The sequence below is a fragment of the Leucopleurus acutus genome (assembly GCF_964270905.1).
Source record: "Leucopleurus acutus genome assembly, chromosome: 16".
Classification (NCBI taxonomy): Eukaryota; Metazoa; Chordata; class Mammalia; order Artiodactyla; family Delphinidae; genus Leucopleurus; species Leucopleurus acutus.
Genome location: NC_139158.1, coordinates 81,500,029 through 81,562,016, shown reverse-complemented (window position 1 = coordinate 81,562,016; position 61,988 = coordinate 81,500,029). Strand labels below are relative to the sequence as shown.

Below are 61,988 nucleotides of genomic sequence, written 5' to 3'. Positions count from 1 at the left end.
ATAAATTGTCACACATTTGCTACAAGAAACCGCAAAACGAAAAAAAAAAGTCTTCTGCTTTACAGGGTGAAGTTCCTACTTATGAACACACGGCATTCTCATCCCTTGAACGTTGTGGAACAACTCCCCCTGGACAGACCAAGCATATTTCTCTGATTAGAGGCCACCAGGACAAATTTGTGATAACGGTCAGTGTTTCTTCCTTCCTGCCCCCTAAAACTTACCCTGCAACAGCCGGAGAAAACAAGTCCAGGGGGGGTGGGGGGGCGTGCCCAAGGGACCTCGTCCCACATCTTTCCCGTCAGGTGCACTCTTCCGCTTCCCCCTGCTCTGACCCCCATACTCACCCCCTGGTCTTTGAGTGCTGGCTCTGCAGCAGGGTTATGCGGAGTACTTATCAATACATTATCTCTCAAATCTCACCGACCCACCCATGTGATGCCACACTAGTTCACACAGTTCGGGACGACTTGCTAAGTCTTTCCACTTTCTAAGTTCAGACTAAACATCCAGAGAGGACCCACAGGAGAGCAGACTCCTTGCTAGGCATGTTCACACTTTTATTTCACATAAACAAACTGGTACCCATCCTTCCCAGCGGGGCTCAGCTTCCACCTCCAATGGACTGTCTCTCTCATCGTTCTCCTGTGATTACAGCACTTACTGTCTTGTCTGCTGGCTATCCCACATGTAGCCCCTACAAGTCTGAGCACCAGGAAGGATTTACAGGTGGAAATAGCTGACTGACTTCTGGCTGAGACAATCTGTATTTTATTTTATTTATTTCTTTTCAAAAATATTTATTTAGCTGTGTCAGGTCTTAGTTGCAGCATGCAGGATCTTTTAGTTGCAGCATGCGAACTCCTAGTTGTGGCATGTGGGATCTAGTTCCCTGACCAGGGATTGAACCTGGGCCCCCTGCATTGGGAGTGTAGAGTCTTAGCCACCTGACCACTAGGGAAGTCCCCAGGACCTATATTTTAAATTGTTACCAGTGTTGGAAGTTAACTTGTAGTGCCAAGTAATTGACATGCTGTTGATGGGAGCAGTTAACAGGGAGGGAACGGTGATCGCACAGAACGATCACAAACTGACTTGGCAACTAGCTCAAGGTGGAGATCCATAGAGAGGAGGACAGAGATGGGAGAGTGGGGGAGTAATTTAGGGAAGGCTTCATGAGGAAGGCAAGGTACGAGAAGCTGGGGCAGAGCCGTATAGACCCTGGACTAACAGAAGTATTTTATCCTGTTAAGTCTTTACAGATGAGACAAATCATTAAAGTAGTACCACTGCAATGCATATAACAGGTGATATTTGTGAGGTAAAGGCCACTGCAAAATAGCAGGTGATTTCCATGTTGTTAAATGTGAATCTGGGTGTTTCTCTTGGGTGCACCTCTTCCCTCCTGCTTTTTCTTCTGGCTCTAGCAGCTCCTCTGTGTCGGCGGCCATGGGCCATGTAGCACCTCAGATGAGGAAGAGGCAAGCACTGTCCAGCTAAGCCTGAGGTTCATGTTTCCAGAGTGGGAATTTATTAAACCAAGATTCAATGTTTCCACATATATATAGAGACGGAAAAATGTTATGATTGCATTTTAAAAAGTCCTTATCTCTCAGAGATATATACTGCAATATTTACAGATAAAATTTGAAAATTCAAAATAATTCAAGGGGAAAGTAGATAGAGGTATAGGTAGAACAATACTGGGCGTGAGTTGAAGATTGGGGAGTCTGAGTGATGAGTCCATGGGGATTCACTGTACTGTACTGCTGATACTGAATTAAAAAAAATAACAGCTTTATTAAGATATAATTCACATACCATACCACATACCACATATAATTCACATACCACATACGATTCAGTGTTTTTTAGTATATTCAGAGTTGTGCAACCATCACCACTAATTCCAGAACGTTTTCGTCACCCCAATGAGAAAGCCTGTACCCGTCAGCTGTCATTCCTTGTTCTCCTCTACCCCTGCCCCGGCAACCATTGTTCCTACTGTATTATTGACTTTCGTATACATTTGAAAAAAAGTAAAAAGAAAGGATGGACATACTCACTCAAGGTCACACAGTGATGAACCAAAAAAGACAACAGGGCTTCCCTGGTGGCGCAGTGGTTGAGAGTCCGCCTGCCGATGCAGGGGACACGGGTTCGTGCCCCGGTCCGGGAGTATCCCACATGCCGCGGAGCGGCTGGGCCCGTGAGCCATGGCCGCTGGGCCTGCGCGTCCGGAGCCTGTGCTCCGCAATGGGAGAAGCCACAGCAGTGAGAGGCCTGCGTACCACAAAAAAAAAAAAAAGACAACAGATTTCACACCAATTCAAATTTGGATGGTTCCTATCACCTTCTCAAACTCCAGACAGTAATTCTCCCTTATATTGAAGGGCTGACCTCAAAGGTCTCTATACAGATTAGAATGCTGTAATTTGCATGTCTTATTAAAAATTTTATTTCATTTATTTATTTATTTTTGGCTGTGTTGGGTCTTCGTTGCTGTGCATGGGCTTTCTCTAGTGCGGTGCGCGGGCTTCTCATCGCGGTGGCTTTGTTTTGCAGCATGGGCTCTAGGCACGCGGGCTTCAGTAATTGTGGCACAGGCTTAGTAGTGTGGCGCACGGGCTTAGTTGCTCTGCGGCATGTGGGATCTTCCCAGACCAGGGATCAAACCCGTGTCCCCTGCGTTGGCAGGCGGATTCTTCACCACTGCGCCACCAGGGAAGTCCCTGCATGACTTTTTAAGGAAAAATAATCAGAACCAAAATCCAAGATACAAATGTAATAGGATTTGGCCCAGAAATTAAATACTCACCCCTACATAGATATTTAGTGTAGTATTTTGTGAACAAGGGGCTTGAGTTCTCAGACTCCTATTTGACCCTGCTAAGATTTTTCTGAATGAAAGGCTGTAGACATTTTGCTGCAATCCGTTCATATTTACATCTTAAGGCAAATGAGTCTCTTACGTGCACAAATATTGCGAGAGTTGATCATTCTAGAAAACTGGGTGGTTTTTGCAATATACTGCAGGCGAAGTTTGAAACGGTTAGAATTCAAAAGAACCAAGTGAGAGAGCTTCTAATGAGGTAATTCCCACCCCTCCTCTCTTAACTAATGTACCACTGAGAACAGTATATATATATATTTTTTGGCTGCGGGATCTTAGTTCCCCAACCAAGGATTGAACCTAGGCCCTCGGCAGTGAAAACGCAGAGTTCTGTCTTAACTACTGGACCGCCAGGGAATTCCCGAGAACAGTATTTTGAATTGATTTTCTTTTCAGAACCTAGGCAGTCGGATCACCTCCACAGCTCCCAATAAATGTGCAAGAAGGCAGGGACTTCCCTGGTTGTCCAGTGGCTAAGATGCCATGCTCCCAATGCAGGGGGCCCGGGTTTGATATCTGGTCAGGGAACTGGATCCCATGTGCCGCAACCAAAGATCCCGCTTGCCTCAACTAAGACCCGGCACTGCCAAATAAATAAATTAAAAATAAATAAATGTGCAAGAAGGCACATGGCTTTTGCGTACTGCTCTTTATATATGCTTTTATACTGTTTTCATGTGGACTTTCCGCCATTCAGCTCCATGAGTGGTAGTTCAATACCTGACTTTTTTCTTAAAGTTCAGCCAAACACCACTCAGAATGTCCAAAGCCTTAAAGGCCTGGCAGGACATTTCAGACTCTGCTGCTTTAAAATCACCTTATTATCTGGCAGATTTTAACCTCATGAACGTAGCTCAAAACAGCTCCTTTGGTCAAAGTAGGATTTCATAAATTGCCAAGAAATTCGTCTAAATACCCTAGTATAGGGATAATACAGGGAGGACTGGCATCCTACAGCTACTGTAATTATTAGTGAGAGCTCAGCTTAAGAGCCTGAATTTTGATCCCAAGGTTGAGAGGGAAAAAGAATGAGAGCAAGACTTGAAGAAAAGGATGCAAAGGAAACACTGCAGGTGGAGAGGGGGTGTAAAGCTGGAGGAAAAGGCTGAATGCAGACAGGGAGATCAAGAAAAACCGGGGCAGAAAATGACACCACAGGCCAGTAGTCATTGCGGGTGAGCAGCCAGGAAGAGAAGAGTAAATTGGCCAGAAAATGACTGGGAAAGAGGCTTCATAGATGAAAACATCCACTAAGGGAGTAGCAAGGCAAAGGCAAAGGCTCCAGAAAAAGGGCAAAAACATGAGGTACGAAAGCTACGGACGTGCTGAATGTTTTATAGTTTTTGTTGTTCAAACCCACTTGGTTACTTTTGACGTCTCTTGATCCTTGGCCCCATTTTAGTTATTCTGTTTTAGTTCTTCAAACATGTTCTACATATATATTGTGCATCTGCTAATTCCACTAAGTCTGACTCGTTTCTGATTCTCATCACAGTGGCTGCTTCCTATGTTCACTTGTGAACACGTGACTCCTAGCGCTCTCTCTGGGAGAAGGAATAATTGAGGCCTGGTGTTAAGATGTGCTCATCCATGGAGAACTGGTGCTGGCCTGTCTGGCACTCATGGCCACTACCAGCTGGAGTTGCTTGGAATTCTCAGCTTGCTTTTCTCCAAACCACATAGGTAGTGTGGATTGGTTCACCCTTGTTTGTGGATGAGATTCTCGAAGACCCTCCCCTGTGCCAACGCCCCAGACCCTTCCCTGCAAACCTGAACCAGCAGTGTGGGGCCGGATTCCTCTTTCTCTGAGGTGGGGATTTTGTCCAGTTCACCCTTTTGCTGAGGGGGCCACTTTTGGGTTCTGGGTTTTCTTTATGGGTCTTGATCAAAGTTCCTAACCTCGTGAAGACTCAGAGCCCAGAAATCTTTAGGCTGCAAGGGACTGACAAATGTCCTTCGTGCAACCGGCAGCTCTGTCACTGTTAATCCTCTGGATGTGTGCTTTGTGTGGGGTCTGCCTCAGAAACCCCCTCACTTTCTTGCTAGCTCAGCTATCTACTTAGTGATTAAAAACAAATTCTATCCAGGTTCGTACTGAAAGGGTTCTGTCTGGCCTGCTGTTTTTTTCAGTAGAAGAAGTGTCCCCCAAGAAGTAAATGTTTTTCCCCTCCCCCAATTGTTTATATCATGTGTTTTTAAAAAAGGAGGTTCAGTGATTGAAGTGCATGTTGGGGACGATTTTGATAAAGTTCTTCAATCACAGAAAAGGAAGCTATCGCCTGGAAATGACTTGCCTCAACAGAGCTGAGACTTAGATGCCCCCAACATCTCCTTTCCTAAGAGAAACCAAAGCTTAAGGCGAAAGCCAGATTTCTCTGAACGATCTAAAGAAACAGATTATACTAAAAATTGTACATTCATAGAAGAGCAAAGATACACAGCTAAAGGTGATTAAGCTACGAAAATCTGCCTTCTAGAACAAAGCACTGAAGAAACAGTGTGAAAAGTGTCAGTCCAAAGTCACAACTGCTGTTCAAGAGCTTACGTTCAAATACAGAAACATTCAAGGCAAGCTCCAAAAAAAAAAAAAAATCCCACAAACACTAGCTTTAAATTATCATTATATACAAAAAGTTTATTTTAGAAATCAGATGTCTTTAAAAAATAACATAGAAGTTATAAGTTCTTAACTGCATATTACTCACCATCTGAATGTCAGGGTGTTATGTGGTAAAATTAAGTGGTACAATAATTAACGATGTGATGAAACCAAGTCCATGTAATATACCTGGCATTTACACCAGTTTCAAACATTAATGTGATTTTTAAAGCAAAAAAATTTAAAAAGAAATCTATTTTGGAAACACACAAAAGCATCTTGATCTTGTAAACAGAAGTCCTGAAACTACAGATCTATTGCTGAGGCTATTCCAAAAGCTGGAAAAAGTAGGCAGTATCATTTAAATACATGAACAGTTAAAAAGGTCCAATGGAAATTGTATCAGGAGTACAGTGTGGTCATCCCAGTGCATGTGCCAGAGAGAATAAGCAGAAAGGTTGAACCTCTGCTTTACAGTTTCATAGGCTGAAAGATGGAAAACGTGGGTAGTTTTGGTTGGTAATTTTGGGGTAGAACTGGTTATCCTTGTTTCTATCCAATAGGTTTCTTTTGGTCGTACAAGCAAAGCACCCACAGATGGCCAAGCTCAAATACCGCAGAATGAGAACACAAAATAAATTTAAACTCACTACGGACCAAAAAATATAGCTCTTTGGAAATCTTAACTAAAACCTGTGACTTACCATGTTCAGAATTCTGAAAATGGTTTTATAGACCAAAGAGTTAAAATGATCCTTAAGGATGATGTCTAAAGCAGACTTTTTATACAATAAACTTCAGAAGACTATAAAATTCCTGTAACATAAAACAATTAACATATTTAGTATCTTTATCAAATGATCCCAGACTGTATTTCTAGGTACTCCTACCCAGACCATGAGGTATTTGTATTGGGAGATAATGATAAACCAAAGTTTCTCTCTGTAAGGGGAGCTCAGGGCTCTCTGACCTAGCTAGAGTTGAATCCAGAGAACCACTGTCAAGTTTCAAGAACCAGAAAACCTGTATTAGTTCGTTAATTGCAAAAAATCTTCTGAGAATGCAGCTGCTGGGTCTATCCACGATGAGTAGTTACGGCTCATGCTGAAGGGAACTGAAAAGTAAGATTTAAAATTACATAAGAACAAAGTCAATTGACAGTAATCATTCCTGAAGATGAGCAACACCTGAGAGCAATAGCGGGATCACCTAGTTTTGATTACACTGGATGTATTTTCAATGTTTCCTATCAAATGACAATAATCTCATCAGAAACACATTTACTGAAGACAAGCATTTTAGGCTGTGAAAGGATAATGTGGGATGTGTGAAGGGAGACAGACCTCCTATAAATCTTCAGGAAAAGCTGGTCATTAGTTTCACTGCGGTGAAAAATGTGTTACCAGTAACGTCGCAGATCTGAACTTTATTATCAGAGTGATGTCACTTTAGGATAGAATTGATACTATCGATGTTCTAAAATGGTTTTAACGTGGCATAAAACTCTTGATTCTCAGAGCCATATGCCCCCGTATCTGCCAAAATGTATTCTGAAAGGAAAGGTACAAAGGGGATGTAAAACAGGCACGAGAGTTGACAAAATATCCAAATGAACGTTCCTCAAGACAGATCCACTTGGGATCTAGAAAGCACTTGAACACTCCATCCTTCTTCAAATGATCAAGGGAAATAGCAAGTCCTGTATTTACAAAACTGATGAAAATCACACTGTAATAATCAGTGACTGCAGAACAACCGCACAGATCTGTGTTTCCAACATTTTCCACCATGATTCTCCATCAAGGTAAAAAAAGATTCTTTCATACAAATCCCAGGACGCAGAGGTGGCAGCACAACTGCCAAAGATGGTACAATGACTTACTACTGAAGCTGACGGCGGGACACAAGGGGAAGGAGGGGCGGAGTCCTCGAGGAAAGAACCCTACTGAACGCCGGCGGCTCTAGTCCGTGGTTGACCTCCGGTACCAAAAGCGCGCCCTGAAGTCGTCGCTACAGGTCATGAAGCCGGGGTTGGTGGGCGAGTGCACGATACAGCGCACGATGTTGTTGTGGCCCAGCGAGAGCAGGTTCCGGCGCTCGGCCGTCCTCGAGTCCCAGCAGCAGAGGCTGATGGTCCTCTCGTCAGGCAGCAGCACGTAGTCCTCCGTGTGGTTGAAAACGGCCTGCGTCCGGTGCACCTGCCGTCCGCTCAAGCCAGCACCTGCCCAGAGACCGAGAGGTTAAGGCCTGGGCACCAGGGCTAGCTTTCCAGTTCACATCTTAGAGCCCAGACTGTTCTACTTTTGTTATTAGCTCTGTTGACGTAAAAACTGCATTTTACAATTGTTGAAGTAATACACATTTATTGTGCAATTTTGGTAACTCTAAAAAATGTAAGAAAAAGAAAATCACCTTTGGGCCCACCACCTAATGCGACTCTATTAATGTTCTGATGGATTTTTAGGCATAAAAACACCTTAAAAAAATACAAAAGTGGTGCCACATTATCTAACTTCATGTTGGATACGTTGTGTTTTTACTGGCTGCAAAGTATCCCATTGTTTGGAAGCACCATTAGGTAATGATTCTTTTCCTGCTAGGCAGTTAGTTTGTATCCAACTGTAATATTGTGACGAACATTCTTTGTATAGAACACGTTATTTCTTTAGGACTAAATTCCTAGGACTAGAATCACTGGGATGGATGAAGAGCCACTCTCCAAGAGGAAACTCTATGCTTTCTGTTTTTCACCATGAATTAAAAAAAGCATATTTTATGTTTCAAGTATTATATGAACTATTAAAAAAAATCTGCCTGATAATTTTACACAGTCAACATTTTGATGAATATCTTTTCCAAATATCTGTGTGCGTTGTATACTCATTTGTAATTTATATAAATCAGGGCATACGGCATACAGTTTTTATTCAACAGTTTGTGGTGGAGACCTACAAAGAGGAAATATAGCTTAACGGATAAAAATACACACTTTGGTGCTGGATCTGGACTCAGTACTTATTAGCGATGTGACTTTGAATGAATAACATCCCTGGGCCTTAACTGTCTCCTCTGCTCTGCAGGGATAATTACAGCACCTGCCCACAAGATGTTGCAGGGATTAAAATGAGGTGTAATGCCCATTCAGCTTTGCAGTATAAGTGTTCAACAAACATTACTATGAGTATTTATTTTTAAAGGCTGCATGCCGTGAAAGGCTATGTAACAATTTACTCAATGATTCTTCTGGACATTTATATTCTATCTAACTTTCCACTACTCCAGATAATGCTGGGATGAATACCTTTTTATGTGTGCATGTGCATGCCTCCCAAGAATCTTTTTAGGTTAAATTTCTAACAGTGGATATAGCAAGTCAAAAATATATATATTTATAATTTTGATAATATGACACCAAGCTGCCCTTCAGAAGTATTTTACCAATCATACTCCTAACAATATGTGATTTCCTGAAACATTTATCAATACTATATAATAATAATCTTTTAAATTCCTGAAATCTGATGAGCAAAAAGATACCTCCATATTCATTTCTTAGGTTTATAGTGAAGTTGGTCATCTTTTCTTGGGTTTACTGAGCAGCGTATGACCTATGCTTATTACCTATGCTATATATTTTTTTCCCTAGCCAGCATTTAATTTTGTTTATAGCGTTTTAAATTAACTTTTTTTTTTTTGCGGTACGCGGGCCTCTCACTGCTGTGGCCCCTCCCGTTGCGGAGCACAGGCTCTGGACGCGCAGGCCCAGTGGCCATGGCTCACGGGCCCAGCCGCTCCGCGGCATGTGGGATCTTCCTGGACCGGGGCACGAACCCCTGTCCCCTGCATCGGCAGGCGGACTCTCAACCACTGCGCCACCAGGGAAGCCCTAAATTAACTTTTAACATCAAAATTTCTAATGTTTACTTGATAGTTTTTCCTTTTCCTTCATTATTTCAAGAGCCCTCTGAATTCTAACTAAAGATTAAAACTGGAAAAGCAGATCCAAAAGTGCTAACATGAAGGGGTCTTAAACTGTGAATTAGAAAAAGAGGGAATTTGCGTATAAATTCATTATAATCTCATTTTAAAATTAAATCCCAATTCTCCAGAAAAACAAACCAATCAGCCACATATAACCATAAAACATCCCAAACATTCGTAAAACAAAAATGACTCTTCCCAAGACTTGCTAGCTATACCATCTACACCAGAAGCCAGAGAGATGGCAGGAAGCAAACTCTGGTTACAATGAGATAAATCTACGGTAGGTTATTCTGCACCCTAGTGGTTCAGATGTCACCAACTCTTCAATTTTCTTCACTTATTAACATCCCAGCAGTCCCTTACAACAGTGTTGTTTTCTTGTGAGTTTTAAAGTTGTGGTCATGGAAATTTCAGTGTATGACACAAACATCTCACAACAAGGAAACTAGCTGAAGTTTTCTACCAGCCTTTGCTGCTACAAGGAACAGAAAAATGAAACACAATATTTTAATACTTACTATCAAATAATTAGACAAACACTGACTACTAGTGATAGGATAAATTTAAACAGATCTCATAAAAAGAGCTCACAGGCACAACTGTTACAATTAGAGACCAACATAAATTAGACAATCAGACTAACAATTTTGTGTTTCTGTCTGAAGGGCCCACTTTATATCTAGGTTCGGAACACTTGGGGTCTCTTTTGGGGGCTCCTTCTCCTCTCTCAGGCATGAGCCAAGATCTTTCCTCTCACTTACTGAGTCTCTTCTCTGGACTGCTTTCATGTTTTTGCGGGAAGTAGGCAGGCCATGGGTCTACAAACAGACCACCTAATTCTCAAGTGTTACTTGCATGGAATCAGATCTAATTTTAGCTGTTAACATTTGAGAAGGGCAAAGAAACTGTGGTTCTATTTCCAGCTCTGCCTCTTGTTTGATCCACATAGATTTATTGTGTGGATCTAGTTCGAGGATCTAAGAGTTCTGGAAACTAAAATGCCTCAGAAATGTGAAGTAATATCAACTTCTCACATACCTGTGTATCTCACCAGGGTTCGTCCTGTTGATATTTCCCAAAGTTTAGCTACAGAGTCTTTTCCACTTGACAGAATGTATTTTGAATTTTTGGAAAAAATGGCAGAACAAACTTCAGCACCGTCGTGTGCTTTCTCAAAAGTGGTGATGCATCGATTTGAAACACCATCCCACAATTTGATGCAGCCGTCCTTGCTGCCAGTCACATACATATTGGCACTAGGATTGTAATTAACGGAACATATGGCATCAGTGTGTTGATCTTGAGGATTGCAAGAGACAAAGCACTGAAATGTGTTGATATCGTAAAGCCGAAGAGTAGGATGCTGAGTTCCAACAAGTATAAAGTCTCCAGAAGGATGAAAAGAGATGGAGCGTAACATTTCAGCCTCCTGTTGGGAAAGAGACCAAGCGGTGAACAATTAAACCCACAGGAAATGGGGAAAATATTTGGCTGATGCAAAGAACCCATAAACAGTGACTAGATATTACACAGGTAAGAGAAGAACAAAGAACTTTCTGGAATACACAAAAGGACCATCTGAACAAAGATTTCCAAAACTATCTACTGGTGAGATTATTCCGAAGATCACAGGTGAGCTTCATCATTTGCACATAAACAATGGGTGAACTCAGAAGGGAATACTATCAATCTATGACACATTCACATACGATTAATGAATAAAAATAAACTATAAGAAGAGTTTCTTTAATTTGTCCCAGGGCTCCAAATATTGAAGTGGAAGCCACTACTAAAACATTAGCATTTCTGAACCGCATATTCAAAACAGAGCACCAAATGTCGCTTTTCCAGCAAACACCTGAGAATTTCAACTGAATAATTTTTTAATTCCCCTAAGTTAGAGAAGTTCGTAGTGTTTTGTCTTTAAACAGGAATCTGCAACCTTTAAAATGTGATGTGCATTCTGAACTGTATCTGTGACCGGCAGCCATCCTCACTGGCCAGAGGTGGGCGCGTGACAGCATGAGAGCCGTGCCATTTGCAGTGGGCGCTGCGTCCTTGCTGCCATCCTATTTACAGGATGACCACTGAGATGACTTTTAACAAGAGCCTCACAACAGCTCATTGTAGTTAGGGGAAAAAATGCATACAGCTCCTTTCCAAACATTCCTAACCTGAATGTATTTGAAGGCTCTTTTTGCAGATGGTTTGGAATAATCAAATAATTTAAGAGTATAGTCCCTTGAACCAGAGGCAAGGATCTGTTCTGTTGGGTGGAAAGCGAGACACGTGACTTCATCCACGTGGTCGTAAAGAGTTCGAATCACTGGGTGGTTTTCCATGTTCTGCTGTGCAGTCTCATTCATCATGACCTAGGCCAGCAAGAAGAGAAGAGAATCTTGAAGTGTAAAATCTGTCTGGCTCAAAGTATACATTCTACAGCTATGCTAAGTTAAAACTGGTTTAAACTATGCTCTCATTTTCCCAAGAATGAACAACAAAAGGCAAATGGTAAGTATATTACCAGGATTTTTACCTCTATTGGCATGGCACTTTTGGCCAACATTCTTTCTGTGTCAAGTATTTTTATGGAAGCGTCAGCAGATCCAGTAGCTATTAACTGCCCATCTCTACTATAGGTAGCTACACGACATGGTCCTTTATGGGATGTGACATAGCATGTTTCATACTCTGAAGCCTCTGGGGACATAGTCTGGACATCTGCATCAAACTCCAAGTCAATTCCTGTGCCAGGGGCAACTGTATCTGACCGACCAATTGCATACTGAACTGCAGTATCATCGTTTTCCATTCCTGAAAGGAATAAAAATTAAGGGCATGAAAAAACGTTATTTTAAAAAGACAGGACAAAGTTCTGGATCCAAACTGGGAAAGGTGTTTGCTGATGTCAACTTACTCCTTCTTGGAGCTGCATGGTACTTAATACTGTACAAAGTTATGTATTGTGACCTGGGTGCACAAACAGTGACAACGCTGTAAGGCAATAGGCGTTGTGGCAGGTTAGGTTCCAACAGGTAAAGTCACCTCCCCAGATACTTGCCTCCAAAAGTTTCTACTTTAACCACAACTACAGAAACTGAAAAACAGCAGTTCTGTAATTAAATTGTCCATTTTTCCCGATTTCGAATTTTAATATTTTTAGTGTTGAGATCTGTTAGTAGCAGCTCTGAAGCGCATTAAGTCAGATATATTGTTAGTAATAACATTAGTGAATCATCTTTGAAAGAATGTTGAGGTTTAAACAAACTGAAGTTTAACAAGAAAATCCATTTTTTTGTGTTTTTGTTTTTGCGGTACGCAGGCCTCCCACTGTTGTGGCCTCTCCCATTGCGGAGCACAGGCTCTGGACGCACAGGCTCAGCGGCCATGGCTCACGGGCCCAGCCGCTCTGCGGCATGTGGGATCCTCCCAGACCGGGGCACGAACCCATGTCCCCTGCATCGGCAGGCGGACTCGCAACCACTGCGCCACCAGGGAAGCCCAGAAAATCCATTTTAAATTGAAAAATAACTTGACATATCATATAAACAATTTTTATTAGTATAGGAAAAATCAGAAATGCAGATAAACAAAAAACAAACATAACCTTGTATTATATCACCCAGAGATAATTACTGTTAACATGGCGGTATGAATTCTTCTGGACCTTTCTCCACGCACACAGTTGTTTCATTTCTTAAAACACAAATAAAATCACAATATGTAACGTGGTGTGACATACTCGGTCATTTACCCATATGGAATAAACACCTGGCCAGCGTAATAAACGTTCACCCACATCATGTTGTTGGATCCAACTTTATGAATATGAGAACATGTACAACCAATTCCATATTGTTGGGCATTTCTGTGGAATTCATTTTATTTCCTCAGGCCAATTCGAAGAGTATAAATATGTTTGGCAATTCTGTATTTTACTGAGTGCTTTTTATGACACAGGCAAGCACCTGGACACACTGTTGAACAAGACAAGGTTCAATATCTTTATTAAACTTGCAGTCTGGGACTTCCCCAGGGGTCCAGTCATAAAGAATCTGCCTTCCAATGCAGGGGATGAGGGTTCTATCCCTGGTTGGAGAACTAAGATCCCACATGGCGCGGGGCAACTAAGCCCGGGCACCAGAACTACTGAGCTCATAAGCCGCAACGAGACAGCCCACATGCTGCAAACTACAGAGCCCTCACGCCACAACTAGAGAGAGAAAACCCGCATGCCACAACTAGAGAGAAGCCTGCACATCACAACAAAGAGCCTGCGTGCCACAACTAAGACCTGACGCAGCCAAAAAAATAAAACCCAAACCCAAAGCAAAACAACTCGCAGTCTTCTGGCAGGTGGTATGGATTGTGTGGGAAACTCAAAACAATATAGAAAATTTCAGACAGTGATTCTGTTAACAAAGGAAATGGGATTGCTGTTTTAGAGCACTTGCGGAGGTACGGGGAAGATGTTCGGGTTATTTTAGAAGAAATGAGGAGGACTCTGAGACGACATCTGAGCTGAGACTTGAAGTCAATAATACAGCAGCAGAAAGCTCCAGATAATTCACATAAAGACCCTGAGGCAGAACCTGCTCAAAACCTTCACAATCTGGACTTCGCTTTCTCCTTCATTACCCAGCACTTTGCTCGACACATACTAGGCACTAAAAGTAAAGGGCAGCAATCCTGACAAACATCTGAACGCTTGTCACGGGCTCACTGAACGTGCGCTCACAAGTCACCTAGTTTGATGAGGTGCAGGAGCTGCTCCGAGGGCGCACACACAGACTGAGGCTTGATTTCATTGATGAGGCCATTAGCAATGCTGATGTAGCCATCATAGAGCAGCTGGCTAATGATCAGCTTGTAGAGCTGCTGGCGATCCTTCAAGCCCACTTTGGTTCTGTACATCTTGGAGGAGAGGAAGGTAATTTCCCTGCCAGCTGCAAGAGAGAAAACAGGAGATGATGAGGGGCAGAGGCACTAGCAAACCACAGAAGCAACACAGGAATCTGGTCAGCCTTTCCAGGGCTTAAATCCCAGCTCTATCAGCATTATCTTTGGTCAGCAACTACGTTTCTCTGAGATCAGGGTCCTCAGCTGTTAAATAAGTCAGTGAAGGCTAAACAAGATGATACATGTAGATCATTGAGCACAGCAGCACACAGAAATGGTTCAAATCACGTTAGCCAATATTTACAGTAGAACCTCTCTTCATGAACATTTTTTCTCTGCTAAATTACCCACCTGCAATTTTTATTCTTTACTGCTATCCCAGAATCTTCCACTTTTTCTGTTAATGAAACCCTGGCTAATGTTTGCAATAGGTACAACAGCTGCTACTGTTGGACGTCTAGACACTACTGTTTCCACCAGCTAAGCTGTTATGTTTACTAATGTCAGTTATGGTCATTCTTAAAACATGTTTCAAGGCAACCGAGCTTGTTACATTACATAATTTAATTACAGAATACTTTGGAAAGCATTGCTGAATAAAATATTGGCAAATAGGATATGGCCAAAATAACCATAAAAAATGGAAAAATTGGAAGGACTGTGCGTTTAGATTGATTTACAAGTGTTTAAGTTCTCTCTCCGGCTCAGAAAGCAAAAGAGAAAATTACAGATGGTTTCCAGTTTATGCAAAAAAAAAAAAAAAAAAAAGAACTCCAATTGGTTGACATGATTAGATAATCTGATTATAAAAATCAATGCCTGTACACGTGTAGATCTGTACAGGTATCGGAAAGCTGCAGGAGCTGGGGAACAGCGATAAAGAATAAAAGTCACAGGCAGACAGGTAGCTGTGGCACAGAAGAAAATTGGAAGGCAGAGCACAAGAGAGAGAGAAGAATATAAGAAAGAAGGGTGGGGAGTGGGCAGTTAACACCACTTCACAGGGGTGATTCTGAAAGTGGGAGGTGCTGTAGGAAAGGGGCGGGAACAGTGTTTTTAACTACCCAAGGCCCTCTGGAGAATTACTGAGGCTACTGATGATAAGAATAGCCAATGTGTTTACCATGTTTCATCTGAATCCTCAACAACATCCTATAAAGGAGGTCCAGTAATCTTGTTTACAGGTGAGGAGGGGAAATAACTTGCCCAAGGGCTCAGAATTAGTGCCTGGAGGAACCAGCATTAGAACGCAGGCGGTTTGACTCCAGAGATGGTGTTCTAATTGATGCGTGTACTGCTCCTTAAAAACTTAATGATAAACTAGCTAAAATTCATTAGACATTCCGCATACAATACACATGGTGTAAGCAACTAATATGCATTACCTCATTCAATCTTCAGCTTATGCCATTTTAGAGGTGGGCAACCGGAGGCACAGGAAGGTTAACTCACCCAGGATCCAACAGCCTGTAAATGGCGGAGCCTGGATCCTAACCCAGAGCCTGAGCTCTTACTGTGCTCTACTGATGGGTATTAAGCAAATATATATAAATCCATGCTTGTGTAGACAATATTAGGACACAACAGAGATGATGAAACCGGCTCAAAGAGGTTAGGAAATACTGCAAGTAAAACGTGGCTGCGTAACTCGTCCAAGGTTAAAGTGGCCACCAGGATTACCCACCCCAGAGCCCAGAGCTTAACCACTATTCCATCCTTCACTCGTGCCAGGCGCATCTTAGGGCTACCAAGAGATTAAAATAGGAAAAGAGAGGACGAGCCCTGCTTCTCAAGTCCCCATAGAACGTCCGTTCGCTGGGCTAGAAAGCGCCTAATTACCGCCCTCAATTTGCAGGTGAAGGGTCTGCGGCCCGAAGACAGGAAGTAACCAGTCCAGGACTGGTTGTACCCGTAGCTGGAAGGAAGACCAGGGAGAGAACACAAACGCCCCCTCACCGTACGCTCCGCTATGACCCCGAGCTAGAGGCTAGCGAAGAATGGAGGGTGAAAGAGAGGCCTTTGAGGAAGACGAGCGACAGTGCGGGCCCAGCCTGGCAACTCACGGCGCATGCCACCCCGCTCACTATTGACTCTTCCCGCCTCGCCCGCGTCTTTCCTGTGGTGCCCCAAAGGCGCTAGCCGACCGCACTCCCCATTCCACGCACCCCGGGCTCCCCCATACCGGATGGTCCTGCTCTCTCGGTCTCCCGCGCTCTCTCCTAGAAAAATGGAGACGCGAATCCTGCCCAATCGATCGCTCCGGGCGCACCTTCACTGCGCACGCACAAAGGGCATCGCGCCGAGCGCTGCGCTATCGATTGACCCCACTCGCTCCTGCCCTTCTCGCCATCTTACGGACGCGTTCTAGAGATTCGTTCACCTCCTCCGACTTTATCTCCGACGCGGCAACCCTGACGCCAAGGGACTGCTGCCTCACGGACAAATGTCAGACCCGGAGAGCACCGCGGGCGCTAGAACGGCCGCAGATGTGGCGGGCCTTTGCCTCCATCACTTCCGGGGCCTTGCGAAGCAAGTGCGCCTGCGCGCCGTCTCCGCCGGGCCGTGACTCAAGCCGTCGAGTTGGTTTTGAACCAATGAAAATGCAGCGCCTCTCTAGCCCCGACCAATCAGCTTTCGGGTTCGAGGGTTTAACTCCTATTTAAAATGAAGACTTTGACTCCTAACGGCCGAGCTCTCGGGAGGACTCGGAGCCTTCGGGTCGGAGGTGGGAGGCCGTAGGTACGTAGACCTGGGGCATCTCTGTGAGGCGGGCGGGAGGACCCTGGGTGGCCTTTGGGGGTGGGTGGGAGGGAAGAGGTCTTTGGGGCCGCTGGGCCGGCGAGGGGAGGGTCGGGGCGAGAAAGTCTCCCTTGGTCCCCCAGTTCCTCCCTGCGTTCCCCCCCCGTTCCTCCCTGCGTCCCCCCGTGCTTTTCCAGCGCCCTCCCATCAGCTCCTGGGTCCCCAGACGCCCTGTAACATGCCGCCTGGTGTTTATTAAACACCTGGAGTGCGTTGGGTTGTGTGGCGTGGGGCGGGGGGCTCTGGGGGGGTGCTTTCTGATGGGATTCTCGTGTTCAGTGAGCACCTGGGTAAGGAGGTACAGAAGGTTTTTGCTGTCTTGGAGTTTACGTTCTGGGGGGTGGGGAGACAGACGATGAAGTAGCAAGATAACTTCCACTAGGGAAGGGCGCTAGGAACCGGGGGCTACTTTGGGTAGACTAGCCGGAAAAGGCCCTTGTCCGGGCGGGACGGATGAGTGGGTGAATAAATAACTTCCTCAAAGAGGCCTTCCTGGGCCAGTACTTCTCAAACCGTAGACCTTGGACTACCCTTATCGGGATTACTTGAGCGTCCTTGTTAAAAATATGAACCCACCTAAGGGATCAGAAGCGCTTGGGTGTAGGACTCAGGTGTCTGTATTTTTATCAAGCTCTTGCAGGTGATTCTGATGTTTCGTTGAGAATTCGTGGTCTAGCCCAGCCACATACTGGTCATCTGGGGGTGTCTTTGAAATGCAGGATGTAGTTGTTAGGTCTGGGGTTGGGCCTGAAAGTCTCCATTTCTAGCGAATGTCCTCCTGATGTAGATGTAGCTATCACCCTTGACTTTCACTGTTTCCTGCTCATCCTTAACCTTCCTAGTTCTTTGAATTAAATGCTTCTCAGCAACATACTCATTTCCTCTCCACTCTCTTGCATCTGTGCAGACATTTGCAGGTTTAACGAAGGAAGGAAAAGTCTCAACCCACAGTGCAAATCTGTTTTGCTGTTTAGACTAGTAGGATCTCTGGTTTGAACTGCAGGGATCTTGTGCAGGTCGTCTGGACATGTGACTCCTGAACTCCGCTGCAGGCCAGAATCACCTGAGAAGCAGTCTTCTTGCGGCTTTCTCCAGAATTTCTGGATCAGAATCATGTTCCATTCTGTTATTGTTCTTCCTGAGAAGGAAAGTGCATTACATTGGAGTGAATGTCTGTAGCTTCTGTTGAAGACGGTTCAGTGTTCATTGGTTTGTGTGCTCTCATGAGTCTGCTGCTTGTAACTGTTAGGGAGAGTGAAGAAAGCATCAGAGCGTGTGTGAAATTCAAGGAGAATGTACTTCCTTTTCTTTTTTGTCTATTATGTCTAAATGGCTGTTTATAAGGACTCCAGGCTCTTTAGCCTGGTCCCGGCTTCGAGGTGGAGTTATTTGATTACTTATAAAGTGGATGTGAAAGCGTGGGGCTGAAGAGTGCTTTCTGATTGGATTCTAGAGTATAAGGAGCATCTGAGTAAGAGAAATAGAGAAAGGTTTCTGCTTTCTTGGAGTTTATGTTCTACTTACTTGATAGGTTGTTGTGCCTGACTCACAGGAAGTGATTCTAACACTTCCTAAGTGTTAGAAACTATTTTTTATTACTGATCTGCTTTGTTAATGGATTGATTCATTCCCAAAAGATGAGCGTACATACTGTGTGCCAGGCATGTTCTGGGGAGGTAACAGTGAACAAAATGGGACTAAGCTCTTCCTCCTGTGGAGCTTACTTTCTTTAGAGATACTGAGCAGATAGCTGGGTATCTGAGTCTGGGGACTCAGAAGGTAAACAAGTACAAATAATGTTATGTAAGGTGTTAATTAAAAGAGAGATGATCTGAAAGGGGCATCTCAGCATGAATGAAATGAAGGAACAGCCACACTTCTCTTTTAGGGAGGAGCCTCATACGTAGAGGGAACAGGAAGTGCAAAGGCCCTGTGGCAGGGGACTTCTCTGCCAGGGAAAGGGAGGAGCCCTGAATGGCTGGTGTGCAGTAGAGAAGAGGAGGAGATCTGGTCACAGAGGTGGTCAAGATCCACATTCTGTGAGACTTTATAGGCCTATATGTGCAAGTAAGATTTTGAATTTGAGTTGAGGAACCATGAGGGGCCTCTGAACCAAGGACCATATATCTGACTTGTTAATGGGATCACTGGGCACAGTGTTGCAAATGGACTTAATGGGAGAAGGGTGGGAGCAGAGTGACCATTGGGGAGCCTTTTGCAAATAATTGTGGGGAGAGAAAATTGTGGTTTGACGAGGTGGGAGTAGTAAAGGCTGTGAGCAGTGATTTTGAAGATAGAGCCTGTAAGATATGCTGATGGATCAGATAAGGGGTTTGAGGGAGAACCGTGTAAAAGATTGTGCTAAGACTTTAGACTTGAGCAACTGGCAGGATGGATTTGCCGTCTACTGAGATGGGGGCAGCCCAGTCCGCCATCCGAGAGAGCGGGTTGCCAGAGATGGAGTGGGGAAGGGAGCAGGACTTCAGTTGGGGACAGTTTAACATTGAGATGCTCTCAGATTACCAGCTGGTTAGAGTTCCGATGGAAATTAGGGGATCCTCAGCCTGTGGATGGTACTGAAAGCCAGGAGACGGGATGAGCTCACCGAAGGAGTGAGTGTAGTTGGGAAAGAAGTGTTTCTGGGCAACCCCCATGGCAAAGGGGAAAAGAAGTGTGCCGGAGAGAAGAGGTTTCATTTGGTGTGTTGGGTTGAGACGCCTGGCAGACCTTCCTGGGGGATCCTGAGCAGGTTGTTAGAGAGCTTGGCAGTCGCAGGAGAGGGGAGGGCAGGAGATGCAAATTCGAGTTCTCTTGTTAAAGATGTTCAGAGTCCTGGGGCCATAGGCAGGTGTAGATGGAGACCTGCAGAGTCCATTCCGGAGTCACCCCAGACACTGAGATTGGTGGTATGCGTGAGGCTGATCAGCAAAGGCGGTTGCGATGGGACAGCAGTAAGGTGAAGACAGATCTGCGAGCTAAGCGAAGAAAGGAGTGGAAAAAGAGTGCAGGATCCCCTGGAATGCAGGGAATGCACGTTAGAGGAAGGCCGAGAATTGACCTTTCGGTTTAGCAGCAGCAGGGGTCAGTCTGGAGCTGGACTGGCGGTGGGGATAAAAGCCCTGTGGGAGGGAGCTTGTGGCAGCGTGAGGGAACTGGTAGAGACTTGCAGAGCCTTGCTGTTGAAAGGGGAGGCCAGAGATGTGGTCATAGCTTGAGTCAGTTTTGGGGTAAAGAGGACCTTTTTTATTCTGAAGGCAGCAGGTGTGGAAGCTGGCTTGTACAGTGATGAAAGTGGTCCGTTAGAGAGATGATGGGGCAGGACAGGGCGGTTCAGGAGTGAAGTCTGAGTATCGGGGGAGGGGCGGGCTGCAGTGTGTGAGGTGGGGGGAAGGCCCCATGCCTGCACGTGGTATCAGGCGAGAAAACACTGCTCCCTTATAAGCCTCATTTGGATGACAAAACATGTAAAATTCTGTGTGATGTTGAGGCTTTTTCATCAGGATTTATAACCCTCATCCAGCATGACACTTGGAAGCAGGTGGATTTTTACAAATTAAAGGTGGTTCTTTTTTCTTTTCAGGCATCATGGACAAATGTAAAGAAAACAGCATCTCGGGGCCTAAGGTAAATCGAATAATCTGTAATCTCAAGTCACATTTATAAAACCCAAAGGGAGATTGGGTTTTATTTTATTATTTATTTATATTATTATTATTTTTTATTGGGGTATAGTTGTTTGAGATTGGGTTTAAAATCTAGAATACTTTTTACCTTTATTCTGGGTTGTAACTTTAGATCCCTCTACCACGTTCTTGGGTGGGAATTAGTCATTTTTCTACGCATTCAATAACACTTCGTTGCTTCTTTCACCGTAACTTTTATTTCCTCTGCTTTGTCTTACAGTTAGCTGTTTAAGTATCTGTATTGCTCCATTGCATGCAGGATAATGATGTACGTAGTAGGTGCTTAACACTTGCCCGTACTTCCTTGCTTTCCAGAAATTAATTTCTTTGCCGTAGTTGGTTCTGCTCACGCTTTAGAGGCATGTCGAGCAGCAGTTCAGTGGGCATTTCCTGGGCATTGCAGCCAGGTTCTGTGTCAGGTGCAGGGATCACAACAGTGAAAAGCATGTGGTCTTTGACTTTAAAGAACTTAGAGCCCTTCTGGGTAGGTGTGTGAGCCAGTACCATACTATATATACATATAACCTGAGTAATTCCTAGGAGGGGTGCTCAGTTCAGCTTGGGGTAGATTGGAATCCAGGAGGAGAGACCCCCTGGCCCTTACTTAGCATTTGATGAATATTTGTGGAGCAGTTAGGTGAATGGGTCTCTCACAGAAAGATCCTTTTAATATAAGTAATCCCCGGGTTTTTTTCCTTCTAGGAAATTAGAAGACTATAAATACTGCTTTTTTTTTTTTTTTGAGGGGAGGGGTTTGTTTTTAGAAGTCTTCATCTTTGAAAAATGGATACTTAGCCTTTTTTACCGGCTGAAAGTGTAAAAATGACCAACCAGAAAAAGGCTAAATTGGTTCACTGTATTTGATTCTCAATTCTGATGATAAAAATCATTTAAAAAAATTGCTCTAGGGACTTCCCTGGTGGCACAGTGGTTAAGAATCCGCCTGCCAATGCAGGGGACACGGGTTCAAGCCCTGGTCCGGGAAGATCCCGCATGCCGCAGAGCAACTGAGCCCGTGCGCCACAACTACTGAGCCTGTGCTCTAGAGCCCGTGCTCTGCAACAAGAGAAGCCACCGCAATAAGAAGTCCGTGCACCGCAACTAGAGAAAGGCCATGCGCAGCAATGAAGACCCAACGTAGCCAAAAATAAATAAATAAATTTACATAAAAAGAAAATTGCTTGATGTTTAAAATGTCTTTTGCTGCCTGAATCTCTGCTGTGTTGTGGATGCTGCTAATTTCAGAAGCAATCTCTTTTTCCTGTAAGTTGGAAACCCTCTCTTGGAAAGCACTTGTACCAGCAAGCTGGTGGTGGATTCTGAGGCTTCTCTTCTGGCACTGTTTGCTCATTTATGAGGAAATTTCCTCTATTGAAGCTAGAGGAAGTGCCCTCTGCCCTGTGTTTGATTAGCTCAGGGCCTTAGAATTTAAGTATTTTAAAAACTCGTGACATCTAACTTACAGGCATGTAAATAATATATTTTGGTAGTAACTTTTTTTTTTTTTGCGGTACGTGGGCCTCTCACTGTTGTGGCCTCTCCCGTTGCGGAGCACAGGCTCCGGACATGCAGGCTTAGCGTCCATGGCTCACGGGCCCAGCCGCTTCGCTGCATGTGGGGTCTTCCCGGACTGGGGCACGAACCCGTGTCCCCTGCATCGGCAGGCGGACTCTCAACCACTGCGCCCCCAGGGAAGCCCTGGTAGTAACTTTTTGAAGAGCCTATATTTATTTGTCTTTTGCCTCAGATGCATTTTGTCAGTATTGAACACTTGGAAATTGAAACACTACTAAATCAGTAATAATTAGCTTTTTGGACTATTAAAACTGTGGTCATTATTGTTAAAAAAAAAAAAAGTAATTAGCTTTTGTGGAAAATCTGGCAAGTACAGAAATTCTCCAAAACTTCTTTACTCAAAGATAATCACTGTTGAGGGCTCCCCTGGTGGCGCAGTGGTTGAGAATCCGCCTGCCAATGCAGGGGACACGGGTTCGAGCCCTGGTTTGGGAAGATTCCACATGCCGCGAGGCAACTAGGCCCATGCGCCACAACTACTGAGCCTGTGTGTCTGGAGCCTGTGCTCTGCAACAAGAGAGGCCCGCGCACCGCGGTGAAGAGTGGCTCCTGCTCGCCACAACTAGAGAAAGCCCTCGCACAGAAACGAAGACCCAACACAGCCAAGAATAAATAAATAATAATTTAAAAAAATCACTGTTGAATATTTTGTTGTATTTCTTTCAGTCTCTTTTCTAAACATAGGTATTGTCAAAGAAATGTCATTGGAATTGGGATTTTGGTATACAGTTTCCAAATTGCAGCTTCTTGCTAAATAATAATTCCCAAGTCATTGTGAATTCTTAGTGTTTAATGCCTCCTTTTTTCAATGAAAGTTTGTTCATGAACATTTGTTTATGGGGGCGTGCTTTTTAGGGATGGGTGTTGGGGAAGGGGAGGCGGTGTCATTCAGGTATTGCAGCCATATACTGACTGTATGCTCTGGAAGTGCTGATTAAAATCGCTTTCCCCTAACGTCTGTTATCAGTGAGTGACACTCATTTTCTTATATTGGAAAAAAAACTTTTGGAATATTCTCTTGATATTCAGCTTTCGTTCATGGAGACCATAAAGTTCCTTTTTCCTCCCCAATCTAGACTACAGTTCCACTTGGTGACGGCCCAAAACGTGTTCCGGTGACTCAGCAATTTCCTTCTCAGAATCCGGTGTCTGCGAACAGTGGCCAGGCTCAGCGGGTCTTGTGTCCTTCAAATTCCTCGCAGCGTGTTCCTTCACAAGTGCAAAAGCTTGTCTCCAGCCAAAAACCCGTACAGCCCCTGAAGCAGAAGCCGACGCAGGCAGCCACCGCCCCTCGTCCTGTCTCCAGGCCTCTGAGTAATACCCAAAAGAGCGAGCAGCCCCAGCTCCCAGCACCTGGTAATCAGCGCTCTGAGGCTCATTGGAGAGTCGTTCTTTTTAGTTGCTAAAAAAGCAAGTGTGTAGACGTGTGTTTATTGTTTGGAACCCTAGCTTTTACGTCATTTTCTACTGAGGATGGGGAGAAAATCTGGTGTCCGGGTGAAGTACCTGTGTCTCCTGTGGGCCAGGCTGGACTCCCACCCTCAAGGAAGAGTTGGCAGCCAGGGAGGACACAGCACCAGTGCCGTGTTCTTTGATTGCATAGTAGGGGCGGAGGGGAGGGATGGGGTTCTTGTAGCAGGTACTCTTGGAGCTGAACAACTTCAGGGTTCTGGGGTGTGGAGGGAAGTGCCCGGCGTGGGGAGTGGGTGGACTGAGGTGGGCCAGGTCAGGTCGAGGTGGGCACTGCTGGCCGCGGTGAGTGGGGCTTTATCCCGTGTGCACTGGGAAGCTGCTGAAAGGTTTTTGAGCGGAGGACGGGCTGACTTGCCTTTATAGAAAGCTCATCTGAATGTGGGGCATGAATTGGAGAGTAGCATTGCTGGACCCAGGGGTACCAGATAGGAGGGAAGCCATTGTGGTTTGGGGCCGATATGGCAGCGGCCTGACCTAGGCAGAGCAGGGTCGGTGCTAATAGTTAGCATTTACCAGGTGTGAGCGCTCACACAGCAGGCTTCCTTCATCCGCGTTGTGTCATTCTGTCCTCGTAACCACTCTACAAAGGCAGCCATGGTTTTTAACTTGGTTTTGTGGGGGAGGAAGCTAAGACTTTGAAGTGTTAACTTATTTGAAGACAGCCAGGATGGAGTGGTGCAGACAAATCCGAGAGCTCACTTAGGATGCAGACTTGACTGAACTGGGCAATAAACTGGACATGGGGATGGTGGTTATACTGGTGGCCTTAACTGAGATTGTGAACCAGGGAGGGGAAGAGTCCAGTTGAGGCCTGAATTCAAATACCTGACCAGAGCAAAATGTGCTGCTGTTAAGAGTTTGAAGTGCTGGAAATAGACAAGTGGAAATGTCCCATGTAATTTCCCCTTGGCCACCAAGACAGTGGAAGGAGGGTGGTGGTTGGCTTATGTTTTGTTGCACGTTGTCTGTAGCAAATGGACAGCTGGCTGGCCCACCTCCTGGGGAAAAGGTGATGAGGTGGGAGCTTGTAATGGATGGGAAGATTGGTAATTCTGCTTTAGAAGCTCTTCATTTAGAAACTGAGGCTTCAGGGGGCTTCCCCGGTGGCACAGTCGTTGAGAGTCCTCCTGCCGATGCAGGGGACACGGGTTCGTGCCCCGGTCCAGGAAGATCCCACATGCAGTGGAGTGGCTGGGCCTGTGAGCCATGGCCGCTGAGCCTGCGCGTCCGGAGCCTGTGCTCCGTAATGGGAGAGGCTACAACAGTGAGAGGCCCGCGTGCCGCAAAAAAAAAAAAAAAAAAAAGAAACTGAGGCTTCAAGGAGATTATCTAAGGGCCTAGCTATATGTATCTGCTTGTCTTTACTCTCGAAGTTCTATAAAGACTTCAAATGGCAGGAGTGAGGTTACAGTGTAGTAAGTAGTCTTTTGAAAAAATATTTTATTTATTATTTATTTATTTTGGCTGCGTTGGGTCTTAGTTTTGGCATGCGGGATCTTCGTTGAGGCATGCGTGATCTCTTCGTTGCAGCACGCTGTTTTTCTCTTCTCTAGTAGTGGTGAACGGGCTCCAGGTCGCATGGGCTCTGTAGTTGAGGCGCACGAGCTCAGTAGTTGTGGCGCATGGGCTTAGTTGCCCCTCGGCATGTGGGATCTTAGTTCCCCAACCAGGGATAGAACTTGCAACCCCTGCACTGTAAGGCGAATTCTTTACCACTGGACCACCAGGGAAGTCCCTTTTTTTAAAAAAAAATAAAATAAAACTAGAAATAGTTCAGATCTATCATTCTGGACATACACTAATATTTTGGACATACACTAATATTCATCTCTAATCAAAGATTTCTAACTTATTCTGCATAGTTATTCTAAAAACAGGTTTTTAACTTACTCTATCTAGGAAATAATCCTGAAAAGGAAGCGGCATCAAAACAGAAAAATGAAGAATCAAAAAGGTAAAGTTTTATCTTGTTTACAGAGTTCTGTGCTATCATTCTACTAGAATACACCATTTAATTGCAAATTTAGTTATGGGAACACTTTTAAAATAGGTCTTTATACTGTATTTTCACTTAGAAAATATAGATGTTTCAGGTTTCCAATCTTTAAAGAAAGGGAGAAGGAATTTTAATGATGGATGTTTATTAGGGACTCGTTTTTCTTATTGCTTTCCAAATTTAGAAATGACTTGTATGAATCTGCTACAGAAATGTGTGAAGTGAAAGTTCCTCTCCACCTTCAGAAGTAACTACTACATATGGTTTATGTATGCTTCTATACTTTGTTCTATTCTAGTAAAGAGGTGGAAGTTAAAAAAACAACAACAAAATGTCCTATTGCAGAGCTATGGACTAATACATGACTGTCTGGGTATTTTGAAAGTATTGACAGAATTATTATACTTGTTCCTCATAATAAAGCTTGGCTGTATTTTCCCCTGCTCTCAGTCTCTGAACTGTCTAGATTCTAGAATGTGATAGGAGCCAGGAATGAATCCATAGCCTTTTTTGCTCTAGCACCTACCGGAGGCTTTCTGAGAATCTACATCCAATGGTTCTCGCCCCACTGCCCTGCGGGCTCCATCCCACTCGCTTAACCAGAGTGGTGGAGGCTGTGCTTGGTTTGAAAGAGGCTCGCAGGTGGTTCTGCAGCATTTTTCCCTCTCCAGTTACTCATCTAATCCTTCTTACGGTCCTAAGTGTTGTTGTTAATAGGTCTGTGCTCCAGAGCATAGTACTGCCATGGGACACTTCCCAGTGAGTGCTTCAGTTCTAACAGTCCAGGTTGTTCCTTGTCACAGAGTCACTCAGCTGATGGCGGGTGGGGGCATGGGGGGCTTAATGTCTGTGGTGACTCATTAATTGTGGTTATTGGTTTGGTTCTTGCAGCGGGTACATACTCAATATAACTTTGAATATAAAATTTATAGGATGTCTACTACTCACTAATATACATTGTTAGAAAAGATGTGTTTTCTTCACATTTTAAAATGTTCAATTCTTTCCTAGAAGGCAGTGGGCTTTGGAAGATTTTGAAATTGGTCGCCCGCTGGGTAAAGGAAAGTTTGGTAATGTTTATTTGGCGAGAGAAAAACAAAGCAAGTTTATCCTGGCTCTTAAGGTATTATTTAAAGCTCAGTTGGAGAAAGCAGGAGTTGAGCATCAGCTGAGGAGGGAAGTAGAAATACAGTCCCACCTTAGGTAAGTTTTCAGATGTCCAGGAAGAGTGGCGTACAGAACTTTACGAGTTAAATGATTGTAAACTTCTTTGTAGAAGGCTGGCTCCGTAGTACTGCAGAGTGACTAAATTCACTAGACTTAAGTGCCGTGGTCCTGAAAAATTGCTTGAAGGTTTGTTTTGTTGATGGAGTAATTTACTGGAGGTGTTCTTGTTTTGTTTTGTTTCGGTGGATAATTAAAGGGAATGATACCTTTTATTTTGAGTTCAGGTTGCAAACTGGCAGCCTACAGGTTGACTTTGGCCAGTGGATCTTTTTCTTTTTGCTTTCGGTGAATTAAAAAAACAAAACAAAACAAAAAAACTGATAGCCTGTGCTCAGCTGTCCAACGTTGTCAGCAGCACATCCCATGCCATTCGTGAACGCTGCCTGTGTTGTCTATCTCATGGTGTTTGGGTTTCAACTACTGTGGGAATGCCATGTCTTTTTTTTTTTCCAATTTGCAGAGACTTAATATTTATCTGAATTCTTTCCCCACCTAAGAATATAGATGGCCTAAAGGAAGACAATAGTCTTAACTAAACCCAAGGTCTATTAATACCTTGAAATGCATGTAAATTGATAGCAGTGTACATCTTCTTCTTACAGTGGGTCTGTAGTTTCAGATTCTCAGGGGGGGTTGAAGTGGGATCTGTGGCCAGCAGCAGTTTTCACCACTGGTTTCACATGAGGATTTGTTTGATACTCAGTACGTATCAGCTCCAAAACCAGGTGTTAGAGTGTTCGTCCTTCGTTGCAGGCATCCAAACATTCTCAGGCTGTATGGTTATTTCCATGATGCTACCAGAGTCTACCTAATTCTGGAATATGCACCCCTCGGAGCTGTCTATAGAGAACTTCAGAAACTGTCAAAGTTTGATGAGCAGAGAACTGCTACTGTAAGTCTTCATTTGTTCAGACTAATTCTGTCTCCTCTATACCTGTCCTACCTGGCAGTGGACCTTTCATTATATAAGAGGGGGTTTTGTCTCATGGGAAGATAGCTTAACCAGACCAAATATTTGAAATGGAGAAATCAAAATAGCTTAGGTGTACCTTTTATATACAGATAAAGTCAGGTACCAAATGGAATATTGTGGTTGGTTTCCACAGCTGTTTCTGTGGAAATGTATAGTTGCTCTCTTTAAAAAAAAAAAAAAGAAAAATTTGTTTTAGATTAGTTTTAGACTTATAGAATAACTGAAGATAGTACGGACTTACTTTCTCCTATTAATACACACCTAATTTTCCTATTTATATTTTATCAGTGTGGTACAGTTGTCATAACTAATGAACCAATATTGGTACATAACTATTGACTGAAATCCATACTTCATTCAGATTTCTTTAGTTTCTCATGATTAGATGAGGGTCATGGGGTTTTGAGAGGAAGATCAGAGGTAAAATGCATTCTCGTATCAAGGATACATACTATTAACCTGACTCATCCCTGAGTGTCGGCCTTGACCACCTGGCTGAGGTAGTGTTTGTCAGGTTTCTCCACGGTAAAGTTACTCTTTTTCTCCCTTTGCATGCTCTGTCCTTTCAGAGGAACAGCCCGTGGGGGGTTATGTTTCATCTCCTATAGGGCAGGGTATCGACATAAGTTATTTGGAATTCTGTACCAGATATTTCTCTATTCTCCATTATTTATTTACTCACTCATTTTTATTTATTTATTTTTGACATTTGGAAGTAATGTTTACTTCTTATATAAATTTAGTAATAAATTTTGTAATCCTGAAGGAAAAAATAATAGAGAAATTGGGCAGAAGGTAATGTTTGAAGTGATAATGGCTGGGAATTTTCCAAATTTGATAAATGATATAAATCCTTTGATTCACCAGACAAAATTAATCCATAGACATAAAAGACATATAACAACAACAAATACCCACACCAAAGGCAAAATGATGATAAAATAGTCAGAAAATGGAGTCAATCATTTATTAACATGGGCTCATGGATTATTGTCTACTTTGAGTATAATCTAATACCACTTTGCTCTCATTGTTCCAGCTTTGGCCACTGGGAGCTCTCTCGTGGTTCCTGTGTCCTTTGGATATGTCCCTATTGTTGTGTGTGTGCGTGCACGGAAAAGCACTTTCTTGTTTTCTGGTGCTATAAGATGATGTTCCAGCTTCATCTTGTACATTTCCTATCCCAGTCTTAGAATTCGTTATTTCTCCACGGAGCTTTGGTTCCTTTTATTGGAAAGTGTTATTAGAAACCAAGATCTGGGCGCTGGATATGATCATTGCTACTGAGTGTTATTACTTCTAGGCTTTCAGCTGACAGAGAGCAAGGAAATATGTGTATAGTAATCCATGTAAATGCATGTATCTAAAAGTATTTCTATATTTATCCATCCGTATCTATATTAAGCAAAACATGAGTCCATCATCACATGGATCATTTTACCCTCCTCCTTTGCTTATCTGTAACCTCCACCCCAACATTGAGAAACTTGGGTTCCACCCTCCGCCATCCATTTATCTGTTCAATTCCAGTGTTCATGTGTAGTAGTAGCATTGTTAACCAGTTACCCTGTGGGAAACAACTGTATGCATTTGAGATTCATCTGTATCTTTTTAGGGTTTGATAGCTCATTTCTTTTCATTGGTGAATACTATTCCATTATTCTCTGTTCACCTACTGAAGGGCATCTTGGTTTCTTCTAGTTTTCGGTGATTACGAGTAAAGCTGCTATAAACAATTGCATGCAGGTTTTTGTGGGACATAGGTTTTCAAACTGGCTGGGTGAATACTTAGGGGTGCGATTGCTGGCTTGTATGGTAAGACTACATTTAGCTTTTAAGAAACTGTTAAACTGCCTTCCAAAATGGATATACCCTCTTGGCCTTCCCACCCACGAATGAGAGTTCCTGTTGCTCCTCACCAGCAGCTGGTGGTGTTGAGCCTTTTGGATTTCAGTCTTCCAGTAGGTGTACAGTGGTGCCTCAGTTTTAATTTGCAGTTCTCTAATGACGTACAATGTTGAGCATCTTTTCATGTGTTTAGTTGTCATCTGTATATCATCTTTGAGGTGTTTCTTCAGATCTTTTGCCCATTAAAAATTTTTGTTGTTGTCTTACTGAGTTTGAAGGGTTCGTGTGTATTTGTGGTACGTGTCCTTTATCACGTTTTATCCCCATCTGTGGCTCATGTTTTCATTCTCTTAACTGTGTTTTTCAGGGGCAGATGTTTTTAATCTTAATAAAGTTCAACATTATCAGGTTTTTGTCCCCCCCCCCCCCCGCACCGAATTCTACTCTCCTTTATTGTGTGAAAATTGTTTGAAGAAGCTGAGTCTTAATTTGGGCTGTTTTTTGTTGAATTAGCCGATGATGGGCCTGTTGAATGGTGGTTACTTCGTTCTGTTTCTTGGTGGAGGTCTCTGGGTAGTATGTACACTCATTTTCTTTTTGGCATTGATGTAAATGGCATTAAGTTCAGGTGGTTTTACTTTTATCTTCTGATGAAATCACAGCACTGTTGGTGAATGACCCTCTGGTCCTGTCTGTGCAACGAGGACGTACTATTTTAAACTTAAATATTTGCCCTTTGGATAAGTAGAAATCTATTTTATTTGCTTTTTAAATATTAGTTAACCAAACTAATTTCTTATTTAATTGGCAATTAATATTTGTAGTACTCAGTTTTCCTCAGTCCAGATGGAGTTTACTTTGGTGTAAACAGCTATTTGAAAGAAAAGATTGGTTCTTTCTAGATTCCTTAGTAGTTTGGAGATATATACACGCACCTGTTTTTCTTTTCTAATAAAAATAAGACTAATTCTAGAGAAGTGTTAGGGACCTTTACGTGTACCCACAATCTAATGTGGGAGGTGTGGAGGGAGTTGGGTGCCAGAGAGCTCTGGTTCTTGCCGAGGTTTGAGCAGGGACAGCCTGTTGCCCTCCGGAATAGTAATGTGTGCTCCTAGGGCATCATCAACCCAACTTTGGTGCAGGAGACGAGCTTTCTTTGCCTTCACTTTCAGTTTATTATGGTCTAAATTTTGGTCTTTGGCTTTGGCTGAAAATAATGAAAAATGTCCTTTCTGACGATAACATCTGGTTTCTACCCATTTGTTTAGTACACCTTTTTTTGTATAAAATAATGTTCAGTCCTGTCTAGAATTACTTTCGGGAAACAAACACTTCTCTAACTTAAGTCAGAGCTAAATATATTCTTTCAGTATACTATAAAACCATTCTTATTTATATGTTAAAGCAAATTCTGGACCTGCTTGCTAGATCTTTTAGTTGAAATGCAAACAAAACGAACGAAAGGACTGACTTGCTTGTGTACTTTGAAGCTGACTAATGAATTACTATGTAGTGTGTCCCCAAATTTAGCTCGCTACTTAACATGCCAGGACAACTGCTCTTAGTTTATTGTTCAGGATTTTTTCCTCCGGTGCTCTTAGAGTAAAGTTTTAGCTTCAGACAAATCCGTTTGTTGTAAATTGGCCTTGGTTTAAAAATGGGAATGGTCTGTACTTAAGTGTTTTTGTTTTAAATGTTAAAAACCGTTTACACGTCTGACTCCCTAATTTATACCAGTTTTTCAATATTGTCTTAATTCATTGCTGCTGGGCCATATATTGCCACGTAGTGCTGTCTCGGTGTTTTCCTGTCTTTCAATATCACATCTGCTGTGTTAGCAAATAACATAGCACAGAATCACTTGTACTTAATGCTGCACACTAAATTGGTTTGTTTTCTTGTAGAGCCATCCATTTTCTCTAGTTTTGGCTTTAAAAATCTACGAAACATGTTAAAATCTATGTTGGGTTTCCTTTCAGAAGAGATGTCTAAAATTGTGTTATATAAATCTAAAACACAGACTTTCAATACTTTTTTTTTTTTTTGAATAGTATATCACAGAATTGGCAAATGCCCTGTCTTACTGTCATTCAAAGAGAGTTATTCATAGAGACATTAAGCCAGAGAACCTGCTCCTTGGATCATCTGGAGAGCTTAAGATTGCAGATTTTGGGTGGTCAGTACATGCCCCATCCTCCAGGTATGTAACTTCAGACGTGGAACTTGTTTGCTCGGTTTAGCAAAAGCCCAGGGGCCAATATGAGCTAAATAGTGAAATATGTAAAGTATAGATGTGTGCTGAGTTGGGGCAGGTAACTGACGCACATACTTTGGTGTAATTTAGGCCTGATAGTAAACCAGTGTCTTCAAGAACATTTTTATTCCGCAGCCATTTTGGGCTGTTTATCCTGTCCTAAGCCTGGGGTTAAAAGATGCGTAATGTCCTTAGAGACTAATGAAGGGGACAAATAAGTAAAAGACATGACAGGTGTATGACAGGTGAAGTGCAGCATGTGCACAGGGGCAGGAACACCCGACTGACTGGTGTGAGGGAGACTCCACTGCTTCCCGGACCAGGAGACAGAAGTTTCTGAGGGCATCGCTTGCAAAGATCTAGAACCAAGAGCACAGTTCTTCAGGGAACTTAAAGGAACCAAACTGGTTTGGATGGAGCTTTCAGGGTGGGGGGGCAAAGATTCTTTCGTCCTCTGTTTGTCAACAGAACAGTCCTTTCCTGTCTCCTCTTAAAGTGGAGAGATCAACGTAATGAAACAATTTAAGTGAACTTTGCCAACAGAGCTAAAACATTTTCTCCTTTTTAAAATTTAAGTGGAGTTTAAGTGAGCTTTTGGAACCACATGTGAAGTAGGGCATTTAAAAGCATACATCCACCAATAAGAGTCTGTCAACTTTGGGGTAGGTCTTTAAAAAGTTTTAGCCAGATTACCTTAAAGCCAGTTGAAAAAAAATTGTGTAGTCTAAAATAGATGCCATTGGGTGTGGGGAGCTTTGTTTTTGTCACAGACCACTCCTAATTGTTTCCTGCAAGGCACTGAATCTGCTGCTGCAGTCTCTGTTTAAAAAAAAAAAAACAGTCTCGTGGTCTGCCACGGGTGGGAGCTGTTGGCACCTGGCTTCATGGCATCACAGGGCTAAACTGTACCTTAACCCTCCCAGTGGTGTCATCGTGACAGGAAAGGTAGCGGATCCTTTTCTGAAGAGGACACTGTGTAAATTTTGGTCACTTCTCCTCGCCTCCCGTACCTTGGTAACTGTAAGAGCTCCTTCGATATTGTGCTGTCATTTGAGAACCCCCCGATTCGGGCCGTCTCCTGAATCTCGGTGGTGATGAGAGGCTAGGTGTCTGGAGAGGTAGCTCCTTAATCCTGGGTCACCATGCAGTCGAGCGAGCATTTGTGCGCTCACTGGGCACCAGGGAAAGAATAACTGATGTAAACCAGCAAAACCTGCAAGGTCTTTGCTCCTGTTTTGATGTTTGTTTCCAACCTCTATTATAAAAACAACATACAGACGTGCTGCATTGGTCACCTGTCGATCCAGTGCCTACACTCAAACAGTTGTTAACATTTTGCCATGTTGGGTGTGTCGTCTACGTATAAGTTGCGGACAGTGTGCTTTGTCCTTTGAGTGCTTCAGTGTGCATCTCCTAAAAATAAGGACATTGTCCTGTATAATCACAACCATTATCACGCCTAAGAAAATTAACAGCCTTATTAATATCTGCTATTTAGTCCATGTTCAAATTTCCCTAGTTGTCCACAAAATTTTATAGTGGTGATACTTTAAATCCTATATTTTATATCATTTAAGGAAGTTCTGGAGTTGGACAGATTTGGAGTGCAGCTTGATTGCTAGCTGTGAGATCTTGTACATCTCCCTGTCTAAAAGTGGGGATTTATAACAGTACCTGCTTCGTAGCACAGGATCTAGCCTAGGAAAAGCGCTCAACGTTAGTGTAATGGTTGGTGATTTTGAGCAGCTGTTGTGCATCAGAAACAGAAGCACGTCAACCTGAACCTGCCTGCGTTTTTAGGAGAACCACCCTCTGCGGTACCCTGGACTACTTGCCGCCTGAAATGATTGAAGGCCGGATGCATGACGAGAAGGTGGATCTCTGGAGCCTTGGGGTGCTTTGCTATGAATTTCTAGTTGGGAAGCCTCCTTTTGAGGCAAACACATACCAAGAGACCTACAAAAGAATATCACGGGTAAGACATCACTAGAAAGGACCCATCATTCCTTATCAGCCTTGACTTTAGGCTACGATCTGAATATTTATCCTGTTCTCTCTTAGCCACGTTTGTGACCCTGTCACTTATTGTACACTTACCCAGGTGGAATTCACATTCCCTGACTTTGTGCCAGAGGGAGCCAGGGACCTCATTTCCAGACTGCTGAAGCATAATCCCAGCCAGCGGCCCACCCTCAAAGAAGTACTTGAACACCCCTGGATCACGGCAAATTCAAAACCATCGAGTAGTCAAAAAAAAGAATCAGCTAGCAAACAATCTTAAGAATCTTTGGGGGCAGAAATCCTCGAGACGGGGCCGCTGATAATCTGCCTGCAACAGGCTGCTGGCGTATCTCCCTGCTGCCTGCCCACCCTCAAGATGCTACAGGAAATACTGTTTATGAGCAGGCAGTGCTCGGCCTCCCAGTTCAGAGCTCCACCTCTGCAGACACAACACTCTGCAGTGGGAGCAGCCGTGGTTATATAATCAATCTGGAGGCAAGGTTCAAGTGCAGCCACCCCGCAGCCTGTTTTGAGTAAGGTGTCCTTGTGGAAGATGGACTCGCAGCCTGTCTGTGGGGAAGGGCGGCTGTTTGGTCCTGACTCGACCCGTTGAAAATCTGTGCAATAACTTTCCAAGTCCCTGTGTGCGTGTAACTTATCGGGTGGCCCAGTCTGGTAAAGCTGTCGGAATGAACATGTGATTCTTTTAAATGTTAAAATAAAGACTTGTATAGACTTGTATTTTTACCTCCATGGCATTCCTTTAGGACTGCTCTCAGTGTCTGTCCAGTACCCCTGCCGAGCCTGCTTGTTGGTCCTCAGCCACTTACCTCCTGGTGAGACTGAGCGGGGGCCTCTGGGGGACCACCAGAGCTGCAGGTGGTCAGGACAGAGCGGGGGAGTCCTACACATCCACACCTGCCCATCCCTGGCCTCTGACTGTGTTCTCAACAGGATGGCAAAGAGCTTCACACGTGGGGTGAACCAGTTCTTGGCAAATGGATTTTCCAAGTGTGGCTTTTGTCCTGATTCTCCGGTGAAGGAGTGTTTGCCTAAACGGAATCCCTCCTCCGCAGCCGTACTTGGATCTGGGCGCTGTCAGTGTTCATCGTGGCTTATAAAGTGGACGCCTGCTGCCCCTTCAGTACAGCTGGCAGAGGCTTCCCTTCTTCCCCTTGTCACCTGGTTCCCAGGGGACACACTGGAGTTGTGGCGTCTGTGTGAACTTGAAACCTGAGTCCACAAGTACACCTGTCTGCAGTACATGGGTAATTCTTTTCACCACCTGTTCACTCTTGGCCTAGAAATGAGGAGGTGCCATGAGAGGAGCTGGTCTCACATTCTATGTGTTCCTATCACGTAAAATGACATATTTCTAGCTGCCAACACCTGTGCATCAACCAAAGATGATGAACTTGACCATGATGAAGGCAAAGGTGGAAGTGTTGAACTTACTGGGAACTAGGAGAGGAAACATGCTTTCATGGCCAACTTTCGGTGCAAGAGGCCTACAGAGGTCAGAAATGTCTACACAGAAGGACGTGGCTATACGCTTCCATGTCAGAGCTGCCGAAGTAGTTGTGGAAACTTAAGAACTGAGTAAAACGGCCGTGTCCAGCTAGCCCCGTTGGGACAAAGGAGCTTTTGGTTCCCACAGTCTCGAGCTTTTACATCCCAGGGTAGTAGTTCATCCATCCACCCCGGATGTAGTCGACACAACATCACTAACCCCACCAGTGACACTAGCTAAGCTGTCATTTCCCCAAACAATCCCACAGAAGCACAGAAAAGAGCTCACTGTAGCAGCACAGCATTAATAAACTAGTCACACGCACTGCTGCTTCATGATCAGCAGCAGTGATGGCTTTCTAAGAATAAAAAGTTCTTCATAAACTTTACAAAGATGTTTATTTGTTTCACGGAATTTAAGCTGCTCATTTTGTCAGATAAAAAATTAGAGGTGAACAATGGCTTACGTGTTTAAAATAGATCATCAGTTTTATTCCCCTAGTCCCATAAAAACAATGTAAATACAAGTGATCTGTACATCTTGCTGGTGAATTCACATAATGCTGTAACTCCCTGGTCCTTTGATTGCCTCTCCTCTCTAGTTACTCTGTTCTGTTCTGACAACTGGCCACTGGAGTGGAGTGGAGTTGGGGCTTACAAGAGAACGCTATGGCTATTTGGTATGATAATTTGTTTTATTGCTTGCCCTTTCAGTCCACTCCCATTCAAGCCCTTAAACCTGTAGGAATCCCTATCGGCTTTTTTGCATAGGCATTACTCACGAGTTGAATGGTTGGGAGGCCGGTGAGGAAGGTGGTTAGGAGCCCAGAGCCAACTGTTCACACACAGACAGCAACACAGAAGTGCTGGTCCTGTCCTCATGAGGAATTACCTAGCACTGGTGCCATCTCTCTCTGATGTGGACGTGTCCTGGGAATTAGACCCCAGAAAGGCAGTCTAATTCCAACTTTAAATTGCTAAAACCTTTTGGCAGTGGGCTAACTGCTTTAAAAGGGGCGGTGGGGGTGGGATAATAGATCCACTTTAAAGATCTTGCAAGTGGAGAATCTGGCGCACAAAGATTCTCATAAAAGTTAACTGAAATAACTGATTGACATGGGTTACTACGGGCTAACGAGGAAAAACTGTCAATAGTCAGATCTCAGTAAAACCAGGATGATCAGTTGATAGTTCCTTGAGTTTTCTGATTGTCACAAATGTAGTTAATCAAACCAAAAAACTACAATAAAAAATAAATCTGGGAGCCAGAAAGATAAATGCAACCCCTGAACCATGGTGGCAGGGCAGTTACACTGGGCTTCCTGGGGCGCAGCCAGTGTCCCGTCAGTGATGCTGAAGCCCACGGGAATAGATTCCTGCTCCGTTGCTTGCTCCTGACTGGCTCAAGGAGAAAGTCTCAACTGAGATCTGTGTGCTTGCATTTCTGTTGTTAACCAGTGTCCCAAACAGAGAACGAGGGGCCTAAAGTCACACGCCCTTTATCTGGCAAACTAGCTCGGTCCCTGCCCGGCCTGTATTATTATTTTGCGGTTGTCTCCCATTTACAGCAACTGCTAGTAATTTTACTTTTTTAGAGAGTGATACAAAATCTTTTTTTGCATGCATAATTTTAACTCAATTAAAAAATATAAGTAGCAACACAATGTAAACACTGTGACACTAGTTCTGGAATGTCTGAAGTCTGAGACAGAGTTAGTCAGGCCAAGATTGTCTCAGCTTTGCGTATATGTACAGTATCCAGATTCCTGAGGACACAGGCATCCGGGGCCAACTGATGCCATTACTATTGGATGAAGTTTCCGTATTTTACCGAAACAGAGACAAATGATTCTGACCTACTTTGATGAAGTTTGGGAAAAATCAGCTGAGGCAGGCCCCATCATGTCCAGATTTGAAGGTGTCTTGGGATCAGTGAAACGTACCAGAAATACTTGTTTTTCTTTCCCCCCAAACAAGTGTAATGAACGTCAAAGTGTTGATGCTAATTAATATCCTGATTCCATATTGTGAAGTCTTAAATTCTGCTTCATTAATTGTAGCACTGGCAGCTGTTCTGCACATTACTGCATATTAAAACGAAGGCCGCCTGACAGCAAATATTGGAGGAAGGGGAACTTTAAAAACCAGCTTAATGAATCGCTGCCCTTTAAGAACTTGAGCAAAGATTAACCCCTGAGGCTTCTTTCTGCACGCAGACCCTCACCAGTGATCCTCCAGAAGGAACATTTCCTGGCTGACAGTTTTGTTTCAGATGATAACTCAATGGCGATGCTTTGCTGACACTGTAGATGATGCAGACAAGCCCTATGATGAATAGCATTACCAAAACTTACAAAGCAAAAAAGTTACAGTGATTTGAAACCCTGAATTTTTGCTGGCAAAAGTAAATGCTATTCACGAGAAGACAGCAGCTAGCCCCTGCCTCACCCCCACCATAAACCCTACATCATAAAACCAGTCCAAAATGTATCATTTCAAAGAAGTAGGTTTTCAGGCCCACAGTTGAAGAGTTCATCAAGGCTTTGCAGCTGGAGGTTTAAAAATTCCCACTTTCCGAAAATACCTGACAATCAGGGGCACGGAAAATAAGGTAATGCTTATCCTCACGGGTGCAAACAGCTTGTGGATGGCATAGGCCACCACGAAAGTACTTGTGCCTGCTGCCATTTTCGACTGTACCAGTGACTCTTTAAACCCGAGCTTAAGCAGGATGGCTGACATGTCCACACCACTGGAGGGGAGAGAGGCAAACAGACAAACACAAAAGGGATAGAGTTAACCGATCAATTTGGCTATGACATTTACAGTATTTTTAAAAATGTGATGAAAGTAGCTAGATGAATATAAAGTCTTAGGAAAAAAGTTCTTATTCCCAAAGACACTTGGATGGCAGCGAAAAACAAATATCTACTACTGTCAAAATCTTACCTTGAAACAACCATGTAAAACATGCCCAAAGAGATTAATGAGATTCCAATGTGCAGTGACACGCCAACGGCACCATATTCTTGAAAGATCTTTTTCAGCTGCTGCGACTTGCTTTGCTTTTTCTCCTCTGTACTGCTGATGTTGCCGCCTGTTGTCACAGTGATTTTGCTGGTGTCCTGTGCACAAGCCAAAGAAGGGGAGACGCTTTAGGGCAGGAGCAAGGATGTTAGTGGTCATCAACAGCTTCAGATTCAGGCAGCGTTCTGCTCTTTCCCGTCCAGTGAGAGATAAGTTACTATCTTTCTTTGTCAGCTGAGGCTAATGCCCGCTAAGCCACTGAGTGCAGTGAAGGGCTGGGTACCAGGTACGATGGGTGGTATGATGGGCAGAACGATGGCCCCTAAGATGTCTAGGTCCTAGTCCCCAGAACCTGTGAATATGTTACCTTACGTGGCAGAAGGATTTTGCAGGTGGGATTAAGTTAAGGATCTGCGATGGGCAAATCATCTGGATTTTCTGAGTGGGACCAGTGGGACCTCAATCATAAGGGTCCTGTGAGTGGACACAGGGGGGCAGGAGGGTCAGAGAAGCAGACGTGAGGACAGAAGCAGAGTCAGATTTGCAGAGATTTGTGCTGCTGGCTCTGAAGACAGAGGAAAAGGCCACGAGCCAAGGAGTGCAGCACCTCCAGAAGCTGGACAAGGCAGGAAATGGATTCTCCCGTAGAGCCACTGGAAGGAACCAGCCCTGCCCACACACTGACTTTAGCCCTGTGAGACCCCGTTTGGGCTTCTGACCTCCAGGGCTGTCAAAGAATAAATGTATGTCGTTTCATGCCTCCAGGTTTGTGGTGACGTGACAACCATGCTAGACTCTACAAGACAGTGGGTACGAAATAAAACGGAGCAGAAGCCGTGACGTATCTACTTCTGGAATCAAGATTTACCTCTGAGACCTGAACGGAGAAAGGGAGGGCTAGTTCTCTGGCCATAAATGCAGCGGCTGGGTTAGTACAGAAAGTATTCATTGCATGGGGTGTTTGTTAACAATTACTGAGCATCTACAGGGCCTGGAATGTTTGGGAGAAATAAAAACAACCTTGGATTAAAAAGACAAAACTCCTCAATATGGAGAGTGCCTTTTACATCAAAGGATTTCTTCAGCTCTAACGACAGACCTCAGAGCTCTTCTCACAGGCAGCATCTGGGTCAGTCAGCTCCGGCTACTGACTTTGCAGCGGGACGGCTGCTTTCTTGTATTTTTAGAACATGCTGCAGTGGAGCCATGCTTCAAAGGCTGCGGTGGGGGTGGGGGGGTGGGGACACATGACATGCAGCGTGGCATCCCAGGGACAAAAGTGAAATGACACAGGTGCCCAGGGCAGCAGCCTCCAACCGCAACGAGGCACAGGTCCTCCTCCCGGCCCTGCCCTGCTTCAGAGCCCCTGCTGGCGGGCAGGTGGGAGCTTTGACCAAGCACGTCTGGGGCCTCCCTGCAGACGCTGCCTTTCTCAAGAGCTCCCAGGGGACCCGGATGCTGCTGATCCATCTGTCTGTGCCCAGGTGCCCAGCCTCTGATTTCATAGATGTGGGGTGAGGCCTGGGCACTGCGATTAGATATCAGTTCCCCTGGTGCTTCTAAGTGATCAGCCAGCGTTGCCAGGTAAACACCTGCTCAGCACTCTCGCCTCCCCTTGTCCTGCTCCTGCCCGCCCTCAGCAGACTCTCCACGTGGCCCTCGCTTCTCAGATGTACCTGCCTTGCAACAGACTGGAGTGAGCCACTTCCTAAGCTGCAAACACAAACGTCACCTCCTCCAAGAGGCCCTCCTTGACCACCTCAGCTGCCTGCCCTCAGTGGCAGCCATGCTATCACATCTCTACTTCCCTCTGAGATTTCCATCTTCAGGAGTTGTCCTGCTTATAATGTAACAAATATAACAAATACATGTACGTAAGCATTCCGTTCTTCGCTTGTTTGCTGTTGGCCGGAGGCCCGGAATGTGTGGTTCCAGGGAGCAGGGACCTGGTCGTCTTGCCTGGCTCCTAGCACTGGGAGGGTGAAGGGACCATCTCTGCCCGGTGTATTAGGGGTCGAGCTGGATTGCATGCACAGGTACTAGGATGTGATCAAGAGTTTTTACTTTTTGGCCACGCCACACAGCTGTGCCTTGGGATCTTAGTTCCCCCTCCAGGGATTAAACCCGCGCCCTCGGCACTGAAAGCGCGGAGTCCTAACCACTGGACTGCCAGGGAACTCCCTGATAAAGAGTTTTAAGTGCAGCAGGTCCCCTTCCTCCTCAGATACTTCTGGAGGCTTGCCCACCCAAGCCTCGTCCCCCCGTCGCACGCCAGGCCCGCACTGTGTCCTCCATCCCTCATGCTCATCCATGCTGTCCCCTAAGCCAGCAAGCCCTGGTGGCCCACCCCCGCCCTTCCATCCTCAGGACGTGACGGTGTCTGCCCACCAGAATCCACTGCCCCGCCCTCCACCGGGCCCACTGCAGTCGGCCTCCTGGGCTGTTTTCTTTCTTTGACGGCACTCAGACCAGACCTCCCGAGCTACTCTTGCCCGGGCTGTAGGCAGGAACATGAGAGACCAGGGGCCACCCAGGGGCCCGGGGCCTGACCTTGCAGGTCTCCCATGAGGGGCTGACCCTACAGAGCAGCAGACAGGGCTACTGACCGGAGCGGCGCTGAGCGGTGCCAGCCTAGGTGGGTTTAGGGAACGCTGCTTCAGGACCACCTGGCCCAGGCGCCTCATCTCTCCCCTGGGTTACTGTGATGGCCTCCCTCCCAGCTGGTCCCCCAATCCCACCCTTGACCACTCAACACAGTGGCCAGAGGGAGCCTGTAAAAACCAAGGTGGGATTACAGCACCACCCCCGTCAGAGGCCTCCTGGAAGCACCAGCCCCTCAGCCCTCCAGGCCCGCCGCCCCCCACCCCCATTCTCCTTCCTGCTCCCCATTCGGGCCACGTGGCCTTCTTGCTGCTTTAAGCAGCCCAGGCCAGGACCGCTCCTGGCCTTGGCATCTGCGGCTCCCTCTGCCTGAATGCTTTTCCCCAGACGTCCTCATAGCCCCGCCTCCAGGTCTTTATTCCGACATCACCTCAGGAAGGCCCTCCTGGAGCACCCTCTTTAAAACCGAGACCCTCACAGCTGCTCCTGTGCAGTTCCCTCCATCGGGCCGTCACCACCTAACGCCCCACGTGTGTTTCTTCCTCCTCCCCAGGGAGGCCCATCCACTTTGGTAACAGTTTTGCTGGTATATAGATTACAGGCCATAAAGTCCATCTTAAGGTTTAAAACGTACAGTCAGATGGTTTATGTGTGTTTGCAGTTGTGCAACCATCACAAGGATCTAATTTTGGAACGTTTTTGTCACCCAATTAGCAGTCACTCCCCATTCCTCTCTCCCCCATCCTGATGGGGAAAGGCAAACACGAAACTCCTTTCTGTCTATGGATTTGCCCTTTCTGGACGTTTCCTGTAAACGGGGCCATACAGCATGGGGCCTTTTGTGACTGGCTTCTGCTACAGACTGAATGTTGGTGGAAGCCTTCCCCCGCCCCAAATTCGTATGTTGAAACCGAATCCCCACCAGGATGGTATTTGGAGGTGGGAGGTGACTAGGTCATGAGGGTGGAGCCCTCAGGAATGGGATCAGGGCCCTTGTAAAAGAGACCCCAGAGCGCTCCCTTGAACCTTCTACCATGTGAGGACATGGCAAGAAGACAGAAGACAGCTGGCTATGAACTCGGAAGCAGGCCCTCACCAGACACTGAATCTGCCCGTGTCTTGACCTTGGACTTCTTGACTCCAGGACTGTGAGAAATGAATGTCTGCCGTTTAAGCCGCCCAGTCTATGGTGTTACAGCAGCCCGAACAGACTACGGCAGCTTTTTTCACTTATCATCGTGTTTTCAAGGTTCATCCACGTTGTAGCAGGTATCAAACTTCATTCCTTTTTATGAAGCAGAATTTGATTCAACTGAAATACAAAGTACAGATTCTAAAATTTACTCTTCAGGGCAAGCTGGGAGCCACAGTACATTTTGCCCTACAAAGAATGTCTGCAGTGTCTGGAGCCCTGCTGTGTCTGGTAACCCCTGGGGCAGCCTCTCAGCTTGGTTTCATGCTGGACAGGAGGGCTTGGCTCTGGACCAGCTGCCAGAATGGAAGATAAACCGTGGCTGCTGCACGTACGTAGAAGATAAGAAGGCACAAAAGCAGACTGTCCTACTGTCCCCAAAAGAACTAAGTAAGGCTCAGTGAAGGGCCACATTCCACGCACGGCGAGGAGAGGGTGGAATTCAGTCTTGGATTAAAACTTGCCCAGAATTGGGAATTCCCTGGTGGTCTAGTAGTTAGGACCCTGCGCTTTCACTGCTGAGGGCACGAGTTCAATCCCTGGTCAGGGAACTAAGATCTCACAAGCCGCGCAGCATAGCCAAAAAAACCTTTCCCAGAATCATCCTTGATTTTTAATCATACACAGCAGCTACTCATTTGCCCCTGCTCCCAAAAGAGTTGGCACAAAACTCAGATTTATTAGTTGAAAGAGTCTTTTCATTACCTCCCAACTGAAAGAGCATGTCTTTTGTTCCCAAACTGCAGTTGGGACTGAAAAAAAAAAAAAAAAAAACCAACCAAACAAAACCCCAAAACACCTGGAAGCTTTAAATTAAAGCTTCAATTAAAATTAAATCTGTTTCATTAAAGGCTGCTCAGTCCCTGGGAATTAAGTGTTAAGGTCCTAAGGCAGGAGACGAACTGTATTTCCTCTCTGCCTTTAGCTTTGACTTCTGCGGGCTTTTTTCAGACTTAAGAAAACAAACACTTAAAAAAAGGGGAGTGCCTACTAAAATCCAGTATCCATTTATGGGGTCCCAGAGGCTGGTTCTGATAGGCAGGAAAGCATAACGTTTTTTGAAAGGTTTTAGGAAAACTACCAGTGTCCTCAAGAGAGGCCCCTTCTATTGAGCCAGGTACCGGGCTTAGCACTTTAAAGGCGCCATCCCATAAAAACCCTCACAACCCCACGACGTGGGCACCTCTGTCGCTCCCACTTTGACAGATGGGAGACCAAGGTTTGGGGCAAAGCCATGAGCTGGCTGGCGGCGCCCAGACTGAGTCCTGTGCTGCAGGCTCCCCTTCATGTCCCCCAAGAGCTGAACATTCTTCAAGGAAGAGCCTGTTCCAGAACGTCAAGGCTCTGGAGGGGAGAAGGAAAACTGTCACCAGTACCCTTCGGTTGGGCCTGCACCGCGCCCTCCCTGTCCTCTGACGCCCAGCAGCCAGAATGGCCGCTGGGAGCTCAGGCTCCTGATAAACAGCTCCCCACCCGCCTTTTGGCTGCGGATGAAGTGCCCCGGTTGGGAGATCTGCCAGGCCCTGATAGGAGGAGCAGTGGACAAACCCCGGTTCCAAGAGCCAAACAACGTCCTGAGGCTGATGACGGGTGAAAGCCCCTTTCACTTCCCACCCTGGACATCTGGCCCAACCAGACTTCATTATGTCCCCTCTGTCTACTTGCCAGGACCGGGTGGAACTGTCTCTCTCTCTCGAGAGCCCTTTTCTGTACGACCTCTATTTTGGCAAAAGGCCTTTGGGCCAGAAAAGAAAAAAAGGCAGCCAGGGCTTCCCTGGTGGCGCAGTGGTTGAGAATCTGCCTGCCAATGCAGGGGACACGGGTTCGAGCCCTAGTCTGGGAAGATCCCGCATGCCGTGGAGCAACTGGGCCCGTGGGCCATGGCTGCTGAGCCTGCGCGTCTCGAGCCTGTGCTCCGCAACAAGAGAGAGAGGCCGCGATAGTGAGAGGCCCGCGCACCGTGATGAAGAGTGGCCCCCGCTCGCCGCAACTAGAGAAAGCCCTCGCACAGAAACGAAGACCCAACACAGCCAAAAATAAATAAATTAATAAATATTTAAAAAAAAGTTATTCCTTAAAAAGAAAGGCAGCCAGACTTCCAGCTACAGAATAACCAGTATCTACTGCAAGACAATGGGAGGGACAAAATATTCAGACACAACAGACAATTTCCTGTTAGCCGGTGCTGCAGTTAGTTTTTAACTTTCTAGAGTTAGAAGCTTATATGGACAATTTTCTTCCTTTTATCCTGGAAATCTCTTTAATCATTGTGGGTCATGCATTTTTCTTCCTAACCCTGGAGGAGAATAGAGACTGAAATAAAGGAATTTATGAGGCGATGACCTGCAAGGAATGGAAACTTTTCAGACATTCATTTCTTCGTGAAATATCACCTTAAGAACCTGTGATGTATCCTTAGTCGCTGCCCTGGATGCAGACATCTACCTCCCCAGTGTCTGTTCTTAGATAAGTGCTTTCATATACCTGCAGATGGCTCTCTGAGCCCCAGTGTCCTACCTCCCAGTTCTCCCTCACACGTTGCCTTTTCAGGGAGCCCTTCCCTGATGACCTTATTTATTAAACTGGCAGCATCCCTCCCTGCAGCCCTGCCCGTCTGCACCCTCCCTCCCCCCTTGACATTTCTCAGTAGCACCTCTCACATCAACAAGCCTGATGTTTTCCTTTTCTGTTTATTGTCCCTCCCCTCCCACTAGACGTCAGGCTCCCTGAGGGTGGGTTATGTCTGTTTTGTTCATTGCTCTATCCGCCCCCCCCCCCCCCCCCCCCGCCTCAGAGCAGTGCCTAGCACAGTGCAGACACTCACGAATAAATGAGGAACACAGCACAGCTGTTGAGGGCAGAAGGAACGAGACTGGTTTGGATCCCAGTTCTGACAGGTAACCTCTGCATGATTCTCAGAAAGTTACTCAACCTCTCTGGGCTTAAGCGGGGGGGATGACAGTATTGCTTACGTCACAGAGTTCTTGTGAGGATTACATGAATTAATATTTTCAAACTACTCAGAACAGTGCCTGGTACAAAGTAAACACAATATAGTGTTTATTATTAATATTACTTATTGCATGAATGAAAACAGGTGTCACTCTAAACAATCTGAACTTGTGAGCAATTTTTGGCTCATTCCTCAAACCTTCCTGACCCTCTAATACAGCCTTCTTACTTTAATAAATATGGGGTGGGGGAGCAGTACACACACACACACACACACACACCTGCCAGTGCCAGGCTCACAAGACAGACCAGCAAGTCAGGAGGACATTCCATATGATGAGTGCATAGAAGATGCACACCCATGGGGCTGAGGAGGGGGCCAGTGGAGGCACCCAAGGTATCACTGGTGGTCAGGGAAGGCTTCCAGGAGGAAGGGACAGCTGGGCTGATCCACAGAGAATCACCAGGAGACAGCTGGGTGTGCGCGGAGGGTGCCAGACGCATGAGGATCCCCTAACTGGGCTCAGGAGGCAGAGACAAGATCTACCACCTGTCCGATGGGGGAGCAGAAGGCAGGGAAGGAAGTTTCTCCACCTGTGGCAGAGGCATGGTAAGGTCACGGGTCAAATGCCTATGCAACATTCAGGAAGCACTGGCTCCCGGTGGCACCATGTTGAGGCCCACATCAGCTCATGGAACTGTTCCCCAAACTATTGTTGGGAAGGTGCTATTTTAAATGCCTGCAAAGTCAGCAAACAGGCTCAGAGGCCTTCAGCACTTGGGGTAGGGCTGCACCGCTGGTGAGTGGATGCAGGCAGGCAAAGGGACCAAAGGTGCAAAGCTCCAGGCCCTGCTTGTCCCAACTTGTTAGCTCTGGATCTCCAGACTTCACTGCTTACCACCTTTTTTCTTTAAGGAGACCCACTTCAAAACTTTCAAAAAGGGATAGTCTGCATTACCATTCTGAATGGAAACCAGTTTTCAGTTAGCAAACACAGAAGCAACCGAAGTGAAATATTGATGCAATGAAGTAACACTGGGTTTCTTGCGCGCGTGCTGCTTGCAGTCTGACAGGGAGGCCTGTCCTCTAGGTTAGATAAAAAGGGAGTGGCAGCAAGTGTTGGGGGGGGGGTGTTAGAGACCGCAGCACCCACCAAGCCTTTCTCCTCGGCCCAGGGAGGAAGCCCCGGAGCGACTTCAAAGGGAACAACTCTACCGCCCAGTGAGAACGTCGATACCAAGCCCAGGCCCCATCTCCAATCCTCCCGTCCACCACCACAGTACAGCCTGACGCTTTGGGATCCTGGGATCACCTGGAGGTTGTGACCTTGGGCAGTCACCACACCTCCCTGAGCCTCAGTTTCCCCTGCTGTAAACTGGGAACTCGCTTCTTTGACTTGTAGAGATCTGAGGCCTGGGGACCCTGGCGGTGCTCGGTCTCGGGCAGCTGCGCGAGTCAGGCTCTCCTTCGGCTGAGATGGGCCGACGATCGGGGCGCGCGGGGTTCGGGGTGGGGGCGGGGAGGCTTACCTGGCGGCCGTGGCAGTTCCCGCGGGCCGCGTGCAGCAGCGGGGCGTCCAGCCCGGTCCCGAGCAGCGGCAGAAACAAGGGCGGTGGGGCGCGGGGGGCGGCAGCGCCCAGGAGCCAGGCGGCGCGAGACCGGACCCGGGCGCCCACCCTGCCCGTGGGGCACAGCAGCGCCAGCAGCCCGGCCATGGTACTCAGCCCTGCGCCGCTGCCCGCACAGCGGACAGCAGAGGGAGCAGCGCGGTGGGCGGGGCCCGCCGGAGCCCGAGCCCAGAGCGGCGGGGTGGGGCCGGGGCCGCGCGCCGTCCTTGGCCCCGCCCACCGACCCCCGCCCCTCCGCCGCCTGAGCGGCGAGGGCGGGGCTGCAGCTCCCTGCGGCCGGGGCGGGGCCGGAGCTGAGGCCCCGCGAGAAATGGGCGGGGCTGGAGACGTGCATCCCTTCCGACAGCTTGCGAGTTCTAGTCGGCGGATCCTGACTCATCATGTTGCTTACAAGCGAGTCAGAGGCCAGCCCAGCCCTGATTCAGGAGTGAGGGGGTCAGATTCCTCCGACTTGACGGGAAGTGACAAGGTCACGTGTGGAAGGGCTTGTGGAATGGGAAATGTTGTCGTGACCATGTTTGGGAAATGCAATCTACCACGGTAGTCAACTATTAACTGTAGTAAAAATAATAATCTTTGGTCTCCATTCTGCAGAAGAAGAAACTGAGGCTCACAGAAATGAAACCTTCCCTGAGGCCTCTTATCCTCATCCTTTTGTCATGCCTGACCCCCCGGTAGCATTTTTTGGTTCAAACTAGAGGATCCAGAATGTTATGTTTCTAGATCTTTGCTATTTTAAGCAGAAAAAAAAATTTTTTTTTTTACCACAGGGAACGGTTGCTTGGAAAACCATTGGAAAAGCTGGAGGAGTGGACATTAGGCTGGCCCCCCAGGAAAGGCTCTTTGGACAGAGCAACACGGGCCGGCAAGAGGGGGGACACAAGCCACAAGCCGTTAGGTGGGTGTCAGGGGTCGGCCAGTGGAATGAATGAATTCTAGAGCACACTGCCAGAGCCGTGACCCCAGGATCAGGAAACTGCCACTGCAGCTGCTTTCCAGCTTCTACAGAACAGATCACTGGACGCCGGAAAGCAGGGTCAGGCGGCTGCCTCGGCCACAACTAACGGTCCACACCCGTGGGCTGGCGACTGCACACCTGAATTCTGCTGCAGAAAACCCCACGTCTCCGCACACTTGTTTACCAGCAGCAAACAGCCCAAACCGCAGGAGGATGCCTCCGCCTCCTTTCTGGCTTCGAAATATTCTGCCAGTGCATTCAACTGGCAGAAATGAGTTCGTATCCAGAAACCTAGGTGCAAAGGGAAATTATAGCCGTTCTGCCGGCCGTTCAGCCGTTCTACACTGGAAAGAGATGGGGATCGATGTGCCCAAATTCAATACCTCAGGACCCTACCCCCACCTTGAGAAGCCCCTTCTGTCTCACTGGTTACAGCTGAGTCACAGGACACTCTTAGCTGCAAGGGAGTCTGGAATTTGAGGATCCAGCAAAAGAAATAGGCCTGGCTTAGGTCAGAGTAGGCACATCGTCTTCCTGAACACAATCGGGGTTCTGCTGGCAGGGAGGTAGAGGGCGTGGCTGCCGGGGGACGGGGGTGGTAACTCCAGTCAGTGCGACAGGGCTGTGTGCCCGTGCACGGCGGTGAGTGTCACACAGGAAGTGCACGTGTACCATGGGAAGGGGCACACATCAGTGTGTGTGTGTGGGGGGGGGGGCTGAAACCTAAAGGGGGCCGGGGTGCTGGAGGAAGGAAAAGGAGTTTTCCCTTCTGGTGGAGGAGGAACTACTTCTTCCCAGTTCCCAAGGGAACCATGGTTAATCTGCTCAGGGGTCCAGGGCCTCGGGGTTACTCACTGTGGCTCCTTTCTATAAGAATGTGGGAAGGTAGATTCTGGAGCACAGGCAGATAAACTGTGATAAAATAGAAAGTGAACAGTGTTTGGGACACATTGCCACGTTTTCTCCCATTACGTATTCTCTGGTTGTACCTGAGTCTTCCTGAGGACGAGAACAGTTCTCTTCCAGTTCTCTTTCTCTGTCAGATTCTGCAGTGTCTGCTCTAAACTGTTTCTGCTCACCTGGAGTCCTCCTTCCTGCCCTGATGACTTCTGTCCTGGCACATACCCTGGCCTCTTACTTCTCAGGGGAAGCCTGAGTCTTAACTGATGGCTCTAGCCCACGTCCCTGTTTCTCTCCACCATTCCCCACCTCCTGCTTCTGTCCCTTTTCCCAAAGCAAATCCAACTACCCGTGCCCATACGTCACTTCTTGCCTCCTCTCTGTTCATTTCCAATCAGCATTCATTATTCTGAACACCTGCTATGTGCCAGCAGTGGGCGATGCAGTAAAAGTAAGGCTTTGTGGTTTCATGATTTGTTGGCTAACATCACAGCTTTGGTGTGGTGCAGGCCCTGTTTAGAATCTTTGTTAAGTGACTCCAACGATCTAAGTCCCTTGTTTCCTCACTTGCAAGAAGTGAGAGTAATAATACCCATCTCAAAGGGTTACTGTGAAAGTTAAAGGAGATAATATAGTTCAGTGCCTGTAGAACCGGGCATGGCACAGTAAGGACTCAAGACATGGCAGTGTGGCTGGCGTTTCTGTCTATTTTGTCTGCCCAGCTCCCTCTTTCTATTGGAGATGCCCCTCCCTCCCTATTGTAGTTTGTATGAAGCTGTCCAATCTCAATGGTTGGTGGCCCTCTGGTCAGGGTATGGGTGTGAGATCCAGATCTTGCCAAAGTACCCCACACCCCTAGTATTGGTAGAAATGGGGTGATGTTGTATATATGCATCATAATGTGACTTTTTCACTTCATCTGTCACTAATGTCTTTCCTGTTGAAACCATAATTGTGCAATATTATTATTTAAAAGCTGCAGAGCATTCTATAATATAGGTGCTCCATGATTTATTTAATCCCGTGTCCTGGTAATGTGTGTTATGGACTGAATGTTTGTGTTTCCCCCCAAATTCACATGTTAAAGCACTAATTCTCCGTATGATAGTGTTTGGAGATGGGCCCATTGGGAGGTAAATACGGTTAGATTAGGTCATAAGGGTGGGTTCCTCATGATGGGATTAGTGCCCTTATCGGAAGTGGAAGAGACACCAGAACTCTTTCTCTCTGCCACGTGAGGACACAGCAAGAAGCAATCAGCAAGCCAGGAAGAGGATGCTCACAAGAACTGGACCTCGTTGGCACCCTGATCTTGGACTTCCAGCCTCCAGAACTGTGAGAAAATAAATTTCTGTTGTTTAAGCCACCCGGTTTGTGGTATTTTGTTATGGGAGCCCGAGCTGACTAATACAGGTTATAATAAATATATACGTGATTTCCAGTTTTTTCTCTATTATAACTTGAACTATCATTAGTGACATCTTGTAGCAGTAGATCCTGTTAGTAACCCTCTGCTTGAACGAGTCTCACCCATTCACTTATCAACACACACTTACTGGGTGCCGACCACATGTGCACATTTTCTTCCATCGTGTGGCACCTACTGATTCTTCTCCCTCTGTGAGGCAGGGTCTTCGGAGGCAAATGGGTCAGGGTGGAGTTTGGGAGCTCGTGACACTAGCCTTGCGGCCCCAAGGAAAGTATGTAACCTGCTTTAACCTCAGCTTTCTTTTCCTGTGATATGGGAATAGCGACACATGTGTCTGTGACTTCCTGAAAAAATGAAGAGCAATCCCATGTGTGCACGACGGGCATGGTATCAGTCCCCACAAAGGCTTCACTCCCCACCCCCCTTCCCTCCATCATGACACAGATGGCCTGTGGGGCACAACGAAGGGAGGAGGAGGGATGAGGAGAAAACGGGCTTCCACGCTCCACAGACCATGTCTGAACTGGGAACCATGGAGGCATGCACTGTAGGTCTCTGTAGGAAGAGGTGCATTCGCTCTCAGTTGTTCAGTCACTATTTAATTCAGCATCCGCGTCATGCTCGGGGCTCTGCTAGGCACCAAGGGGGGCGTGGAGAATGTCACCGGTGGTAGCTGCCACCACCCACTTCCGAGCGACCTCTTTTTCCTCGTGGCCCACCCCGTGGGAGCTCTGTCCTTGTCTGAACTTGGGCTGACATTGGATCATCATCTCTGCTTTTCTTCCTCATTTGGGGGAAAAATCGTCAGTAAGAACATGGGCCGTGGAGGCGGAGAGACCTGGATATGATTCCACCTCAGCCACTGACCGACTGTGGCACCTTGGCAAGTCACGACACCTCTCTGTGTTTCTCAGGCTTCACCTCTGGGATGTGGACAGTGAATGAACCTCCCTTAGGTTGGTGTGAGGCTTAAGTGGGATGACACCTTTTTTTTTTTTTTTTTTTTTTGGTACGCGGGCCTCTCACTGTTGTGGCCTCTCCCGTTGCGGAGCACAGGCTCCGGGCGCGCAGGCTCGGCGGCCATGGCTCACGGGCCCAGCCGCTCCGCGGCATGTGGGATCCTCCTAGACCGGGGCACGAACCTGCGTCCCCTGCATTGGCAGGCGGACTCCCAACCACTGCGCCACCAGGGAAGCCCGGGATGACACCTTTTGAGTGCTGTGCCTAGTGCCTGGCTGATGGCAGGAGCTCAGAAAATGTGAGTTATTGAGAGGAATTCGGGTTCCTCCTGCCTCGGGTTACTGCCTGGCTGGGTTTTCTCTTGTTTCCACAAATAAGGTAGAAGATTAGTCCAACGCTTTGAAACAAATGGTGTTTTATGGCTTGGGGCCAAGAGCTGGGGCTTTGGGGTCAGATTGCCTGGGGGTGTGTCCCCCCATTATGGTGCACTGACCGTGTGCCGGGTCAAGTCACTCAACATCTTGGGACCTCAGTTTTCTCATCTGTAAGATGGGAATAATAATAGCACCACATCACAATATTGCTGTGAAGAATAAGAGAAATTTCATGCACGTGTATGCTCGGCACAGGGACCAGCACATACAGTGCCTTCCCGAAAGCTGATCGTGGTGAGCTCAGTGGCCATTATTATTATTGTTCCTTTTCATTCATTCGTTCAGAGAAGAGTATGAATGGTTTGGACTGGACACCAATAAAAGCTTCGGGGTGGGGGGGCACAGGGCGTAGAACCCGAGCTGTGCGGTCCAGTGAGGCCACTCAGGGAGAGAGATGCTACTCATAAAACCACCAACAAGAAAAGTGGTAGCTTGTTGAGGAGCAGCGTGCTGATACGGTTTTCCAAGAATCTCCTCTCGACTGCCTTGGAGATAGAAACGATCACTTCTCGGTACTCGGGAAGGATCTGGATTAGCTGGAACTATGATGTTTGAAGATTTTCTCGTTCGTTCGATGTCTCAATATGTTGCTAATAAGAATGTCTTAAGTACTTGGTAATAATGCTTTAAAGACGACTGACTCATGCCTGAGAAGCATGGGGATTAACAGGAAATAAAATCAATATCTGTTAAGCAAACCAGTGGCTGCCTTTTGTATGCACAACTGTGGAGTCTTTAAAAGTTTAATTGTTTTTTAGCAAAATTATTGTCATAGGTAACATTTGATCATGGTAAACAATGAAAACTCAAAGGACACAGCCAGCAACTTCTTTTATTCATTCAATAAACAGGTTTTAAGCACCTCCTTAGTGGCGGGCACACAGCCGTGACGTAGGAAGACAAGGTATCCCAGAGCTTATGTTCTACTGGGGAAGACAAGCCAGCGGGGAGGGGTGGTGGGGAGAATTCAAAACAAAATCTGCTGACAGAAAACCTTTCCACAAAAGGAGAAGAGGAAGAAAAGAATTTTATTATTGAGTAAACATTAAGCTAGAACGTGATGCAGATCACGGGCAATTCACTAAAGAGAACTCAGAGACAGGAAGAAAGCGCCTTGTTTTATGCAGCAGAGCAGATGCTTCATCCAAAGACAAAAAATAACTAGTTCTCAGGTAAGAGGACTTGACAGCACCGTTTGTCACACATAGTTCACCCTCGTTTGTACTTGCTAATTGTCTTTATCCAAAGGAATAATACACTTCCTGTGCCTCTGTGACAAACATGTAATTATAGCCCAGAGCTAGTCACCGAAGTTAAACCCTCACCTGGCCTAGGAGATAGGCTGCTATCTTCCTTGATGTTTACCTTTCAAGGAGACAGCTCTCAGACTCTTAACACATTCCCAGGTTTTAAAAACCTGCAAGCGGCTTATTTCGCCTTTAAAAAGATTTACATACATCTCAAAGGGGGCAGAGAAAGAATCACATGATCTAAGAAAAGGAGAGTGGCAATGCAAAGGTTCTCCTCTTCTTTTGCACCGGGGAAAATCAACTTTTTTCTTTTTCAATGTATTCTTACCCTCACAGAGACGGACATCAAATAAATAAGTGTGCCCTCTGGTGTCAGGCAGCAGCAAATGCAGCGCGGAAGCCGAGTCAGGGGCTGGGGAGTTGGGGCTCTGGGACTGTGGATAGGGCAGCCTGCTAGGTCTCGAGGGAGAGTTCCATGTGCCTAGAGCCTGGAGCGAGAGACCCGGGAAGCCCTCCCAGCAGTAGCCAGCATCAGCCAGGTGTGTGTGTCCTTCCAGCCACGTTTCTGTGTGTGAACAATCACATCTGGCTGTTGTTTTCCAAAAAAATGGGATTATAACGTGTCCTTCATTTGCTTTTTTTTCCACCCAGTGTCCCATCAAGGACACCTGTCCATGTCAGTAAATACGGAAATCCTTCTTTAAGCGGCTGCCTTGTATTCCCTGCGGAGGGGGTGTCCTTTCCCCTATGCGATGGACATCTAGGGCCTCCTTCCTGGAGGCTGAGAGCATGAACTCTGGAGCGAAGCCCAGGTTCAAGCTCGAGCCATACCGCTTGCTTTCTGTGGACACTGGTCAAGTTACTTCACTTGCGCCTCAGCCTCTGCACATGTAAGATGGGGACTCGCAGTGAGGATTAAATGCATTAACACACGTGAAGCGCGTGGAATAGCGCCAGGCTCAGAGCAGGCCCATACTGGTGTTGGCTATTATCATCACAAATTACGTTAATAATTACTGATTGTTCTCCCATGTCTGTCTTCTCCTTCCTTCCCTTTCTCCCTCCCTTCCTCCCTCAAATATTTTTTTTTTTTTTTTTTTTTTTTTTGTGGTACGCGGGCCTCTCACTGCCGTGGCCTCTCCCGTTGCGGAGCACAGGCCCCGGACATGCAGGCCCAGAGGCCACGGCTCACGGGCCCAGCCGCTCCGCAGCACGCGGGATCCTCCCGGACCGGGGCATGAACCTGCGTGCCCTACATCGGCAGGCGGACTCCCAACCACTGCGCCACCAGGGAAGCCCCTTCAAATATTTTTTGAACATCTACGATCTGCCCTCTACTCTGCCAGGTTATGCAGGTGGGTGGCTTGGGAATGGTCCCTGCTCTTAGGGAGCTTCGAGTTGGATGGGCCTGATGGGCAGAGAACAGATAGCCGGGGGAGGACAGCATCATCAATTGTGTTGGGCGAGGGGTGATCAGAAAGGCTTCCCGGAGGAGGAGGCATTGGACATTTGGAAGTTGCCCAGGAGCAGACATGGAGCTTCCAGGGGGAAGAGGGGTCAAGCAGAGGGACAACTGGGTGCAGGTCCAAAGGAGGAAGAAAGCGATGTGAGTGGCAAGTTGGGGGCAGGAGTGTCAGAGGAGGCCTGAGTGGCCGGTGTGCAAGGAGTGAGGGGCTTGAGGGGTTTGGGAAAAGTTGCCAGGGACCAGATCAGGCGATTTTATTCTAGCTGCTGTGAGTGAGCATTGAAGGATCTTTTTTTTTTTTTTTTTTTGCGGTACGTGGGCCTCTCACTGTTGCGGCCTCTCCCGTTGCGGAGCACAGGCTCCGGACGCGCAGGCTCAGCGGCCATGGCTCACGGGCCCAGCCGCTCCGCGGCATGTGGGATCCTCCCGGACCGGGGCACGAACCCGTGTCCCCTGCATCGGCAGGCGGACTCTCAACCACTGCGCCACCAGGGAAGCCCTACATTGAAGGATCTTAATCAGGGAAGCCACATAATCTGATGACCACGTTAAACAGGCCCCTCTGCTTGGCGCCTGGAGGTCGGGGTGGGGGAGGAAGATGGAAGACGGAGACCCCTCGGGTGGCGTCTGCAGAGCTCTGGGCGCCGGTGGGAGGACTTCGGAGACACGAGTGAAGCCTGGAAGTTGGGTGAAGAGAGGGAGGGCTCGGGGTTGTAGGAGGAGGTCACCGAGAGGACGTGACCTCCGCTTGAACTAAGCCCCGACGATTGGAGGCTCCTCCCACGGCCTTCCGCCCGCCATCCCACAGTGGGAACCATTTGGAGGACGCAGCCTGAGAGTCACGTGTTGTTGAGACGGTCTGGATGACGAAGGCCCGCTAAGGCCTCGACATAAACTTTTAAGATTCTCGGGCGCGGGACGGAGAACTGCTCGTTACAACTTTCAAGCCTCGTGTGGAAGTTCCCTGCGTGTTGAAAGCACCACCCACCCGTCTGGAGGGTCCGCCCCTTTCTTGGGCCTGCCCTGGCCCTCGGTTGACAGGGGTCGGTTTCGGATTTCACCCGGCAACTCTCGAGCTTGCGAACCCAGGGCCTCGTGCCCGTCCTGACGCTCAGGGCGGACGGACAGACAGACCGACAGGCATCTGCCGAGCCGGGCGAGCTGGGGAAGCGCCCACGTACAAGGTGAGTCAAGCTTCTGCCTGAGACCTCGTGGGAACTCAGAGCCTCCTTTGTCTCAGCACGCTGCGGCGTTGAAAAGTGACGTTGATTCTTGGTTGACCAGGTGTGTGTGTGTGTGTGTGTGTGTGTGTGTGTGTGTGTGAGCTGTGTGTGAGAATTGTGTGTGGTGTGTGTGTTGTGAGTGTGAGGTGTGTGTGAGATGTGTGTGCTGTGTGTTGTGAGTGTGAGGTATGTGTGGTGTGTGTGTGTGTGCGCGCGCGCGCGCTCAGCAGCCTCTCATCTGTCTCCCGGCAATTTGGAGGCGTTTCTCCTCAGCCTCCCTCACTTGGCTTCAGTGAGGCTACGAAAGCTAACGCCCCGGCAAGCTTTGTGCATCGTGACTGGGGTCTTGAACCAGGTCAGTACCGCCTAGACCGCGGGGTTCTGGCCTGGGCACCCGCCACTGGCTTCTGGGAGTGACAAGCGAGTGAGTGGAACTTAGCCTGACCTGGCTTCTCCATTTTCTTTCTGTAAGATGAGGACAAATACCCAGGGCCGCCAGGCCAGTGAGGAGCTCTGCAGGTAGTAAAAGCAGCACGGAGGGTCTTTGGGGGAAAACAAAACTGTTTGATTCACTTAGCTTCCCTTTTTGAATAGATTATCAAGGAAAAAAGGGGGGAGGTGGGGAGAGTTTTGACTTGCTAATATCTATCCAGGAAGAAAATTTTTTATTACTTCTAGACACAGGTTGCTGGCTTTTGAATTTTAGTCCTGCTACTTGCTTCTAGCCGAGTTTGGCCAAGTTACTTAATCTGAGTTTTCCTTATCTGTGAAATGGGGATAATAATGTTATGGACTTTATGGAAATGCTTGAGGTTTAAAAATGTTCGATGCACCTAAGGGTCTCGGAGCCTGGCCGACGGTGAATCCCCGGTACTTGTTACCACACTCCTGGTGGGTGGGGAAGGGGACCGCTATAGATGACTCTTGTTACGTTACTGTTATCCGGAGGAGATTCGGGCCTAACCTTAATGGCTGCTACGTGTTGTGCGCTCTGCTTCCGGGCTTTGAGGGCTTCCTCTGGATTGTCACATTTGCACCTCAATGAGGTCGGCGTTCTCATCATTTCCATTTTGCAAATGAGGGAATTGAGGCTTAGGGAGGTTAAGGGGAAGGTGGTCTGGGGCTCTGAAGGTGGCGGGAGCTGCAGGGCTGGGCCTCGGAAGTGGGTGTTAGGGGACCCCGGCTTCACCGGCTTGCAGCTGAGTGATGCTTGTAGGTCCCTTAGGGTGAGGATCTGTCCCGGACTTACCTCAATAACCCTGCTCTGAGCCCCGGGTGACCCTGTCCCAGGAGCCCTCACCCAGCAGGGGGCGCTGCAGGCCCTCCCAAGGCTCCCACCAAGGAGAGGCAGGCATTGCCAGGGATTCTGAGCTTTGAGGCAAGTTACAGTTTGTAAATGCAAGGACATAAAACAGCTCCCTGGGCCATTAAGTCTCTGGATCTTTCAGCAAATCGCTTCTGCACATGAGTCCTGAATTGGTTTTTGTAGGAAGCCTGGTGTAAACTCACGGCTGAGCCGGGAAATAACCTTAACCACTCATTTCTGAGTGCTTTTCTGGGTTGTCGTTGCTTTTGTTTCCTTTTTGTTTTTGTTTTTTTGCCTAACTTTGTTACATCAAAAATGTCCCCAGGGCTTCCCTGGTGGCGCAGTGGTTGAGAGTCCGCCTGCCGATGCAGGGGACACGGGTTCGTGCCCCGGTCCGGGAGGATCCCACATGCCGCGGAGCGGCTGGGCCCATGAGCCATGGCCGCTGGGCCTGTGCGTCCGGAGCCTGTGCTCCGCAACGGGAGAGGCCACAACAGTGAGAGGCCCGCGTACTGCAAAAAAAAAGGGTCCATATTTATGCAAAATGTATGGATCAACGAACATAATGCATTTTCAAGGGGAAGTAAGCAAACTTAGCAGGGACGGTTTTACAGACGAGAAACCAGGCTTAGAGACACTATGTTCATGGGGTCTTGGAGCTACAAGGAGAACCCAAGTCTGTTGGCTCCAAAGCTGCTCTTTTCCTGAGTCTTCCAACTACCGAAGAGTCACCCTCCCCCTTTCACATCCCCTTCCCCCATTCTCCCAGCAGAAAATGGGATATTTATTGGGGGAAGGGAGACAGGGTAAACAGAAAGGAGATGTTTTCTGAGAAGTGAAAAGTGATTCCAGGGTCCTGACAGTGCTGGGGACGGATCTTTGGGATACACAAGGTGGGAGCTTCTTCTGGGATCAGGAATGGCAAACCCTGCCGTGCCCTCAGGGCCAGGCCGTTGTCTCAATGAATCGCAAGGGCAGGGCTTGTGCAGAAGGGCGCTGACAGGGCCCTTAAGGGCGCTGACATGGCCCTTAAGGGGGCAGGTGCCTCTATACTGTAGCACACTGTGTGGTTCCATCTGTTGATTTCTTAAGATAAGCTGTGTGTAAAATTGCAAAATCGGCCTCAACTTCTTCCCCTCCTATCCAGAGGTGGAGTCTGTTTTTCCACCCTTTGAATCTAGGCTGGCCTGTGACTTGCTTTGGGCAATAGAATTCAGCTTAAGTAATGGTGTGTGAGTTTTGAGCCCAGGCATCCAGACCTTGCACACCTGCCCTTGCTCTTGGAACCCGTGATTGCCTTGTGAACAAGCCCGGGCTAGCCTGATGGAGGAAGAGACCAAGGTGGAACAGAGCCAATTGTCCCAGCTGAGGCCACCCTAGACCAGCCAGCCCCCCATCTGATCCGGCAGCTGACCACAAACACATGAACATGGCTGGCAGAGATCAGTCAAGCCAGCCTAGACCAGCAGAGCCGCCTGGCTGAGCCCAGCCCAGATTTCTGAACGCCAGAATCATGGGACAATAAATGGTTATTACACAGAAAATGCTAACTGACCCAGGCTTGCCATCTGCATTGAGTGTAAAATCTCCTGATTTTAAAACGTTGGCAATGAATTCAAACAAACAAAGAACCTCTACAGGTGTAACCAAATATTTCTGAGCTCCAGATGGGGCCCCAGGAATCACCAGTTTGCAAACAATGCGATAAAGACTATGGAATAGAAACAAATCTTGGTTTTCTGCTTGCAGCAATCTTGGCACATGTAAATCTTAGAGAATTTATAGATACTGATTGAATGTGAGTGTAGAGAATGATTTATTGTGACTACTCTCAAAGGGCCTGCATCTATGCGGGCTTGCCTCTTGGGGTGTGGACTTTCAGTTTTGCACCCGTGGGTTTCTTTGATCAAGATTATCTCTGGTCTTGTTTGAAAATAGAATCTTTATGCTTCGCACCAGCCGAGCTTTCTCAAATCAACCTGCTTTAATAACTGCAGTGGTGAATAATCAATGGGTATTGACTAGGGCCAGGAAATGATTATTTTGAATCAGCGTCCCTGAGAGAGGTAAGCGAGGTAGCAGGAAAGAACCAGCTCTTCTTTTCACACTTCAGATTTTCAAGGTTTCCGTGTTGTTTTGCCTGCATTGTCCATGAGACTCTAAAGAGCTATTAAAAAACAATCTTGGGGCTTCCCTGGTGGCGCAGAGGTTGAGAGTCCGCCTGCCAATGCAGAGGACGCAGGTTCGTGCCCCAGTCCAGGAAGATCCCACATGCCGCGGAGTGGCTGGGCCCGTGAGCCATGGCCGCTGAGCCTGCGGGTCCGGAGCCTGTGCTCCGCAGCGGGAGATGCCACGGCAGTGAGAGACCCGCGTACCACAAAAAAAAAAAAAAAACAAAAAAACAAAACAATCTTGGTCCCGAACATCTGATATAATGAAACAGGTGTAATTCCCTCAGATTTGCAAAACGGGGAAAGAAAATAAAAAGCCTACAAGAGGTAGGAATGGCTACTGATTCTTCCAAGAGGAACTTTTCTCTGAGTTATTCACTGGTGGATCTTTTCTGAGACAGATAAAAGGATTGACTGTATATGTTTTACGCAGTGGCGCTCAGCTTGCCATCCCCTGACTTCAGACTTGGAGAAGGCCTGGCTCGAAACCATGCTGGCAAATGCTTTCAGTGTTATTCCCATCTCACCAGCTGTGACGGCTCAGCTAATGGATCAGGGGAGAGGAGACGCCAGCCTTTAGAGCATCTTTTCTCTCAGAGCAGCTCTACCTATATCGGGATCACCTGGGGGACTATTTCTTTATAAAGCAGATTCCTGGGTCCAGGCTGCAGCCACTGATTCAGAATCCCTGGGAGTGGGGTCTGGGGATGTATAGTTTAGCAAGCTATCAGTACTTAGGTGATTTTCTGCAGTGCTTTAGAGGTGGGAGGGAGCAGGCAGTGTGGTGCAAGGCTGAGCTCTGGAAAGCCTTCCCCTTTGTTGAAATGTCTAAGCTGAAAGCTCTCAGTGAGTTGCTGACCTGTAACTTAGAATAGAGAATTGGCTTTGATTTTTGCCACTAGGATCAAGAAAGAATTTTGTAGATAATTAAAACCAAGTCTTAGCACAGGCTGAAAGAACCACTTTGGTTGAAAGAGACCCATCTTTTTTTTTTTTTTCTTCCCCCCCCATGTTTATGTATGTATTTATTTAATTTATTTTCAGCTGTGTCGGGTCTCAGTTGCAGCACGCAGGGCCACTGTTGAGGCATGCTAGATCTTTCGTTGTGGTATGCGGGCTTCTCTCTAGTTGTGGTATGTGGGTTTTCTTTTCTCTAGTTGTGGCACGCAGGCTCCAGGGCAGCTCTGTAGTTGTGGTGCGCAGGCTCCAGAGTGCATGGGCTCTGTAGTTTGTGGCTCACGGGCTCTAGTTGAGGCGCACAAGCTCAGTACTTGTGGCATGCAGGCTTAGTTGCCCCATGGCATGTGGGGTCTTAGTTCCCTGACCAGGGATCGAACCCGCATCCCCTGCATTGGAAGGCAGATTCTTTACCACTGGACCACCAGGGAAGTCCCGAGACGCATCTTTTTATCTGACTTAGAATAATGTCATTTGGAATTAGTCATGTACTGTGAAATATGGCCCTTCAATAGGATGGCTGACACTACAGTAAAGTGTAGTAGTTATCTATTGCTGCGTAACAAGTTACCCCAATGCTTAGTGGCTTAAAACAATAATAAACATTTATTATCGCTTATAGTTTCTTTGGGTCAGGAATTCATAACCTGGTGGTTCTGACTCAAAATTTTTCATGAGGTTGCAGTCAACACCTACGCCAGGGCTAGCATCATGTGAAGATTTCATTGGGGCTGGGTGATCCCTTTCCAAAGTAGCTCACTCACATGGCAGGCCAGTTGGTGTTGACTGCTGGAGGTTCCTCTCCACAGAGCAGCTTGAGTGTCCTCACAATATGGTGTCTGGCTTATCCCAGCCCAAGGAATCCCAAGAGAACAACGCAGAAGTTACGATGCTCTTTGTAGCCTAGCTTTGGAAATTACACACTGTCACTTCTGCAACATCCCATTTGTCAAACAGGTCAACCCTATTCAGTGTAGGAGGAGATTACACACAAACGTGAATACCAGGAGGTGAGCATCACTGGGGACCACTTTGGAGTCTGGCTACCAACCTGAACAATATTTAGCTTGTCATGAAAATAATAATCAGCTACCATTGATGGAGGGCTTACTCTTGCCAAACACTGTGCCATGCTCCTTACACACATACTCTCGTAATAATATAAAGGCTATTCACTGGTTTTCAGTATTTAGACTTAGCTTGTAAGTTTAGTAATACCTGATGGCAGGTGTTACTCTATGTTGGAATACCACCCAACGTAGAGTAATACCTGCCATCTGTGCAAAATATGACCCCTTGTCTAGAACACCTATTGAAAATTAGCTTCTCATGTCATTCGTTTATTTGTACATTTATTCATTCACCCAGTAAATATTTACCGGCCATCTTACTATGTACCAGATACTGTTTTTGGTGCTGGGGGTACTTCTGTGAATAAGAAAGAAAAAGACTGCCTTGAGAGGGAATGAACTGTAAATAAGATCTGTTTAGAAACATAAAAGCAAAGGAGTCTTGGGCAGAAGTTGTGACATGGATTGGAGGGAGGAGAAGGGCGGGGAGGGGATGGGAGCTAATGAGCATCTTATAAAGCAGGGGGTCCAGGATCCCCTTGTTGATGGAACAAGAAATAGAGGATTGAGCGTATCATCTAAAATTCTAGAGAGTCACAGAACTATAAATATCAAAAGTTGAGATGGAGAGGGGAAGTTATGGGCTAAGTCCTCTTGGTGGGGAGGTAATATGTGTTACCTGAATCAGGAATAATGGTACCAACATATTATTTTGAGCTCTGGAGGTGAACGCTGGGGTTTGTTGGAGATT

The 61,988-nt window shown here is 46.6% G+C and overlaps 3 protein-coding genes across 5 annotated transcripts; 1 reads left to right on the top strand and 2 right to left on the bottom strand.

Annotated features, from left to right (window-relative positions):
* Positions 1-5,471: 5,471 nt before the first annotated feature.
* Positions 5,472-16,814, bottom strand: CSTF1 (cleavage stimulation factor subunit 1). 3 transcript variants are annotated; one of them, XM_082858105.1, is made up of 6 exons: positions 16,541-16,814; positions 14,222-14,422; positions 12,013-12,290; positions 11,651-11,848; positions 10,515-10,905; positions 5,472-7,713 (listed from the first exon to the last, which is right to left on the bottom strand). In XM_082858105.1, exons 2-6 carry the CDS (start codon positions 14,388-14,390, stop codon positions 7,454-7,456), a joined length of 1,296 nt encoding a protein of 431 aa, XP_082714231.1. In that variant the 5' UTR covers positions 14,391-14,422; positions 16,541-16,814; the 3' UTR covers positions 5,472-7,453. The 3 variants fall into 3 exon arrangements, with proteins under 3 accessions (XP_082714231.1, XP_082714229.1, XP_082714230.1); XM_082858103.1 differs by having other exon boundaries at positions 16,558-16,814; XM_082858104.1 differs by lacking the exon at positions 16,541-16,814 and having other exon boundaries at positions 14,222-14,519.
* Positions 16,815-17,045: 231 nt separating this feature from the next.
* On the top strand, positions 17,046-34,898 carry AURKA (aurora kinase A). Its single transcript, XM_082856211.1, has 9 exons — positions 17,046-17,114; positions 20,755-20,798; positions 23,509-23,788; positions 25,805-25,859; positions 26,916-27,104; positions 27,882-28,020; positions 32,001-32,149; positions 34,004-34,178; positions 34,305-34,898. The coding sequence occupies exons 2-9, from the start codon at positions 20,760-20,762 to the stop codon at positions 34,482-34,484; spliced, it is 1,206 nt and encodes a 401-aa protein (XP_082712337.1). The 5' UTR covers positions 17,046-17,114; positions 20,755-20,759; the 3' UTR covers positions 34,485-34,898.
* A 991-nt stretch (positions 34,899-35,889) lies between these two features.
* FAM210B (family with sequence similarity 210 member B) lies at positions 35,890-47,210 on the bottom strand. Its single transcript, XM_082858139.1, has 3 exons — positions 47,016-47,210; positions 38,663-38,838; positions 35,890-38,465 (listed from the first exon to the last, which is right to left on the bottom strand). Exons 1-3 carry the CDS (start codon positions 47,199-47,201, stop codon positions 38,249-38,251), a joined length of 579 nt encoding a protein of 192 aa, XP_082714265.1. The 5' UTR covers positions 47,202-47,210; the 3' UTR covers positions 35,890-38,248.
* Between the last annotated feature and the right edge of the window lie 14,778 nt (positions 47,211-61,988).

Bases quoted from the DNA above. Each gene is read 5' to 3' on its own strand.
- CSTF1 (XM_082858105.1), bottom strand. From the start codon at position 14,390: ATGTACAGAACCAAAGTGGGCTTGAAGGATCGCCAGCAGCTCTACAAG. The intron at 11,849-12,012 runs GTAAAAATCCTG...TTGCTGGCCTAG, and splicing joins AAAGTGCCATGCCAATAGAG to GTCATGATGAATGAGACTGC. The intron at 7,714-10,514 runs GTATGTGAGAAG...GTCTCTGGGCAG, and splicing joins AACCCTGGTGAGATACACAG to GTGCTGGCTTGAGCGGACGG.
- AURKA (XM_082856211.1), top strand. From the start codon at position 20,760: ATGGACAAATGTAAAGAAAACAGCATCTCGGGGCCTAAG. The intron at 23,789-25,804 runs GTAATCAGCGCT...TACTCTATCTAG, and splicing joins GCCCCAGCTCCCAGCACCTG to GAAATAATCCTGAAAAGGAA. The intron at 32,150-34,003 runs GTATGTAACTTC...CTGCGTTTTTAG, and splicing joins GTACATGCCCCATCCTCCAG to GAGAACCACCCTCTGCGGTA.
- FAM210B (XM_082858139.1), bottom strand. From the start codon at position 47,201: ATGGCCGGGCTGCTGGCGCTGCTGTGCCCCACGGGCAGGGTGGGCGCC. The intron at 38,839-47,015 runs GTAAGCCTCCCC...GCTTGTGCACAG, and splicing joins GGAACTGCCACGGCCGCCAG to GACACCAGCAAAATCACTGT. The intron at 38,466-38,662 runs GTAAGATTTTGA...TCTCCCCTCCAG, and splicing joins TTTTACATGGTTGTTTCAAG to TGGTGTGGACATGTCAGCCA.